Here is a 72089-nt window from a genome sequence, read left to right as displayed (position 1 = left end):
AAGCCTTTGTCTTTTGCATTCTTTAATCATGTTCCACGTGATATGCGATAGATTTGAGTGTTGTGCATTGTGTAGAGCAGAAATCAAACATTTTTTATACTCACTTTTCAGAATGTGTCTATTTATTAAGTAAAAATAAAGGAGTGGGAAGCACGAAATTTCTAACATACATTATATTTTGTCTATTATTTCAAGAGAGAAAAAGCAGAAATTCACTTTCTCTTGAGCTTACATTAAAATCCTAATCCTGCTCTTAGGATATTACTTACTTGTCTGCTACAGGCATGATTATTAAGAAACTGATGAATCTTTATAAACAAGTAAACAGCTAGGAAAACAGAATGAAGTAAAGAGATAAAGCATATATCATTCTTGTCATTCTTGATGTGGTTTTAATAATACATCCTTTCTTCAATTATATCACTGGATTTTAAATGCTTATTAGGCTATATGAATTTAATATAATCAATCATTTTATTAAAAATGCATTCTAATTTTCTAGGGTAGCAGAGAAGGAGTAAATTACTCCAGACAAGACTATAAGATATTTTTGCTATTCTTTCCATACGTTTTAACTTTCACATAGGTTGATATTATCCATGGTTAGGAGTAGGTCAAAAGATAAGCTGTTTCTAGATATGATTATATATAGTCTTTCTTCCAAAGTTAAAAATACATTTTTCTAGAAGCATACTTTGGCATTTGAATCAGCCTCACTGGCCTTATTTTTTTAACTGCGTGAACATCTTACAATGTTTCATCTTGGCAGAAAGCTTTAGGGGAAAAATAATAATGAGGAATTGAGGGAAAACAGAGAAAAATAAAGTGAAAATAAAGAAGAAATAAAGCTATATTTTGGCACTCCAAATATTGAGAACTGTAGGCAGAGGAGATAATACTGATAAAGCCATGTAAGGGATAGGTTATTCACAAATGATCTTTTGAATAGTGAGCTTGAAGGTACAGTATATTTTCTTTATCATTGTGTCATTTTGGTTGGCTGGCTATTGTGTGTGCTCTGAAACAGTCATGGATAATCTGCATTAGCACAAGTGTCATTTTGACTGCAAAGCTGCCAAGTAATGAAGAACAAATGGGAGAGATACTAAAGAAAGTTTGAAAGAAGGACATTTTTTTAACATATATTAAAATAATAAATCTTTTTCTTTTTTTCTTTTTTTCTTTTTCTTTTTTTCCTTTTTTGTTTAAGGAAACAAGATATTCTTTCATATGCTTCAGTGGCATGAATAAATCCAGATTTCATTAATTTTCCCTGCATATCCAGAATGTAGTCCTAATCTGATCAACAAATTAATTTAAGACAGAAGATTTAGAATCAAAAGGAAAGAAATTTGCCAGGAAAGCCATGGTTACTTTTTTAAAGGTTAAAAAATAGATATTGCTGAACTTATTTTTTTTTTCTCTGTTTCTCATGATTTTAAATTGTTTCATTGAATCATGGAGTTCACTTGCTTAGAATACCTTTTCTATCTACAACGGAATGTCACCTTTTCTACAATAAAGTAACAATATGCCAAGTAAAATATTTGCTATTAATCACTGACATATAAATAATGGCAATACATTTTAACTCCCCTGAAAAAAAATATCTATTTCTGAGAGAAAATTAAAGGCCTCATGAATCATTTGGGAATCAAGAGAAGGATTCTGATTACAGATCCAGAATAGTTGACCACAGCAGAACTTAGTCAAATAAATATTTTCAAAAGTCACAGTATTTTTGCACTGGGAATTGTGTGGAAATAACTTCAGTTGTGAGAGTTCTAATATATTCTGAGCTTAGTCTATTCCAAGAAATACTGTTCAGAAAAGTACACGGAGCTTCACATCTAATGGGTCATTGTTCTTAGAATGAACTGACTCAATAAGAATTAATTCTGTCCACTAAACATCACTACATAAGGGGTGGCATAACATGGCTTGAGAGCTGCCTACTATAAACTCTTGAGTCTAGGAAGCATTCCAAATATTTGAAAAAAAAAAAAAAAAAAAAAAAAAGTATTAGAAGGCATAACAGCATAACAGCTTTTACAGTTTTAAACTTGTAACACCTGAATGGAAATAGCTGACTACCTTTAGAAATACTACAATTGGTTAGTAACCCCAGTCAACAATCTCTGAGACAAATATTGAGTTTTAGAACTTCATTTTAAAACAAAAAAGCAATTTCCTCTGTACAGTCATGTTTATTTAAAAACTATATTTTCTAGTGCATGATAATAAATTTAACAAAGCTTGTCAGAATCATGAAAATCAAACACATGATGAGTGCAAACTCTTAAGATTTTTATCCTTTTGGACAAAGTAAGTGTTGGCTTCAGTGGTTCTGGAATTTATTGACAGCTAAGGATTGAGCTTCCTCTAGTATCAGAATTTGCTTTGGCAAATCGTGCACTAGATTCCTGATCAAGTTCCATGAAAAAAGCAAGCAAAGGAATTTTCTTAAAACTAACCAATATCAAAACAGTAAGTAACTGGGTGAAATGTACAGGATTGTTCACCAAAACAAGCTCTAGCCCAGCTCCCTCTCTACTCACTGGACAATAAAACCGACTTCTTAAAGAGGATACTTGAAAAGGATGAACTTTCTGTTATTTTCATCTCTCTTTTCACTGACCCTGCAGGAATTATAGGGGGAAATATCTGCTAGGATGAAGTACCCCCTTTTGAATGTTCTCCAAATCTGGCTTGCCATTGAAAATCTGTTTAACTGCTGAACACCACTTACTGGTCATATAAAATAAATACATATGACTCTCTCTTTTCCAGTATATAGTAATATACATAAGTAAATAGTCATTCACCAGTGAATAACTAATCAGCCTATGGAAAACAAAACATTTCTTGGTTGTAGTCTTCTCTACTTGAGTAATATGTTTGCTTTGACTAAATCATAATTAGCACCAACTAATTAGCTCTTTGATTAGTGTTACCTTGCAATTTAAAACCAAATGATTAATTTATCTACCCAGTAAAGAGAGAAATGCTGGCTTAGAAGGAAATAGGAAAAGGGTATTTTAATTTGGCTGTAATTTTAGATACTGAGCTTTTTTTGCTGAGAGATCTCTCCAGTAAATGTAAGAATGGCAGAAATTGGATCAGTTTATCTATCACTCACAAAGAATCCACTCCATATTGAAACAATCCTGCTGAATGAAATAACTTACCTAGGATTGTAAGAAAACACCAGAAATTGTGATATTGATATAGCTGCTTGAAAATGACCACACTCCTGCTTTGCAGACCCTTACAGTCATCCTGAGAGAAGAGTCTAATGTAACTTACTTGAGTTTGTCACTTTGTATACTTTCTTTAATCCGGGGATCCACATCATTTCTGAGTACAAGTTCTGCACAACAGTAAGATATTTCATAAGAACATTCCTGATAAGCTTACCTGCCAAAATTTTTAAATATCTACATGTTTATGATGTACTACATGTTTTCAGCATGCCTTGGACAGACTTTTAAGTTTATAGGAAGGTAATAGCCCTTCCCTGGAACAGTGTTGAAAATCCTCCTTTTGCATTTGAGTGCTTCATAAAGAGCTCTTAAGTACCTGAGCACTATTGAGATCTAGCTGCAGCAATTGTTACTTCCATCATGATGATTATGCATAACGATGAGGAAAGGTATGTAGTGAGAGTAAATTTGTTAAAACAACTGATGCAATGAGGGGAAAGAAAGTTTTCGGGAATATAATCCTCCTAGTTTTTCTATTTACTCAGTAATACAGGAGCTGAAGTTTTTAGAAGGTGGCCACCTATACAGCTATGACCAGCTCAAAAAATACTGTATGCATATTCAGAAGAAAGGTAAATCTAGTCATTGATCTGCTAGAAAACAACTGCACAAAGAATAGAAGAAGAAGAAATGTGAAATACTTTGTCAAAGATCACAAAAAAATTGCTTAGTTTGTGAGAGTATGCAATGGAACATATTGTTATTATAGCAAGTTCAAGAGTTGGCTTTCACTCACAGGAGACAAAGGTTTGAAAACAGTGTTATACAAGAATAAAACTAATTGTAATTACAATAAGCAAAAGACAAAGCAATATCACAGAAAGAGGCTTTGTGTCAGGTTATATGAAACTATCCTAATCTTATTATTACAAAATGTGATTATGCATCATAGAGAAAAAAGAATCCATCCTCTGTTATAGAAGATATTAATTCTGCTAAACTAGTCTTTATAATATAAGACAAGTGCAGTGTGGTTAAGCTTTCCTACTGCTTTCAGTGTTATTATGCTATGTTGAACCTAAAGCTGCACCAGCAGGAATTGTAATGAAAGGTGAAAGCTGAGTGGCAGTAAGGCTATTACAAAAGAAAGAAAGAAGGGCAGACTCATATTATTTGCTTCTTAACCAAGTAAGAAAATGTATTTGGGATCTTAGTTTTAAACAACTTCCAGCACTTTGCATGTTATTTGTGTGTCTCTCCTATGTAACTTCTTATGCAGAGGCAATCCATATTCATCAGACAATTCACTGCTGCACTAAAGATCATTTCCCGTATCCCATATCTGTACAGGATTCCAGTTGTGAGTTGTGCTATTTTTGTTGTTGTTGTTGTTGACTACAAAGATAATATCTAATGAGTTTGGACAACATTTTTTAGCAGCAATGGGAAGCTAGAAATAGCAATAATACAAATCAATGAACTTGCATTAACTTCCGAATATCACATAATGTCTGACAGTATATGGCTTATCAGCTTAATGCCAGCTCATTTCTGACATTACAGATCATTTATTCTAACCAAAGAAGTGGATATTACAACATTTTTATATGCCTCCATTAAATATTTATTATATTTTTTTTCTTTTGTCGAAGTCTGCTGAAAATAAATCTTCCCTGTGGCAAATTGTGTTGTGACATATAATTATAGAGAGCTCAGCAATATAACTTTCACATAGATCAATACTTTTACATTCCCAGCACAATTCTTTCTTTGTCTTTGCTGATATAAATGAAGTTTTCATGTTGAATTAGCTCAGCTAGGGTAGAATGCCTTGTGTCAAGATTTAGACAAAGTAGCTGAGTTTATTCAGTGTGGAAAAGTCCAAAGAGTGACAGGAAAAAAATAGAGGGAGGGGATGAGAATCATCTAGAAAATAATCTAGTTCCATGAACCAGAACAAAAACTGGTAGAGAATTCAGAAAATATTTTAAAGCACTACAAAACATGCATTTTTGTATGCAAAAATTTTAAGACATATACTGCCTTTTTTCAAATACTTCTAATGTAGTACACATTGTCCACCAGGCTTTTCTTTCTGCTATCACTCCACTGCATTGGCTCCACTTTCCTGAAATTAAAGGCTAGATTTCAAAATATAAATAAATACATAGTAAGGGTGTTTTTTTTATTATTATTATTTGTTTTGGTTTTTGTTGTTGGTTTTTTTTTTTAATTTAGAAACAATTTCAGGAAAAAATGTCATTTTTGAAAATTCAGTGTAGTTTTGTTCAGTTCAATAATGTGCTGAGTCTGTGCTGAACATTTTTCTGAGGTTAGAATAACTATCTAAGAGAAAAAAACATGACCTCTTTGATGTGCTTGGTGCCATTAAAATTACATTTTGTACTGACTGCTATGACAGAGCCATATCTGGGTCAGTTACAAGTTCTTCATGTTCCAAGATTTTTTGTACTAATGGCAATATGGCAATTTTGGGGTAAATAGATGCTAACATTTGGGCATAAAGATCTTTATTCCTTTGAAATTATTTCCATACTATCTTTGTGCTTCACAAATACCATATAACTCACTAAATCTAATGCCTTTCTATGGCAATAAACCTGTTACAGTTTTACATAGTGCTAGTGCATCATGTGGGACGCTTTTCTTAAATAGTTGAATATTCTATTTTTTTAATATTTCTCTTCAAGTTATTTAGTTTTACTAAGTCTGGTCATCCTTTAAAAAAACATTTAATTAATAGATGTACCATATAAGCATTAATATGAATTAAAAAGCTACTCTTCATTGGAACCCCTTATATAATATTCTTCCCTCCTTCATTTGGATTATTTTAGTACTTACATTCAACAAGTTTAATCTCAGATTAAAAGATAGAGGTATATTATGATAAAATAGATTTTTCTCTTGAAAATTAGCATAAAATTTCACAGGCACAACAAACAACAAGGCAAATCTTAATTTGAATCAAAAAAGAACTCTTAAAAAAAAGCAACAAATTATTTGCAAAATTGAATTATCATTTTCTTACCATTCATTCTAGATATCCCATGCAAGCCCACAAGGAAAAAAAAACATCATTTTCCACACTCACTCTGCATATGAGAACACTGCCGTTAAATGTTCATGAAAGAAAAATTCAAAGGACATTCAGGCATTTTTTTTTGTCTGCTCTGAGTAACCTTTCTTCACAGAGATAGTTTGGATCTTCTGAAGTCATTACTTTTTCATCGCTTTTAATCACACATAACTTCATTTGCTACAATTCACATCTATTGCAGACATTACAATTATTTCAGTCCCTACACTTAATTGAAATTTGCAGCCTTTGGATCTCGAAAGTAAAAAGTAAAGAATAGCTATCTGCATAATATGCTATTAAGAACCTCAGTAAAATGAAAAAGGAATGATCAGAGAATTGATCAAAAATTATTCAAAGAAATGCTAACCCTTACAATTATTTTTCCTCAATATACATGCCTCTTATACAATCAGACAGGCAGTCAATACCAAGATATTTTCTATATCTCAATTTTCAACTAACTTCTTATCTGTAAATAGTCATTTGATTATCTTTCATTTATGTCATGGAAATGGCCAGATTGACACTGGTGGAAATTGTTTTCTTATATGTAGGTTGTTCTGAATTTAATGCGTCCTATTTATTTACATGGAAAACACAACAGACATAAAGAGCACAATAACGCTATTTGATACAGCAAATTCTCAGCTACAAAGCGCTGCTTTCAGCATAGTCGCTACCATTAGGTATGCATTTTCACCAGCAATCAACAAGCATTAATATGAATTAAAAAGCTATTCTTCATTGGAACCCCTTATATAATATTCTTCCCTCCTTCATTTGGATTATTTTAGTACTTACATTCATGCCACTCTCATAAGAATCTGCATCAGTGGAGGTGTTCCACTGTCACCCTTGACACCTCTGAAACACATCACCTACTGCCACACTGCTCACATCCACTGTTTGGTCTCCATAGACTTTCAGCAAGCATCAACGAATGTCAATAGTGCAATTTTTTTCTACATAATAGAATACTCTTTCAGACCTTTATTTCTTATACACTTCCATGACTGACACCATTTTTTCAGACCGTCCCTCTGCTGCCATCTGTCACATGCAACAAAATATAACAGTATATTGGTAAGAAGGCTCAAAATCTACTGAAATTACACCATGATCCACCTCTGATGTGACACTTTGGTACAACATAATAAAATAGGAGCCATTACTTTCATAGCATCCAACTTGTAATTCGTGGCTGCTGCTGTAAAGTCAGAAGTGGTTCCATGTATGAGTCTGCAGCACTGAGATCGTAAAGTTCACAAAAACAACAACAAACCAGAAAAACAGTAATAATAGGAGCAAAATTATTTAATACTGTCTTCAAGACATCCACAAGCAATAAAGTTCATAAGAACCATATGAGATGAAACATTTGCACGGAGGTTAGTCACTGAAGAACATATTAACACTAATAAACTGTATGCACTGCAAACTGTAGTTTTGGATACTGTTTGCAGTCTATAGAGACTGCCCGGAAACTTTGTGAACAATCCCGAACAATGGATTTTCTAAGTATAGTTATATAGCTTTGAATTTGATGGCTGAATTTTAGCATTCTGAACTCATCTGGTTTTTGACGTCTCTTAGTTGAAGTTCAGATGTACCATTTAACGTGCAACTGAAAATATGTTAATCACTGACTAAGAGTTAGTTCATGTCTTTTCCCAGTAAACAAAATCAGCCCTGATCATAAACTTGAAACTCTTGATATAGATCCATTCATTTTGGCAAATCATTCACCATTTCTGAAGGATGAATTGAACTAGAAAAACCACTTCCATAGGAAAAAAAAATGATAGAAAGTTTCTATTGCTCCATCATTGCCAGTGGAACTGATGTTGCAGTACAGTGCCCCACCATAGCTTCTCATTCTAAAGTGTACATACATGGAGCCAAACACAATCTACATGGGAGTTTACGTTAGCCTTCATTAAAGAAGAAATAATAATACATACACCATGAGAGGATCCAAAACTTAGAACATAATTAAATCAACAAAACAAACAAAAACTTTCTTCTCAAACCACTATTCTCATTCATACTTTAATATTTTCTGCAGTTAATAGTTTTGAGAGACCATGAATTCTCCTACTTGCATACTAGATAACTGTGCTAGAGAAGAACTAACTAAACTTCATTCGAAAGTTTGTGTTCCAAGTACAAGTTAATAAAACAGAAAACTGCAAAAGCAGTGCTACTTGTTCTTCCATTAGCCTTGGAACCCACAGAGTGAAGCACGTGTGATATATGCGAGCAATGAAGATTTTCCTGCTTTGGCTAGCTGGAGTTCTCAGTCCAGGGGAACTTCATAAATGTACCCCAAAGTCAAAGCCTCAGTCTGACAATGCATTGAATGCAGCAGCTGAGCAACAGAACATAACTGTCCCCAACCTATCCAGATATAGTATCTGGCCTACACTTCCCCTTTCTTGGGGATAAAGGTGAAAATCTAAATTTGTCAATAAAGATCAGGAGACTGCTTTTTCAAACAATAACATATTGTAATTTTATTCACATCATGGGGAAATCTTGGAGTTGTAAACTGGATTAATTTTGGATGAAACTAGACTAGAACATATGCAGTCCTTCAACTCCAGCTGAAAAGAAGCATTCAGTTTGTTGAGCTAAATTAAATCTTCAGTGAATTAAGACACAGAACAGTATACATTTTGCATGTCAGTTCTTCAGCAATTATTACTTCTTTCTGCAGATGAAATCCTAATAGTCAGTACCATTTTCTGATATAACAATAGTATTAAATGCTTAAAAGTACACTCTTTGTGTAGTTCCTGAACAGCAGGGAATAAGGCAAGAACATAGTCGCCTTTCTCCATGCTGCCTTCTGACATAAAATTATTGTGTCTTGACAAAAGAGATGAATATTTAATATTACTTCTCTCCATCAAGAGCAAGTGAGTAAAACCACTGAGATCAGCTAACAAGAGTGATATAAAAATGGTAAGACATTCATATAAAGGCAAATAGCAAGTACTTTTCTGGAGAAAAGTTCTCTGTTCTGTTTCTTAAGACTGAGAAAATTATTGAATTGGGCGACCTTAGAGAAAGGATATAATTGGACACTATTTTGTATTTTATCTTCAATAACTAATATTTACCTGGTGAGGAATATGGCATGTTAATATTACTTCATAGCATGCTCAAAATGTAAGAATATAATGATGATGATGATGATAATAATAATAATAATAATAATAATAATAATAATAATAAAAAGATAGATGAGAATATGTGAAAACTCTAATTGTTCAGCAGAAAATTTTGTTCAAGTAACTTGGAATATGCAATTTATAGAGAATCTGTTTTAATGTATAATATGGTAAGTGATATTCTAGAGGGCAAATGTTATAGAATCCTGTGATTCCAAAGTTCAAGGCCAAATCGTCAGAAGTTTCAATTAGTAATCCTCAATAGAGTTTCAAATACTGGGCACCTCTCTAGGACCTTACCCATGATTAATAAGCAGATCAGGAACAAAAAAGAAAGAAGAGTATAGATATTTTAATTATTACCCATTATACATTAATTATACACCATACCTACTCCTTTATCCAAGTTCTAGGAAAATTGAATTTCATTCCTAATATACGTACTATAGTATATGTAATAGATTTGACTGGAGCATCTTTATCTGTTTGGCTGAAACACTTTGTTTTAGGAAAGATGAAACACTTTACAGAGGCATGACTGTTTTAATGTTTATAGCAAAGTGTTTCAGGCAGCTAGCAAATGTAATGAGATAGCAGACAGAAACTGCAACAGTTTGAAAGGAGAAAATTTCATACGTACCATTTTAATACCCACTGTGAATTTAGAATGTGTGAGAAAATATAAAATTATATTTTCACCTTTAGCATGTATATAATTTTTAATATGCTTTAAATATGACTACATCGAGGACATATCAATTATCTAGCAAGGAGATTATTGCTGAATTCTCAGAGAGCTAGAATTTTCTTACTTAAGTATGCAAAATGCAAATTTTTTGTTTGTAAAGGGATAAAAACATTTTCTTTTTACATTATAAGCCATGATTTTGAAATAATTACTTTCTAATAATATAATTGTGATATCTTTACACTTAAACACCTCTAAATATCTTTTAAAGCAATAAAGTGTAAACTGTTTAATAATAATTTAATCAAAAAACCAGCCATATCTAATATAGAAGCAGACAACTATTTAATCATGAAATCATCAGACTGATAGAAAGGCTTGGGTTGGAGGGGACATTAAAGAAGTACTTACAGAACAAAGAAAAGAAAGAAAGAAAAGAAAGAAAGGAAGAAAGAGAAAGGAAGGGTGAAAGGGTGGAAGGGTGGAAGGAAGGGTGGAAGGAAGGGTGGAAGGAAGGGTGGAAGGAAGGGTGGAAGGAAGGAAGGGTGGAAGGAAGGGTGGGAGGAAGGGTGGAAGGAAGGGTGGAAGGGTGGAAGGGTGGAAGGAAGGGTGGAAGGAAGGAAGGGTGGAAGGAAGGGTGGGAGGAAGGGTGGAAGGAAGGGTGGAAGGGTGGAAGGGTGGAAGGAAGGGTGGAAGGAAGGGTGGAAGGAAGGGTGAAAGGAAGGAAGGAAGGAAGGAAGGAAGGAAGGAAGGAAGGAAGGAAGGAAGGAAGGAAGGAAGGAAGGAAGGAAGGAAGGAAGGAAGGAAGGAAGGAAGGAAGGAAGGAAGGAAGGAAGGAAGGAAGGAAGGAAGGAAGGAAGGAAGGAAGGAAGGAAGGAAACGCAAGGGGAAATAACTTTTCTTTTTTTTTTTTTTTTTTTTTTTTTTTTTGTGATGCTAGCTCCTTGTCTCTTTGAGCTATGAAACCACTTACAGCCTTGGAGAAGACACAGAGGCAAAGGGTATGTAAAATGTCCTAGGTCATGCTTCTAGGTCTCAGGAGAAAAGACTTTTATAAAGGAGTGTAGATACATTATAAGGCCTCCAGACAGCCTGTGTAAACTGGTCTGTGTAACACAGATTAGCTAGCTGCAGTTGGCACATAGGACTGCGAACAGGACAAAATGTTATACCTCAGCACTGTAAGTCAGCAATAATTAAAACTGTTGATGAGGAAGGTGCAGAAAAGTAATGTCAGTTTTCATGAGTAAGATCTGACTAAACTGATAGACTACATCTAGTAAGTTCTTGTGGATTAATCTGAGAGGAAGATGAGCACCACACAGTCATTGACTCACTGCCTCCCTTCAGAGTAGGATTGGGGAGAGTTGAGGAAAAAGAAGTAGAACTCGTGAGATAAAGATGTCATTATCAACATTGTTTTTCTCCTAGAACAAAAACACAGCATCATAGCAGACATTCAGAAGAAAACAACTATGTCCCAGATGACAGTTCTCAAAGCCCTGCATATTTCTCTACAAAAAAGAAATTATAGGATGTTACAACAGTGAAGGACATAAAAAAGCAGTATTTCCATTCTGCAAATTTATAGTGTCTTTCAGAAACTATCCAATACTTCTAAGCTCCTAAAGTTAATTAAAACAACATAAATCAAAATACCGTATTAATGCATCCAATACTGATTGAAAAGAATGTTTCTGATCTGAGCTTTCTGTTTAAAAGCCCCGGTGTTCTTTTATGTTTCTCCACATCTACATTTGCATATGTAACAGAACAAGTAATCGACTTGGAGTGACAACAGGACTACTCTTCTGTCTTCCGGTCACTTTTTTTTTTTACCATTTATTTTGCACTGGCTAAAATAATCATAAGTGTAAACTAAAAGTATGGTTCAGAAACAGGAGCTGCTTCTTCATGTGTTTGCAAACTTCTGCTGAGTAGGACATATTGAATAGCAGATGATCGGCAGATGCAGAGCAGGAGTAACTGAGCAACTGGGAGCAAAATACTGGAGAGCTTCTGAGCTGCTGAGACAAATTTACCTACAGAAAGGCATATTCTCAGTGACTTAAAGTAAGGAAATAACACTAAAGTAGGTAGGATGAGACAAGTATGTAAGGCAACCTGAGTAGACAGCCATTCAATCTAACTACTTAATTCTTGAAAAATAAGAATGGAGAGATTCTGCTATGAAAATTGTAAGAAGTGATACATGTCAGAAGAATTTACTATGGATGCCTCTTACAGAGATGAAGCACACAGCTTTCTGCTGCCACTTCAGCTGACATTGCTTTGACAAACATATGAGTCCTAACATCTGTATTGCACTAATGAGCACCACATTTTTCTTGTATGTTTTTTGTTGGTGGGTTTTGTTGTTGGTGGTTTTTATCAGTTTTTGTTCATTTGTTTGTCTGCAGATTCATAGTAGCTGGACCTAAAAACACCATTTCAGCAGCCTCTAAAGGACTTGTGTCACAGAATTGCTGTTCTTTTTTTGCCACTTCCCAAGTGGAATCAATAGGCTGTCCCTTCTAGTATGGGATTCAGTGAATCAGCTAACTGGGGGGTTTTAAATACTCTAGAGGGAAAAAATACCCCACATATTCTGAAAATTGGTGCTATCTGGCCAACATGAACATTATTCCCTGGTCAGCCTTGTCTCGCTCCAATTTATAGGAGGGAGAGGAGGTTCTTTTATTATCTCTATACCCGGCGTGAGATTAAGAAGCAACGGTTCAAATGTTGGTCCAACCAGTTTACTACAAATCTTAGTCAGAGAAAATGGGGAAGGGGAGGACGGACACTATTATGAATTAGGGTAATGGGGGAAGGGAAGGAGGGCGATAGAAAAGATAGAAAAGAAGAAGCAACAAAGAGTCTTTATAGGAAGCAAGAGGGACATAGTCACCACCATGGATCCAGCGTGGTTCGTAGTTCAGTCTTTGATCTTCAGTAGCGGTGGGTCGTCAGGCAGAATTGTCCTGTTGACAACGACGACCAAGGACGACGACGACACACGACCATGACAATGATGGCCCTTTTTCAATAGTTTCAAAGTAGTTGAGTCAGCTGTCTTTGGAGTGACAGCTCAAATCCAAAGTGGTCAAGTCAGCTCTCCTTTGAGTGACAGCTTCTGGCTCTGGGATCTCAGCAGAAACTTCCTTTGTTCTTATCTTCCTGGCCTTGCCAGCAGATAAGAGGAAGCAGGGAGGCACCAACTTGTATCATCAATGGTATCATCCCCCAGTCTTCCATAGCAAACAGGAGTTATTTGGTAACAGGCTAGATCTTCTGCCAGTAAACAATCCTGAGCACTATCTTCCGAAGGCAAACAGTTCCAAAGATGTAAAATTGTCCACACAGCGATGTTGATTGCCACACAACATCCATCACTTGCCTCCTCAACAAAATACCTAAGGAAGCAAGCTTTGAGCCAAAAAAAAAAACAAAGAAGGATTCTCACAAGCCTCTAGCGCTGTTCACATAAACAGCATAGAAAGTCATTAGAGTTCAATCAATTATGTGTAAGCCTGTTTCCATTGCATTCAGTGTTCATGTGTTTAAATTTCTTTACATGGCATGATACTGCACTGCTGAATACAGACCATGTATCACAGTTTCATAACTAATACCTTAGTCTGTAGTGACCTAAAAATTTCACTCCCAGTTCTCTGGAAATAGGCTCTTTCTCCAAAAAAAGTAATTATATCTGGTCCTAACCATTTCCTCCTGTCTAATGCAGTGTAACAAAGACTGTTCAGTCTGTATGTATTTCCCCTCAGACTCTCTCTCTCCTCATGCCATTTATTGACACATCCACCCATTCTTTTTCTACACTACTTTGTTATTAATCAATATTCTGACTTATGGCATCTGTCATTAAGAATGATGATACAATATGCTATTTCTAGAGATTAAAGTACTTGCCTGCATATACTTGCACTTCGATTTTGTATTAATTGCTTATTTTGTAGCAAGCATAGCTCTTTCACTAAGCTTGTTCACCTGGCACATGCCAATTGACAATGGAAAAATCACTTAACTTCACTGGAAGGAGTATGGCCTGAAATCTTCAACTGTCAATCAAGGCCACAGTATGGAATTTCTTGCACTCCCTCATGCATCTGATTTTCTGATTAAAAAAAGTAGTAATGACAAACAATGACTTTTGAACAGTATTATACACAAATATGATAGTTTATAAATTCTTGCCCTCTCACCTTCTCTATAGTTATTTCTCATGCCTTGAGCATCTTTCTGGCTACGTCAGACTAAATCTATTCTTCCTTTCACAACCTAGTTCACATCATTCACACAGAAACTTCACATAAATCACTGACTACCTCTATAAAAAATCCTACCGTAAGAAAGTTGTTTCAAAACCCTTATTGTAGTACTCTGAATAAGATGCAATTGCTCCCAAAATGCTTTTTATTAGCAAAGCAGCCCTGGTGCCCGTTGTAAACAACTTTATATATTAATGTATTTCTGATTTTTTTTTCCCCCTGCACAGTCTGGCATTAAGATACAGAACATTCAGTCTATGATTTTATGCCATAGGTCTCAATAACATCACTAATTTGGATTCTCCACTTCTGTTCAAGTGCTTCTACAGGTATGTCTGTGGATTTTTAGCTTATCTGATTGGTGACTTTTTGTTGGTAGTGATGTTTTGTTTCTGCTTGGGTTGTTTTTTGGGTTGTTTGTTTGTTGTTGTTGTTTTTCTTTGTTTTTCTTTTTTGGGGGGGCTATTTTGTTGTTGTTTTTTTTTTATGATCTAAAGGTTATTTGTTTGATTTGGTTGTTTTCTTTTTTTTGGTTGGTTTTTTTTTTTTTTTTTTTTTTTTTTTTTTTTTTTTTTTTTCAAAGTGAAGGTTTGACCTTGTTCTGATTTTGAAAGAAAATACGATCTAAATAATGTCAGTTTGGATAAACACAAAGCAGGGCACAAAAGAAAAAGAACACACGAATCCTGCCCCAGTTCTCACTCTGCATGTGAAACAGTGACTATTGCTGCTTAATAATAAGATCTTGGAAGCAACAAAACATCAATTTAGTGTCAAGCACTAGTAGTAAATAAATAAATAAATATGTCACATTTCAAGAGAACCAAAACTGTGAATGTCACTGCATCAGTATAAGCCCATGGTTTATCCACATTCAGAAAAAGTTCATGAAAACAGCAGAGGTAATTGCAAGTGGCATGAACAAGGCAAAGAGAGATTGGTTATTAGCCTTTCCACTACAAAACTTTAGAACTCTTAATAGAACAAAAAAACATTATTTCTCTTGTTGAAGACAGAAGGGGTATTAAATTCATTGTCTTCCAAAACTTTTAATGTTACTGTTCCTCTTGGCTATGTCTAAGTGTTCAAAAGGGCAGAAATGTTGTGGATTATATGTTAGCAGGAAGCTTCAAAATTCTGGCCTGCCATTTGCTCCATTTCAAAGATGATATGGTAGCAATGAAATGAGACTCTTTTTAACAATTATATATTGCTAAGCAGCCACTTTTTCTGTGCTGCTAAGCAAAATGCATTTTACCTCTAAGAATATTGCTGAAATCATGACAACTGGTGAAAATAAAATTTACCTGATAAAGATTTGTGTGAGCAAAAACCTAGCCTGCAATACTGACTGCTTCAAATCAAATCAAGGCTGGTTAAATGCTATAGAAATCATAAATCAGATATACTGAAATTTTAGCAGTGGTAGGTTTATGATAACATGTAACCAAAATACAAAGGCTTTGTAATACTGATTGTTATTTCACTAAGATTAGAGTTTGCATCTGTAATAAAGACTGATCAGACATTTGCCAAATTTTCTACTGCTGTGAAGCATCTTCCTTTTTTCTAGAATTCTGCTTTGTTTTAAAATTTAAAACAAAAATAAATTTAATGAAAAGGTCTACTTAGCAGTGAGTTTTGAAAGGCAGTTCTCTAGTCCACTCTAATGAAATAATTCATATTATGAATGCATCAGAAGCAAAATGCAGACAACTAAACTATAGATTGTGTTCTTTCAAAATATGCCTGTATTTATTTGAGAACAGGGTCACGAGGTAAATTAAAAGCCTTAGGTCATTTCAATTCCCTGCAGAAATCACATAGGGTAGAGTTGGTGTACATAGTAGATGCTGTCATAAACTAGGATAAGATAGAAGGAAAGAAGGGGAAAATGTGAGTCAAAATGTTGTGTTTGTATTCTAATTTACCTGCTGCCTGAAAGAGACCCTGCACGTGCACAGTTCTCCGGTTAGTCAGATATCACAAAAGGAAGGGAGTAGGGCAAATTACTATAAATAGCATATGAATTGTCTAACTAGACTGCACTGAAAACAGACAATTTCCCCATACATTTTGTCTGGGATCAATAGAGTAGAGATTTTTCCAGATACCTATTAAGATTTGAACTTAAATAAACACAGTGGTAAATACAGCTAGATCTTTTACCTTTCATCTGCTCTGAACAGTATACAAAATCTTTACTTCTATGTTTTTTCCTTGCATGATAATACAAACTATTACATGTGGATGTAATCACTATTTTTCCAATAGATAGGCGAAGATTAGAAGCACTTTCAGTGAGGAAAGATTTGAATTTAAGTCTGTAATGACACTTAAAATTAACTTTGTAAGTTATAGCTGGATTGATAGTGCAGTGTCCATGATATTTTAAACTGGTGAAAGTGGATTTTATAAGTGATTTAGATTTATTATGTCTAGACTAAATTTAAACTTTATTTTTGATAGGAACAAAAAAAAAAGAAGAAGAAGAAAGACAAGCATTCAATCAAGGAAAGAATGAGTGTTTTCACTTTTCTTAAATTCCTTAGCAACAGGGCTATTGGAAGGAAAATTATGTTCTCTTAATATGTATCCAGGGTAGATTTACAGATTGGTGTGCATCAGATATGCACAGGATGAAGTAGAAATACATCTCTGTGATTAAATTATATCAAAGCACCATGATACAGCCTCAGAAACTTGTTTTATCATTGCCTTGTTTTCACATATCTCATTGGTTTCAAATGAACAACCATGCAGGAGCATAGGAAAGAAAGTCAATGTTAAAAAAATAATATGTCAAATACATTAAAATAAATGATGATTTAATATTATCATTATACTGTTTAATTGGCAAAAGCTTTACACTGGTTGGAGTTATATTCTCAAATAGTTGCTCATCCACAGTCATCTTTCAGAAGGATGCTGGCTTTGTCAGGCAGGTAGGATGTGTTTTCATAGGAGGGAGTGACTGAAACAATTACTGCAAGGTTACTTACAAAATAACAAAATACAATTTACTTGATTTACATATTTTTTGCTGTATTTGTTGCTGATGCTGTGTAACAACATTAACATATAAGTAGGAGTTTTTTCTGCTTTTTTTTTTCTACTACAAAAAGGCACACTACATGGTGGCTCAAAGTCACCTCAGTTCAACTTTCACTTGAAAAGCATAATTACAGATAGAGCTTTTTTTGGTCTATATTTTCAGCTGCCAGTTTAGCTGTATTTAATAGTGGTAGTGTGTATGTAGATGGGAAAAGGATATGTCTTTATGGAGAATCACCTAACGTCTCTGTATAGAAGGTAGTTAAATAAGAAATAAGTAATAAGAAATAAGAAATAAAAAATAAAAAATAAAAAATAAAAAATAGAAAATAAAAAAAAAAAAAAGCAGGGGGGTAGGAAGGGGAAAGGAGCGAAAAGTATAACTGCCTTTTAAATTACATAGTTAGGACTTGAAGCATGAAAATGACCAGAAACCATAAATTCAGAAGTCAAAGTAATTGAGTTTGATGCTTAAATATGTAGAGTCTAACTGTAGCTTCGCAATATCGCACATACTTTGTCTACAATTGTCATTTAAAAATTATATGAAAAATGAAATAGCTTAAAAAGCTGAGGCTCTGTCATATGTAACTCCATTTTTCCCTTCAGAACTGGCAGATTCAACAGGGACGGACACTTGTATATACCCCAATACATTTTGTCTTCTCCCAACCTTATAACATAGTCATGTCCAGCCCGTGGCCTTTGGGCCATACTGCAGCCTGGCCCAGCATAACCTAAGGCTGCTCCCTGCTCTGAGCTACAATGGTGGCAGCTCTGCCCTGCCGAGCAGACCAACCAGTCCCTGAGTGCACACACATTGCTTACAACAACCAAACACTGGTGTGCAATTGGCACTGTTTGAGATGAAACCAGGGCACTGATTGTTTGTTTTCAAAGGAAAGGTTTGCACTACAGTCCTAGGAACAGCAACAAATATGCAGCTATGCTTTTTGTTTTGATAAGGAATTCAAGAATAGAAATAGATTCAAGATTTCCAAAAAGGTCATCAATTTCACTATGTATTTGTGGTTCCACTTTCAGTCAACATAAATACATTACCTGTAAATTTTCAAGTGGAATGGATAGAATTGCAATCACACGTTCAATTCAAAGAAAAATTTGATCATATTTCTTTAGCAGACTTATAAGCTCTCTCTTACTAAAGAGAAATATCGCTTCACAGTCACTTCACATTCATGTAATCACTTTTTGGTGGTAGGTACATTTGTAAACGACTATTTTCAGGAAGCGTAAAATTAGACAAAAATCTGTAACAAGTGCTTTGAGAACTCAAAGAATCAATTGCAATCACTTCCACTGAACAAGACTGATGCATCAGTTTCACAAAACAAAGTCAAATATCCCTCTAGTTTTACTTTTTATTGGCCTTTTTTGTTTGTTTGTTTGTTACATTTTAATTAAGAAATAAAAAGTTTTGTTAGCTATTAATTTTAACTAGATTATATATTTTAAATCTGGCCCATGACAATTCCTTCTCACTCAATTGAGCCGAGGCACACCAAGAGGTTAGATACTCATGTCATAATGCTACGTGAGAAAGACATACTTTTTAAGTATTATTTTATCTTTACCCTAAGAACAGGAACTAAGACCATGAAGAGCTAGATTAATCAGTGTAGACTTAGCAGTGCTCAGTACTGAATCTTTAAACATTCCGTAAAGCTTAGTACATAGTCCTGTGCTATGCATATAAGTTCTGCATATAAACAAGTATGCTTTAGAGGCCAAAGAATGGGATTCACCACTGTTAGAAATAGAGAGCCGTCTCAATTATGCTTCAAGATTCTCCAAGATCCAGCAGCATCACAGGCTCTTCCTGTGAAAACTTTCACTCAAAATACCTTAACCTGGACTAAGGGCCTAAACAAGATCCATCTTTCTGCACTTGAAACCTGGACATAATATATAATAACATAAATAAGATCAGTGGATTCAAGGAGTCAACAAGCCTACATTTCCTATCCTACCTAATAAGCTACTTGAGGTATGTTCTTGCAAAAGCAGAGACAAGAAGTCGGAGACTTCCTAAGTGAAGACTTACTAATACACTTTGATCTGTATGCTGCAGGAATGGTTTATAGTTTTGGAGTTCCTGAGACTTGTTATGACATTCAACTTGCACGTACTAGCAGCAACCATGATGAGGCTAATAGGCTTTAGCCTCTTGTTCACTAGTCTTAATTTAGCACTGTCTGGAGTACATACTCTTCTGTGATAAGTTACAAGGAAACAGGCAGGCATAAATTTTATATTTGAAAGCACCACCTCCCCCAGACATGTAATGAATTCACTAGCTCATTCTGAAATGTGACATTCACAAGCCAGTACTGACTACCTCCCCTTAGCGTATCAGGTTGGGGTGGAGTTAACTGTCTTTCTAGCAACCGATATTCATGTGTCGTGTGCTTTGCACTTGTGGCTGACATCAGGAGGGAATGCAGACAGCATAGCTAACTCAAACTGACCAGAGGGGCATTCCATACCATGTAATGTTATGTTCAGTAGTAAAAGCTAAGACAAAGGAGGAATTGTTGGGGAAGAGGAGGAACATTCTTTATGAAGGCATTCAACTTGAAGCAACGGCTGCATATACTGAAGCCCTGCATGCCAGCAAGTATCTGGACAGTGCTTCCAGATGGGAAGCAGACATTTATTTATTTATTTTGCTGCTGTGAGTTGCCTTTGATTTTCATTCATTTAAGTGTTGTTATCTCTTCCTGTAATGATTATTCATCTTGCATTCTCCCCACTTCCTGCTGAGCAAGTGGCTTGGTGGGCACTTGGTGATCAGCCAAGGTCAACCTATTACATTTCCATTGCCCTGTGGACTCTTAAATCCAAGTGGTAATTTGTATGAGATTACTCTTTCTCACTATAGCACATATATTTCCTAAAATGGGGAAATATCAGCACAAGTCCTGTTAAAACTTTAAGTTTATGTAACAAAAATAGGCTTTGATGTTCAATTTCATAGACTAAAGGCATGCTCCCAGATATACCAGCATAGGGAACAAGCAGGAACAAGCATAAACCTTATGCTTGTTCCTGGAAACTTGATGTTTTGGAGATGTCAATTATCAATCAGTAGTTTATCTTGTCACAAATACATGAACTGTTAGCATGCAGTCTATTCTGAGAAAGATAATCCAATTAAATAATTTCTTATTTAAAGGTTTGTTAACATTAAAACTAACAAACAAACAAACAAAAAACCACTTCAGTGAAAAGCAATAAAGGAAATTAAGAAAATATCAGTATTTTCTGGGATATCTCTAATTATAACGTGCTGATAAGACATAGCTCTAAATATATCTTATAAAAACTCTGCTGAATAAAAATAATTTTTCTAGAGAATTTTTAGATCATAAGATTACAGAATTATTAAGCAGTGTGAACAATTAAAATGTAACTAAATTTCTCATGAAAATTAGTACCCACAGGTGAGCACTGTCTTAAAGCTGAATCTCAGAAGACTAAGAAAAATGAAATTGTTAAATGTCATGATGATCTTCACACCTTTGTAGGTCAAAACAATTTTCTAATAAATGTGGAATGTTGTTTTTTTGAGTGTTAAAAAAGCTCATGGTTGACAGAATTATATAATTTTAAAAATATTTGTGAATGCCAAAACTTAGTCTCCCTTTCTTGATGGAGCACTACTGGTTATGAAGAACAAGGAAGCCACTGTAATAGTTACAGCTTTTTCTGCCAGTTTTCTACTATTTTCTGCCAAAACCATGGTTTTGCTGGAGTTGGACATTAAATGTCCTAAGCACAACATTCCTCCTATGTGTTTTACAGGTATTATTTTACTAATCATCTAATTATTTCATTTGTCTCCTACATCAGATGTACAAAAAGTAGAACTGGAATCAAAACTGCTTAGTTGGCTAGCGAACAGCTTTTCTTATTCACAGCTCCCCTCCTAAGATAAATGAACTGAATCTATCTATGCAATTATAAACCCCACAGATAAGAATATTTGCATATTTTGTAGTGTACTGATGGTATGTTTATGCCGTTTTCTCAAAACTAGGTTTAAAAGGTACCTAAATTTCCCTTTCTTTACATTATATTAGCTTTTTTTCAGACTTAAAATGCATTTGACTGTCAGTCCTGATATATCATTATTCCTGCTTTTCTACCTCTTAAACCTGTAGTGATAATTGCTATTTCATGAAATTATTCCTCTTTCTTAACAAAAGTCACAACACTTTCAAGATAGCACTGGCAAACTCAGCAGTTATTTTGTTGTTATAAATAGAAAGTATGGAAACTGACGCTAAGATATCCACTTTCTCATTTTAGCTGTCCTATTGTTACAGTAATCATTATCTAAATAAACTAATCAGAAAACAATCCATGTCCTAATTACTAGTACCCTATAAAATGGCTAGTCCAGATGCTACTATGTGGTGAGTCAAATGTGTAAATCAGTTCCCTCTGAAGGTCTTTTTCTTCAGAGTAAACACCAGAGTCTTCTAATATGGATAAATACACAGACTATTTTTCTTCTCTTTTGAATTAATTTAAGAATCAGTCTGTCAGAGTTCTTAAGAGTACAAAGCAATCATTTTTAAACCACTGGTGGGAAAGTAGTTTGCCAGTGGAGAGGGAAGTGTTGCAATCATGCATAAGACAAGCAGAGCTAGACTAATACATTTTTTGAAATGTGTTCTCTGCTCTGCTCTAGTGAGTAGAGCAGTCTCAAGGAAATTCAAAGCCAATTTGGAGAATGGAATGCAACGATATTTATGAAGATTGCTTGCTGTAACACATGCTAATAGGAAATATTCCTGTGTGAATTATTGCCAGGCATATATGTTTACCTTAAAGCTTCAGCAAATGGTAAATGGCATTCTAAAAATTTGATACTAAATTTAATCTGAGTTGTATATTGATACTACTAGCAATAACAGCTCTAATATCCCTAGACAAGTCCAAACACAGCAGCAAAAGCATAACAACTTCAGAGACAGCAACCAGAAGCAGAAATTTCACTAAGTCATAATGCTTATCTGAAAAGTTTTGTACTGAAACTATGGCTGTTTACAAGACTAGAAGTCTAAAAGATATGATTTATTTCACATCTCAGGGCAAATGCAATAGCAGCTGGTTTCAACTCAATGCTCACTACAGGGTTCCAATTTTTTTGAAAAAAAAAAAAAAAAAAGTATTTGAATAAAAAAGCCAAAGCTAATGGACTACTGTAGTTGCAATCTAGGGGAAGAAAAATACCCTTAAGTCCTACAGCAATATTGCAATCTATTTCATTTTATTTTAATGGATTACTCTAGAGGTGATTTCAACTCATGCAGTCTGCTAAATATATCATGTCAGACATGATCCATAAATGTTTAAAGTGTATCTATGTCTGTTATGATCTTCTCTGTTTATTGAACCTTTACCCTTACTTTGCTCTTTTTACAGATAGGTTACAAGCTTACTTTCAGTTCAGTGCAGACTATTAAACAGGAAATAAGCAGCATATGCTTCACCACGATTATTTCTTCTTTTCTTGATTGTGTCACTCTTGGCAAGTAAAATAAAAGATGGGTTGAACTGCAAGTCAAAGGTTGCTCTTCCGGCCAACACAGCAAAAACACTAGCCAAATCTTTTCCAGACAGAATTCCAAGCCTAAGTTTACCATTGGAAGAAGTGCCCCACTAGTGGATCAGGACGAATAGGTTCTTCTGCCCAAGTTGTACAGAGTGAGGGTTAAAGAAGCAATTCACAAACTCATAGAAAGTGGTTTCAGGTTTTAATCCAAAATGGAATGTGCAAAGTCTTCCACAAACACGAATAAAAATCAAGGAGTCTGTTTCTGACCCTTTGTTCAATGACCAGAACTTCTGAATGTTTCCAGTAATGTTCTACCACTTTTTTTCTGATGAATCCTAACCTTTTCATTGTGGAAAAGAAAAATACTTTATGCTTTGTCAAAAAAGATCCAACTGGTGACATTTTTAATAAGTTGCTTTGTTATTTCTCAGAGAAGACTGACTGACCACTGAAAACAGCACTTACACCTTTTCCCTATTTTTGTGTCTGTTCTTCATATTATCCATTTTCGCTCAGTCACATATAGCAGTTTGTCTTTCAGCTAACTGTTTCCTGGTCATTATTCAGAAATTAAATGTCCCTCAGGTGAAGTTCAAAATGTCAAGAAAGTTAGCAAAAGTAGATTTTCTTCTCTAAGCTGGAAGATAATTTTTTCAGGAAGTTACTGATATTACTCGTTTTTGTTTGTCAAAATAAAATACTGAGATTATGCATGAGCATCTGAATACAAAGCTGTCACCATGAATTGATGAATCAAATAAATAAATATTGGTATACAATTTTCAGAACATAAAACAGGAGCAAGTAGGTATTTCTTTTAAATATGCAATGGCATTGCATTAACAACAGAAGCTATGTTAGCTCACACCAAAGAATGACATTTTTTATTAAACCCAGCTTTTTATCTGGAACTTACAATATCCTCACTATAAGCTCTATTTCAAAACCGAAGCTAAGAAAGGCTAATCAACAAAGAAAATAATCAGAATAGATCAAAATAGCAGCCAGCCTTCCTGAGTCATTGTCACTTGTTATCATCACCATGCCACCAACCAAGCTACCAACAGGACCCTTTGAAGCTATGGCAAAATTACCTATTAATATGAATGTCTCTGCTCTATGCAGACAAAAAAGGAAAGTAGAAAGCAGCTAACATTTTTCAAAACGTCTAAGACACAATAATGTAAATTGCAAACAGACATTTAGCAAGCTTCTGAAAACCGTTAGGATCTAAATATCTTCGGACATGCCTGGACAGTCAAATTAAATATGTGGAATTGGCTTCAATAGGTCTAATCTTGTTCTGAAAATCAGGTCACCACAAGAACTGCTTAGCTTAGAGATTCAGCCAGTGCTAAATATGGCTAAGCATTTGAACATCAAACCATTATTTGGCTGGAGAGATGTCCAACTAGTTACACCAAGTCTGAACAGCAGCAAACTTATACTGTGTCCTCACACAGGAGCTGGATTTTCAGACATAGTTTATCAGCAGATGTCCTGTAAAATCAATAACCTTAGAGAAACACAAGACAAGAAAAGAGTGGCAGATAAAAAGAATAGAAAAACAAAGGGGAAATAACAGCATTTTTTTCACTGACCTAAATGACAGAAAAATCTCCGTATGATTTCACGTCATTTGGATATGACAGGCACCCAAAATTCCAGAGTTAATAAATGAACTCATTCTCAACCAGAAAGAACTTCAACAGACATATCTGTTATGTTCTTTAACATAACAGATAAAGTTTTTAATTCAGTAAAGACTAATTCATTTCCTGAGTTAATATTTGAAGGTAAAGCTGTCTTAACATCTTCTGACCCTCTCAAAAAGTATGTTACATTAGTTTCGGCTCCTTCTATTATACTTTACTTAATTATCTGAAGACACAATTCGTTCCTGAATTTAGTTCTTACTACAGTAAAACGTATTTCATTTTTTCCTCCTATGTACAACTTTCTGACTTAACCTAAGGAAGTTTATCAGAAAGTTGATTTACACTACCTGAACTATATCCCCAATTTTTTTTGCTCCTATCTTGTATTTCTAAGTAAACTGTCTTCAGCAGGTACAGAAAGGGAAAAATGCCTGTAGCAAGAGAAAATCAAAACGAAGCATTTTGGTGCATATATTCTTCCATTGATCCACAAAGTCACTTTCATTTATTTATTGATTTTATAAGATTAATCCTTCATATAATAGCAACAGTGGCAGTGGAGTTAAACTTGGTGACTGGAAAATGGTCTCCTGCTTTGAAAATTTATTTTCTATAACTTCACTTGCAGTTTCTCAACACTTAACTTGTTGTGAGAGACCATTATCCATTCACAGTGTTTATTTGCCTCACTGACTTACTGCACATGAAATTGACATCAGCCAATCATACAGCTGGAGGCTGAATTTTATTGTTATTTACTGCTGAACATATTTTAAATATCAATAAATAGCTATTTTAGTTACAAACGTCTTGCCAGTGTTTCTTGACTGGAACATGGAATGAGCTTTCTCCCCCAGGATAATAGTTTTAAGAGAAAAAAAAAAAAAAGAAAAAAAAAAAAAATGGAGAAGGAGAAGAAAAAGGGACAAATACTATCGCATGAAAATCTATCAAAAATGTGTCAGTATTTACATTAATCTTTGTTAAAAAAAAGATGAAAACATGGAAAATAAAATTAGTACAATTTTCCTTAACATTTCCCCTAGCACTTCCTGTGACAATTATTTCTTTGGCTGAGATTGCTTCTTTTAACCCATTCACTACTTTCCATTCAATTCATAGATTTTGTAACTCTTAAAAAAGAACACATAATATTTTCAAGGTACAGAACATCAGTAAATCATTCTCTTCCATTCGGCTATTTATTAGATATTTTAGATATTTCAGGTGCCAGGAATTTTATAATGTAACATTATCTTAGTAGTATGGAATTGCGGTGAGATGTGAAAAAATTAAATTCTCATTCTGATTTTAAAAAAAAATTGTATATATATATATATATATATATATATATATATATATATATATATATATAAAATGCAACATAATCTTCAATATTTTAGATAACTCCTAATTGTCTAATCCAAAAAAATATTTCCCTTGTGATAGCTAGTGGACAATGCATTGGAATTATGAACTATATGATATATACATGAGCAATTTCTGTGTATTATCTTGAGTTTCAGGTACATTCAGTGTCTTTTCATCTCTGTGCTCTAAGAACATAAAAACAAGAATCAGCAGCTAATTTGCAGGTTAGTTGCTGGAACCGGCTGCTGAGAGAGGATGCCCTGTCCAAGGAGGTGCTCAAGGCCAGGTTGGATGGGGCCCTGGGTAACCTGGTCTAAGTATTAAATGGGGAGGCTGGTGGCCCTGCCTGTGGCAGGGGTGTTGGAGATTCATGATCCTTGAGGTCCCTTCCAACCTGGGTCTTTCTGTGTGATTCTGTGTATTATATGCAATCATATTGCAGCCCTGTCTATCTATCCCCTCTCACCACATGAATCATCAAATTCAAAAAAGAACTTAGAGGATTACAGTGATAGTATTTAAATTTGCTGCATGAAACCCTCTGTACACCCACTGCTTGAGTATTAGATGGTGGAGCTTCCCATCCTTTTGAGTGTCTTTCCTTGGACATAAGCGGAAGCATCTCACTTCAGACAATGCAGAGCAGTAGAGATCTGCTCTGTACCTAAATTCAAGTAACAGAATTATAGCAAGAGAAAGCAGACTTCCCAGTGCAGTTCATTTTAACCCCAAACTATGAAATCAGACTCCAGAAAATTCACTGGCTACACAATTGTGTTTAAAATCAGTAAAAAAGAAAATCCATTTCTCCTTTCTTGCTCGCTACATTTCTTCTCATGCAGAGACCTGGTTATCAGGCTCATGAATCCGTATTGCCATTTCTTTAAACAAACAAATATAAAATCATGTTATGAACAGTATTACAGCCTATGTGCTCTCTGTCCTGAACGGGCAATCTAGCATAAAAGTTATTAACTGTGTCCCTTTCTTGGGGTATCTTTAAGAGTGATCTCATTCTTTACTGTACAGTCTTTTACAATCCCTATCAGAGAAATTATGAGCCTAAAAAGCATTGTAAAAATACTGACATCTGTGTAATATATGCACAGAATACAGTATATAATTAACAGGAATTTTTAATGCTTATAGCAATTTTGACCCAGCAAAGCTTTGTTAGTGTCTCTGAAAACTATAACATCTTTTTTTTTTCCTTTTCTTTTTCACAAGAACATAATGCTTCCTTAATGTAACACAGAAATACTTTCAAATCTCAGCTATTAATTGTGGCTGTACAAGTGTCAGTATATTTTTGTGCTTTGTGAAAAAGAAGAGTTAAGTGTTTACATTTGCAGTCCAGGTGTCCTCTTATGCATTGAAGATGCAGTTTTTTACTTGGGCATTCTTTTCTGACTCTTCTGCTGAATTTGCAAGCACCATAAAACACCAACGTATTAAGAAGGCAGCTATTTATTTTCCTCAACATGAAGCCTGGACTTGTATTTTAAAGCAAAGTTTGCCAACACAACCTATGCATGCTGTTTCCATAATGAAGGAAGTATTGGACTAAGAATACAGAGAAGACATATAGATTTATGCCACTTGCAGATTTTTCCAGCGATCTCAAACTAATCACAATAATTTTAAATTAATAATGGTTTGTTTAACATTACCCCAATCACAGGAATCCCTGCTATGGAAGTATACTAATGCTGTGTTTAATTTTACCAGACAGAGGGCTGTTTATTTAAAAAATCAATGGTGCAAATTGTATTAAAATACTCCTTTTGGAAATATAACGCACACTTCTTTTTTTGTTGTCTTTTAATCCAGTTTTTGCACAGCTTCAGTGTTTTCCTCTCATTTGAAATCAGAGAATTCATGTAAGTAATTTTGTAAAACTGTATTGTGACCGTAAGACATCATTTCAGACAGAGTAAATAGGTTTGTATTGGAAGTTTACATTTAAGTTCTATAGAAGAAATACTTATGTGATTCATCACAAAGAAGAGATAAAGTTTTTGTTCAGAAAAATAGTCATTCCCCTCATATTGTTAGCTTCTTTTGTAACAGTTATTTAAGCTACTAAAAATATAAATATTGAGTTCAAAGTTGAATTGAAAAATGAATTGCAAGTTTAGTATTTCTTCCTTCAGCACTGGAAAGAATTCTGGAGCAACTATTTCATTCCTTCATACCTCTTTTCTCTTAGAGCTTATATATCCCAAGTAATTATTATTATTTTTTAAGATTTAATTGTTAGTTGACATAGGTAGAGCAGTGGTTTTGTAAGCACTTACTGACACTGTGGAAGGATTAAAACTGAAATGCATAAAGGATTTATGCCTCCTGAAATTAGGCCAATTATAATAATTTTTTAATACATATTCCCCAGAACGAAACCCAAGTGTGGGACTTTAAAGTCTCAGAGCAGTATGCCAAAAACCTCACAAAATGATGTTTGAAACCTCACCAACTGAGCTTCAGTTGGTGTAATCATACTGCATCCTAGGTCCTAGAACACTAGAACAAACATTATTTTAAAGGACTAAGCAAAGATGACACAAATCGGCCGGTATTGCCCATTTTTTTTACAGTGCTTTGAAGAAAACAGGAAATTAAAAAATGGGTTACAGTCTTTAGGCAGGGAGAAATTAAACCAGTTCTTCAGTCAGAAGGGTATCAGAATTTCAGAGTAGAACATATTTTACTCATGCTGTGAAGACTGCGCAACAGCACAAAGGAATGAAAGATCCATGTATTTTGTGAGATCCTGACTCTGCAGTCCTTCAGCTGAGTGTGAAAAGCCCAAGGTCTAGCTGTGTAAGGCTTGGCATTTTTCAGGTTGGGATTTGGAGTAAAGTATCAAACTTTTGGATCCATGCCTTCACATTTGCAAAGGAACCAGGGTAGTTAAATTCCAATTAAGCACATGTTTCTAAATAAAAGGCAGGAACGTGAAAAGATATCAATTTCCCCCCTAATGATATTTGGCCTTTTTTCACTTATGTCAGTGACATAACTGATGCCTGATGTCATAATACTATGGCTTCTTAATTCAAAATACACAAGATCTGAATTTAAGTGTAATGTGAAAAAGAAGTTGGATTTTTTTTTAACTATCCTTTAATTGCTTTGTAATGTATAAGGTATCAAAACAAAATGCGTCCAGTTAGTTAAGCAGAGGAGGCAATGAGAAGAACAACTCCTGTAACACAAAGATCAATTTTAAGGTCTGTGGCATTGTTTTGGACAGGCACAAGAAGTCAGTTTATTTGTTCCAGTAAGATTCTGGTATTTGACTGCATGATCTCCAAAAAAATTAAGTTTGCTAATGTAATATTCCTTCTGCAACATTTGCTAATTCTTGAGATTACATCTATTTGAAAGATTAAAGTGATGTGAGTGCAACTAAGTCTCCATATAAGTACACACTCTGTTGAATTTGCTCAGAAAATGCTGTAATTTCTATGTTGGAATATAATCAAACTATAATCATTTTTAAAGAAAATGAAACATGCTATTGAAATAACTGGAAAATATAGGTACCTAATATTTTGTTTATGCATCCAGGATTGTCCAGCTTCAAAAGGTTTTGAGAGACAGGCCTCACACACTCTTTGAAGATGAAACCGAACTCCCTTCTTGGATGAAATATTTTCAGATCAGTTTCTTCCATCACAAATAAGCTACTGTACACAGTACTGTTTTGAAGGTAGGATATTAGTTTTACTCTCTGCTTATTCAAATATTTTAAAAGAAAAGAAAAATTGAGATTCTTCCTTGGAAGACAGGAAGTGACAGTTCTATACAGGCCACAGAGGGGCATCTGATTCCCAGAGAGAGGAAGTGTTTTTGGAACATTCATGGCTCTTCTTAATGCCACTTCAGGCAGAGCCCCGCCAATCATACAACTCAGTATGCAGCCCATTTTGGGAAGCCTTCTTTCTTTACATGTATGAGGAGCCTAATGCAGAATGACAGATTTCAGTCTGAAGAAAGGTACTTAAAAATTAAGAGTTGCATTACTTAACCTTGTAAAGGTTGTATCTTCAAATAATTTACTTTCAGTGTCATTAAACATCTTTTTTTTAAACATACTTTTCTCTTCGAGAAAGTATAGCCAGCAGCACAAAAGTATTCACTCTTGAAGAGTCTGTCAGGAAGCCAGATATAAATACCTCAGGTAACTGAAGCAGGGTGAAACATCACTTTGAAATCTATTTTAGTTAAATTTGAGAAAACGTATGACCAAATAATCATTTTACTTCGCTAGCTTCTTCATCTTTAATTGGAAACCTGTTCAAAACAAATTACCAGGCACTGAAGTGATACAATGCATAAAGTTGAATACTGTCATAAAAACGAAGGCTTAAAGAAACAACACCCTGCTAATCATTAATAATACTAACTACTGTGCTTGAAATAAAAATCTGTAATGATTTCTCAGTTGCCATATATTAAGTCAATAATATCCACAGAATATAGCATTTTCAAATGATACTGGATTCCAGATGGAATCAAGATACTTGTTTTCCTTGGATACATTTGTGTGTATGTGTGTGTGCGCGCGCATGTGCGCACGGGTGTGACTAGATGAATTTTTTGCTATGGAAATAACTTTTTTTACATGGAATTTTTATTACTGCGAATAGTTAATACATGCTGGCATCTGTTTGCTTATTGCCCTGCTTGCTAAATTGCCTAATCACATAACTAATCATGTCAAAGATATCCAAAGGGTATGCAATGAAGGAATATATTCAAAAATAACAGAAATAACAGAACTCCCTGCTGCTTGACACAGTAGTCTATGTAGGCATTCAAATCTAAGCAAACAGAGTATGAAGTTTATAACAAGCATTGCCAGCATCTCCTTCTCACAACTGAACCCTTCATCTCTTTTTCAGTTGTGTATCACAAGGTTTTATGGAGATTTGGTCCCAAATTTTCATTATTTCAGTGAGGCTTTTTGAGATTATTCTGGATGTTGAAGAGACAGTTTTCAAGGCTTACAAGTTTCCCATTGCACCATTTGCCAGTATTTCCTTCAAGTTTGCTGTTTCATCTTTTTCACACCATATCATTCTGTCAGAAGCAAGGACATATATGATCAGTGACTTGCATAGGCCTGGAATCAAAAACGACAGTCAAAACAAACCAAGGTCTGGAAACAGAACTGTCAAGTGGTTAAGCATGTTGCTTTTTAAAGAGGAAGTGCAGGTATGTAGTCCATTACTTGATCATGAGTCAAGTTTACACAGCAGTGCTGCAGTTTGGAATAAGTTGCAGCTGAGATTTGCCCTCAGTCTCCTACAACACCTGCAAGTGAGATATGCGTTAATCAGAGTAACTGCGAAATACCCTTATACATCCGAGATGAGGACAAGCCTGATCTCCTTCTGATAATCCTAGCCAATGAAGCTCATGCACTACCCTTTTGCAGAAAATCACTAGTCCACAGATGCAAAAAAGACAGTTTGCAATGAACTACTGGGATAGCAGCCTATACAAAGTCTAGGAAAAAAGAGACTAATCAGGTTGATAACTAGAGATTGTGTACAGTCTTGCTACAGCCATTTCGTTCTCCCTTCCCAGTTCACTCTAATCAAAGTTAGAGGAATGAAGCAGTGCTCTCAGCTGTCTGTTTACTTGATGGCCCACAAGAACATAAGTAGGATGGAACTTTTCATGGTGAAGTTTCTTAAACTGCAGCATAATGGTTTTTTTTAAAATTGTACACACTGATTGTTTTGGCATTTGGGGTAAGTTTATAACCACTTGTAAAATGTATGCAGGTTTCCTGAGCACTCTGTAGAGGTAAGCACACCAAAACCATCCTAAGCAAGGACTCAAGGCATGAATGTACAAACAAGTGTTCTCAAATTGCTGAGATCTTGTCATTTAGCCATGTGTCAAGGACACAGCAGAGCTTACAGGCATTGATTAATTTACTCATTATGTTTGAACTATATAAAAAATAAATCAGTGTGTTTTTATGGGCTTTTTGCTCTTATTCTACCTACAATATATTTGACAGTTCTTCTCCAGGAGAATTTTGTTTTCTTCTGTATTCCTTCAGATAGTCATGTCTCATTTTTAAGGAGACTCCTCCTCTCATCATCCCACCGAGCAGCAGAGCAGAAGAATCCTACACTTTTTTTTTAGGAGATTAGAGAAAAACCATTTAGATGAAGGTAGAGCAGATGGAACCTTGGAAACTAGAGATATGTTTTCTTCACATCTTCAGAACTGATTCAGGAAAACTAGAGCAGTTATTTCTGTGATAGGAGTGAGCTTTTCATAGCGTCTGGAGTAGCTACATTTGGGATAGTCTGGTAGCTTCTCAGCATTACAGCAAACTCCAGTGTTACAGCCTGGAGTTTGAAAGCAGTCACCATGTAGACAACATAAGGTACATAATAGCCTTCAACACAAACATAATCCTGGAGCTCAAAAGTAGGTTTTTCTGGAAAACAAATAAACAAAAAACCTAACAACTATATCTTTCATTGATTTTAATGTTGAATATTTTGCCTATTTATATAGGGACTTACTCTATTCATAGGCCATCATAATGCAAATACCAGTGCAATATGTTTTTAGACCATAAAGTTTACTGTGACCATACATCACCACAAAGTTTGTTGTGATTTTCCTGCAAAGCAAAAGATCTAGGTTAGATCTAGATAGAAACTGCAATTTTGATTTCAATGAACCCGTGTTTGCATTTTTGCTACATTCTGTATGAAATTGAAGTTTTGACGTTGAACAAGAAATATTCCCTTTGAAAAAATTTTCAGAGATGAGCTGCTGGAGTGTAAGGTGCCTAATTGGATTCTTCCCCTAAATTTACTCAGAATACCTTGGTTAGACTTGGAATCACTGAACGATTGGGCCAGAAGCGTTCTTTTTATTGGATTTATTTTATTCACATTTTTTACTCGATAAACAAGAAACAAGAGTTCACTTTAGCAACATTATTGGTCCACACCACTTTTATGTAGCAAAATGGATAAAATGAAGGTTTCCATTGCTTCAGCTGGCAATAGACTGACATTCGGCAGCAAATAGCATTTCTAAAGTTCAGGTACTGCATTAAAAAAAGATTTATGAAGGGCATCACTAGAATTGAAGAGTGGAAAGTGTTACTAAGCAGTTCAATTACTGAGCTACATGAGTGGCAGTAAGAAATAATAGACACAAATTAGTACTATTGAGTGTTCCTAAATATCTATTTGGTAGACTTAAAAAGTTGTTTGTGTTTGGATACTCTCATATATTTTGAAATATTCAAATCATCTCACTTTTCTGTCTCTGATGTCCTAAAAGTCACCTTCCAAAGAGTTTTGTCAGTGCAAAATTATGGACCTTAAATATTCTTCTTATTAATCTAATTGAGTTCCATTAGTATTTTTTCACCTTTTTTCCAGCTGCAGTAAACACATATATTTTTTACTGGAACCATTCTCATAACTTACAGTCCAACAAAAAAAACCAGCAAGGCAACACCCATCAAATTTGTTATTTTTAATTAGCCCACAGAGAGTGTAAGTACAGAATGCTGTCCATACTACAGTGAATCACTTACAGCTAGCCATTAATGAATGTGATAGCTTTATGCTATTCAGAAAATATAGTCATCTCTATAGGTAAATTAAGTCCACATGTTACAAAGTTGGTGAATTCTGCAGATGCACATTCCTGCAATGTTGTCTTTTTCTCTCAATTTGAAGTGTTAAATAAAATGGAGTAATATTTTCATGATGAAAATATGCTGACTACTGACAGCTGTCTTGGGTGTGATGGGGTGCAAAACATATTTTTAGGGCAGGTTTTTCCTTTTGCTTCCTATAGCCAAATTCTTGCTTAAAATAAAGCAAAGCAAAACAAAACCAGAAGTCTGAAAGCCCCAATAAACCAAACAGCGCATCTTTCAGACCAAGTTGTATTTATCATGGTAACAAAGATATTACTCTGTGGATTTCAGCAGTATTCAGCTGTCGTAGTTACTTACATGAACTGATAAATCTGTAATGGCTGAAAGACAGCGATTGATTTATGAGTTTGTCAGAATGGAATGGAACCACTGAAAATGTCCTTATTAAAAATCTGCAATTTTTCACATGGACTTGCTTGCTTTAATAAATATGAGAATAACTTTGATTTCACTCAGAATTAATGTAGTTTGAAATTGAAATGAGTCTCACTTCCTGCCTTCAGGAGGTCTGTTGACACTTTTAGTGTAGCATCTAAGCCTTAAAAAAAAAAAAAAAAAAAAAAAAAAAAAAGCTGAAAATGGAAAACATAATAAAGTTTTACATCATTCACACAATGAATACATTTGATGAGGTCAAAATTTAAATTTAGAATAGGTCAATTTGGTATGGGACCAAGCTACATATTTTTCAACATCAATATCACTTTCATTAGTGTACCTGAAGAAATCTGAGTATGATATAGAGGCAGATTTCTTCTATATAGACTCATTTTGACAAACTTCCCTTTTCCTTCATTGTCACCTTCCATTTATTTATTTGGGAAGACATCTCTATCACTGCATGATATGAGAATATTATACTAAACACATATCCTAGATAATAATATCAAAAAGACACTGTTCCACTCCCAAGAGAGAAGAATAATCATAGCATTACAAGCTTACATCTGTACAGTACTTCAGGCTAATCCCGAAAAGCCATGAGTAACCTGAGATTCTCATACACAGTGTACAATTCCAGCAAAAAGTATTTGCTGAGGAAGATATTAAGTACTTTGATCTTTAGCCACAATATTCTGCATTTGTTAATGAAATAAATCAAGTTTTTTTTTCCTTATCCTTATACAATTCATATAATATTTATATAATTACTTCTGAGTATTGCTATCACAATTATTTTAGAACACATAAAAACTAAGCCTTACACGGTAGAAGAAATATCTTTCATATATATATATAGAATACACTATACAGAACTTAGTGTGATCTCTACCTTGCCTCCCAAACTTTTGTCTGAACTACAGAATGCAAGACCTGTAAGAAAAAGTACAGTAACAAAATTCACCACACCCATACACCCAGGAATATATAAATAAACAAACAAACAGAGGAGAAGGCTAGTTTATGAAACTCATATGCATAGTCTGGAATATGATAATTTTGAGGGAAAAAGAAAAGATGTGTTTTTATGTAGAGCAATTAGGCATGCTGAAGACACTTTTGTGTCTGCAACACATTATAAGTAGCACAAAAACAATTAAAAAATGAAGTTCCAGTCCCAGAGCGAGGGTCCATGTTCTGTACTTATTTTCTTATGACAGGTGACATTTCAGCTGTCTAACTTACTTGTCACTTCCAGATATCATATAACCCTTCATAAAGTTAGACCATAAATAAATTTTTAAAAAATAGACATAGCAACAGTGAAAGATAAAAACAGAACAATCATTTTTGCTATTGAATCAAAGCTTAAGCTATAGAGGAGAAATAAAACAAGAAAAGAAACAGTTGGGACCAAGGCAGACTGTAACAAGCCAAAGGGGTATAATGTCTCTTCATGATGGCATGGGTGAATAAGATATGCTCTTGCCTGGGGAACAAGAGAGAGAACTTCAATGAAGCAACACACAAAAGCATAGTAGTGCAAATGAGGGGTACTGCAACTACATGAGGATGAACTCATGTGGAACACATTCTTTAGGAGAAAACAATATCAAACAACTTCAGAATTATGTGGGCTCAATCAACAATAACTGAACTGCAGAATTTATTACTCGGGGGGCTGAAATGTTATTCAAAGTCTTCATGAAGATAAGCCTGAAGAAACATGAACTAACTTTACTAACTTTAAATAATAAGTTGCCATGAATTTCAACGTCTGAAGCCCAATCCAAAGCTTACTGTTAGTTGAAAGTTTCTTATTTACTTGAGTGTCTCTTATGGTCTCTTATGGCCTTTGGCTGCTGCTGTCTCAAGGCATTGCGTAAAACCTTGAGATGTTGAATGACTGTTCAAGATGAAATTATATTCAAAGTCAATGTCTGGATGGCAACAGCCAGCCTTGGACAAAAGCCCTTCCAGGAAGAAGGAGATTTTCTTGTTTATAAAAAGCAATCATTAAAGCTGAAAAGCCCTCCACTGACAGATATATCTTCTGTCTCTATACTCAAAGACAATGAGGGGAATTTTTTACTTTATTTATTTAAGATTTTTAAGTATTTTAGTTTATTTTTTTAAGCTTGAACATTATATTCAGCATTTGTAAGCATACATAGGACCTATGTTGGACAAAATACAGAATCAATAGAATCTCAAAAACTGTCAAGAGAAAGCAGCAGATCACACAATAGGACAGCAATGTACTCCATTCTATGTTGGAACTTCTTATATTTAATGTGTTTCTCCATCTTCAGAAAGCAGAGCTACAGTCCTCTTAACGAAGAGCAGTCAGACATAAGAAAAGCCTACATTTATTTACTTGGGTTTTTTTTGTTTGTTTGTTTGCTTATTCTGTTATATAGACTACTGGGGCAAAGGTTCTGGGGGTAATGTTTTTTTTTTTTTTTTTTTTCTTTTTTTCTTTTTAAATAAACTATTTTACAATTCATTTATTAAAGTTATTAAATAAATATGTTTAAATAAATGTTTATTATCACTGATTGATTTTATAATTCTTTCTAGAATAGTGTTGTAATAGATAGACTATGTATCTGCTACTGACAATAACTGCATGTTCCTTGACATTTACATTAAACCAAACCAGAAACAGAATACTCATTTTATCTGTCATGTTTGCACAGTGCAGAAACACTGGAATGGAGGAGATTTCCTAGGTGATGCGTTTAAGTCCTTTGATATCACAAGCAATGACAATCTATATTTCAGAATAATTAACATTTTGTAAAAAAAAGGTTTGCATCTAGTCCTCACTACTTTCACCGAAAGATCACTTCAGAATATTGTTCCCCTGGAGGTTTCGAAAAAGCTAGTTTATATTTATTCATAACTTATTTATCCCTCCCATTCTATTCAGAAACATCTGTTGTGTCCTTTCTTAGCTATTGTTTTGCTAGTCTACACAAACCATGCACTTTCACTTTCTAGTAGATTCTCTTCTTGGTCATTAATCGAGACTGAATTAATCTTTTTTGAATATAGTATTTAAAATTACATCTCCCAGTCTGTTTTAGTTAGATTTTAATACTCCCATGTCTTTCCTATAGGAGACCTTATCTGAGACAGCTTTGGACTGCATTTGCCATTTTCGTATCAGCAATTCAATCATTCTGCATTTGATTAATGTAGCTGTGCTTTCCTCTCTGACATTTTTAACTGATGAGCTTCCAGCTTCTGCAGTATTTTTTTATTAGTCTCAAAGAATAGAACTTTGCATTTTTTACTACTTAATTTCATCTCATTCAGAAGTTCTGTTGTCCACAGGCTGCTTCAAATCTCTCCATATTATCACAGTCCTACATAAAATTCATGCTGTGTCTGGCTTTACATCTTAATTGTTTCTGTGGACATTCCCACTTCATATTCATGAAAATAACAAGTAAAATTCATCCTATGACCAAACTCATTAGTAACAGAAATAACTCTAGCCGTTGTCTTTTTTTTATCAGATCGTTATGCATCATACAGTTCTTCTACAGATCTTCACTTTCACAGTATTTATTAAGTTTTCCATACAATCTCTTGTTAAATACTTTCTCAGACTATATTAATTTCTTTGTTTAAAGCACATACTACCAATACATTATGCAACCTCCTCTTGAAAAATAAAGTACATTGTTTTAATTTCACTGTTTATCTTTAATTAAAATTTTGATATCACAGACTGATTTTTCTAAGCATCTGTATCTTCATTTACAAGTGCCAGGAGCTAGCATGCTAATACTGTGAAACTGCACAAAAAAAAAAAAAAAAAAAAAAAAAAAGCTTTTTCAAGAGAATTCAAGAAAACTCAAGTTTCTCCTGCTAATAACAGACATACTGTTCTAGAAGATGATACAATAGTTCTACAATTAAAAAATGGTATTTTTGTAATGTCCAAGATGGGAGTACGATAGACTAGCATTATTTTTATTTTTAATGTTTGACTTCTTCTGCAATTTAGATGTTAGAGTTTTCACTTGTATGCTTGAATTCTAAAGAATGTTATATATGTGGATGTAAGATTAATGACATCCCTTTGCTTAAAATTTGCAGTAAGTCAAAATTGGATCAAAAACAGATTTATTTCGCTTTAACTAGGGGAAATAAATAAATAAATAAATAAAGCACAAAGAGAAAAGCATAGCTTAAAATTAAGATAGAAATGGCAGCCCAGAAGACTCTATTACAACATGTTCAGCTTGTTGTAACATGTAAAGGATGCATTTGCTTTTTTGGCAGAGAGTGGGAGGAATGATTTTGTTTGGGCCTTTTTCATTCCTTCATTCTTTTGTTCATGTGCTGTTACAGAATAAATGTCATTCAATCAAGTGATGAACTGTGCTGGGAATCAAAATGAGAAAGATGTCCCAAGTTATGAACAATGTTTCAACATATGTCTCTGGGCAAGACAATTGCCATTTTACAGAGAGGATTGAGGTGTCCTTTAGAATTACATCAAATGTACTCTCTTTCTCAGATGCCAAACAACTTTTGCTCCTGTTGTATGCGCAGTACAATGCAAACTTGATTTTGTTCTTAATCTCTTTTACTGTTGAATCAGGAGATATGATGAGTTAATCTTTAGGGACAAAAAAAAAAAAAAAAAAAACACTAGAAATATATGTAGCTTCAAAAACAAGATGTCTAACTGTATCTAATTACATTGCCTTCATAATCCTATGCAAACCTCACTTGCACAGCAATGTGTGGATTTGGCTGAAGATTAAATTAATCCCTGTTTACACATATCACATAATTCTATCTTCTTTCCCTGAGGGAGAGCCTGGAGAATTTCAAAAGCATGTGTAAGCATGCTAATTTTAACAGCAATGAGGAAGATATAGTTAATAAACGTTCTATGTAACAATAATACTGAGAGAAAGAGCTTCAAGTACCACTCAGACATCACCCTTCCTCTCTGCCAGACAAGTAGTTCAGCTGAGAATCTTCCCTTCAGACACCCTTCTGGGATTTAAATCAATCTACAGAGCCATCTATTTCACTCCATGTGCACACAAGGGAAAACAAGCCCAAGAATTTCATTTGCCATATCACTTCCACTCACACTAGCAAACTCTCTGCCCATCTCCTTTCCAAGCAGCTGCTGCTGCTAACAGATGGCAACATCTAGGAGTGCAACACCCAAACATTCTTCTATGATCCTTCACATGTGCCAGGCTGAATACCTGCTAAGCTTTAAGAGAAATTGTGAATGCAGATTTTATTCCTTCCTGCTTGGTTTGTATACCTGAGACTATCTTTTTTAAACTTAAGGTTTCTAGGTCTCTGAAAAAACAGTAGTCAGAGTTTTCAGAATTCTAGAGTAAAATACTAGAACGATAGTCAAATTTCTTTCCAAAATTTTAGAAGCCCAGGAAATATTGATATACCTATTAAAAGGAATACAAATCCAAAGATGTGAAGCTATGGTTATCCTTAACAAGGATAGGATCCTTCTTATCCTATGACTAACAATGCTACAGGTTAATGTCACAGTAGTCATTAATGCATAGTGGTACTTCTGTTCCCAGATTAAATTAATCTGGACTTTAATACCAAATTATAATGGCTTTTTTTTTTCCATGAGATCAAAAATTATGATAAACAATTTACCCTGTGTATAATCTATAAGAAGGATGAATTCTAGAAGCTGTAAAAAGGCTGACAACATTGCTGATACTCCGTTGTATGGTTAGCTGGTATGCAAGAGCTGGCAGGGAATAGATTAACATTTCATGGATGAACAGCTTCAGTTGCAAAAGAACCTATACAAAAGAAAGTTATCCTAGTCTCAACCATGGTGAATGAGGTATTCCTTTTCCAGGGTAGAAGGAGGATAAGCAGAATGAAGTGTGTTACTTAAAGGTTAGTTCCTCTTTCAAAGAGATAACCTCCTTTCAAAAAAGTCAGCGTTAAATTATCTTCAGGTAAATTTAATTTAGAAGGCAAAGTGAAGGAGCCTTCTTCATTAGCATATAGCTTAGGTTACAGAAGGTTTGCCTGGCTGTTTTAGGCAGACTGTGAAAAAGTAGCTGATAAATTCTTTTTAAAAAGAACAGCATAAAGCAGAGTTTTAAATGAATAACTGTATGGAAATAAAATGTTAAAATGTTCATGCTATCTAAGGAGGAGAGAATGTGCCAACCTCAGACAAAATACTTAATATCAGTGAGTGAAATGCTCAAAAAAACACACCGTATTTTTTTAAGATGGCTGCAAATGTTTCAGGATTCTCGACAGTGGGTGTCTGAAGAAAGCTAAAGAACGTGTAGGTCAGAGAAATTATTTACAGAATGTAATGAAATACACAAAGATCAGAGTTCTATGTTTATGGGGAAAACTATTACCCTTACAAGCTGAAACAGTGACCTTCGCTGAGCAATAACATCCAGAGAGACGGACACTATATTCTCTCTGTGAGCGACTCTCGGTTTCCTTACGATGCTCTTCACCACATATAAATAAAGCTGTGTGGAGTAGCTTAGCAGGGGTAATTACAAGATTGACAAGGACAGAGGAATAACTGATGAGAGCAATAAGCACTATTTCAGCATCATTTTTGTTGATACATTTAAGAGACAGAACACACCACACTTACACACAGAACCATCACAGGCACTGCAGCATCCCATACATAATCTGTCACATACTGGGCACTGTAACTAAGTTGTGTATCTGCAGTGGACTGAAATCTTCCAAGTGCTCTTTCCTTATGACATGCTAATAGTTTCCCAGGATTTGCTCCTATCAATCTTACTTCTTACACTGAACTGTAGAATCTGGCTTCATTTGTGTGATTTAGATTGTCTATTTTTAAAAAGGGAGGTGGTGAAGACTGGAAAATGAAGAGCAGACACACCTCAGATAACTTAGGAATCAGAGTTCTTCATATCCAAGACAGACAAGGAGAAGAACTCCTTGAGAGTAGTCCTGCAGGGAAGGCCCTGGGGGTCCTGGTATATGAAAAACCGAACATGAGCTATCAGTGTGCTCTTCTAGCTTGGAAGGACAAGAGTATCCTGGGCTTCATCAGAAGAGGGGTGGCCAGCAGGGACAGGGAGGCTACTGTCCCTCTCTACTCTGCCCTTGTGAGGTCCCATTTCCAGTTCCAGTTACAGGACAGATGTGGAGCTGTTGGAGAGGATCCAGAGGAGGGCTATGAAGATGATCAGAGGTTTAGAGCACCTCCCCTACAAAGACAGGCTGAGGGAATTGGGCTTGTTCAGCTTGGAGAAGACTGCAAGGAGATCCCATTGCAGCCTTTCAGTATTTAAAAGGGTATTATAAAAAGGAGGCAAATTAAATTTTTACTCACGTAGATAGTGATAGGATGAGGGGGAATTGTTTAAGGCTCAAGGAGGGAAGGTTTAGATTGGATGTCAGGGGGAAGTTCTTCATCGGGAGAGTGGTGAGGTGCTGGAATAGGCTATAACACTGCAGAGCATAAAGTGGAATGAAAAAAAAAAAAAAAAGGCAGGAAACAATTTTGCAAATAGAAAGATCAGAGAAGAAGGAGATGGAGTAGGTGCTCCAAGTATTGCATCCCATGGAGAAGATCGTAACAGAGTAGGCAATACAGGAGGACAGGTAAGGACAGGTTTATTCTCAAGGACTGCAGCTCAGACTAATTTTGGAGCAGGGAAGAAGTGTGAAGAGGAGGGAGCAGCAGAGAGGAGCTGTACTGTGCTGTGCTGACCGCAACTACTGCCCCTCTACAGTAGATGGTCATGAAGAAGTGAAGTTGAGACTGGGAAAAATGTGGTGGCAGGGTGAGGTGAAAGTGTTTTAGTTTTTTTTCTTTGTTTCTCACTATCCAGTTAGAATGTAATTTTCAATATATTCAATTAATTTTCTCTGAGTCAAGTCTATTTTGCCTAGGATGGTAACTAACAAGTTTTCAGTCTTGTTTTCTCCCTGTCATGTTGAGGACTGGGAGTGAGAGACCAGCTGGATGGGTGTCAGTAGACGGCCAGGGTCAACCCACTATAATCTCTCTTACCTTCCAAACCTCTTATCAGGTGAGTAATGGTACTTTATTAGTATAAGAAAATATAATATTTAGGTGACAAAAGCTCTTAGGTTGTACGAGTAAAAATAGAGGCTTCTTATACTTGTCTATTTAGCCTTCCAGGTATCATTCCATCTTGAATTTGGAGCTAGACTGGATTTCACTGTATGAAATTTTCTTGCTTACATTTTCTCACTAGATCTTCTAGAGAGTTAAACAAATGTCCTGTTATTTATCAGTAACATAAATACAATTTCTAGAGGATAAAAATGCAGCCCTTTACCTGTGGTTTTCCTTAAACTTTGCTAGTTAGAACACTATTTATGTCTGCCAATCTTGTGTTTCAAAGCTAATTTTGACAGAGAAGTCCAGACAAACAGCATACTTTAGTGCTGAAGACATCACTTTTTAAAATTCAGAGATATTCCATAGTGCAAAGTGTACTTTACCTGCTCTAGTTAGAAATTACTTTTTACCTGCTCCAGAAAATTATTTCAGATTGATCACAGGATAGTGTAATTGTTGCTTTCTTTTTCTTATTTTACACATGTTCCACCAGAGAAAAACATATTCCTGCTTCCTTATCTTTCAGAACATGCAGTTCAGATCCTTTTCTGACTTCCTTAATATCCAGCTCTGTAACACTCAAATACTGAGTTTTACTGATAAAAGGATGTGATGCTGATAAATATAAATCCTTACTAAGAATGAAAAGCTATGTGAAGTGTTGTCCACACGAACTAAATTTTGGGCATAAGATCGCAAATCTTTGAGAGAGTAAAATACTGTGGTAGCAAATCCAACTGCAAGAACAGTCTGTAGATGTAAACATCATTTGCTGCCATCTTAAAGTGATGCATGTTCAAGATGACAAGGGCCCTTATAAAATCGCTCTGTATAATTTACTCATGCCTTGTTAGATACATTCTAATTTATTTACAAAATCTTCCATCTGAAAACTAAACAGCGCCATAACTATTGATGGTAAGAACTAAATTGGACTATCTCCTATCCAGTTGCACAGTTTCTGTGAACTGAAGAAAACATAGGCTAAAAATAAGATTTTAAAATGTAAACAGATTCTAAGGACTGAAAATTCAATTAGAAGACAGATAGCTACTCCATTCAATTAGATAGTATCATTTACTAAAGCATGACCTGTGCAAATCCAAAACATTTAAACAAAATTAAAACAATATTTTTTTCTTCTACTTATGAAATAAAAAATATTTTTTTATGGTTGCCACTTCTACCATTTCCTGTTCTTGAATCATTTGTATACAATTTCACAGACTTGTATTATACGAAGAAAAGTGTATAGTTCACCAGTCTTCTGGATTGAGCATGTTTCCTTCAGAAAAAAAGAAAAATAACAAATGTAATTTAAAGTTACTGCGTCTAATAATCAAAAATATAGAAACATTTCCTGAATCAGAGAATAATGGAAATTGAACCAGTGTATTTTTTTGAACAAGGTACTTCCTATTCCATAGAGTACACAGACAAATAGAGGTAGAAACATGGGCATAGACACAGGAACAGAGAAAGATACAGACAGAAAGCAAATTTTTGCTTCAGATTCTATAAAGTAATTAAACTCTTTGAAAGTGAAACTGAGACAACTCCTTCAGAGTAGACAGATCAAACTTGGATTAGATCTGGTAACTGACACAATATCCATTGAAAGAGATTTACGATGATTAACTTTGTTCCTTAACAAATGTTATGAAACCATACAGCTTTCTTCAGAGAAGAGAAATAAATGGAGGAGAGAATAAGTAAGATGACTTAGCCTTTTTAACATTAAGAATTGGGAAGAGTTCTTTTTTGCAGCCAGAAAGATTAACATTTATCCAGGAGCCCTAGGAATCATTATGCCCCTCCAGGAATATGTGAAAAGACTGCAGACAGCTGTGGACCACTCTCTCTTCTGGCTGTAGTGATCATTCAGAGAGTAGTAGATCAACCAAGCACATGGACCTGTGACTGTGAAGCACTCCCCAGTCCACAGTTAGTACGCCACTGCTGCCTGCACACTACAACAGCTGATCCAAAACTGTCACGGTGATAACAAGGCCTTAGCATGAAAAGGTAATAGGCACCATGAAAAGCATTTTGACTGTGTGCTTTCTGTGAAACAAGGATGTTAGTAGTGAACATTTCCTGTTGATTTCAAACAATTGTATGCTAGATATTTTATGATCTTTTTATTATGTCGTGTGTTTTGAAACCATTATTTCAGTTTTTCTATGCCATATACACAGAATATAATTTAATGTTTATGAGATCATTTGGAACATTTCTGTCTCCAGATCTAGTAAATATGATTTTGTAAGGTTTCAGAAATCATTTCTGAATTTAAAGATATTTGAAGTTTACTTCTCACAGTTATACTTGTGCTCTTCCTAAGAGGAAGATACTGATGTGGCAAATGAAACAGCAGCCTGTGTCTGGAAAGCTGTTTAATGTCAGAAGAAATGAGAAGGTGATCATTTTTTTCACTGCTATCTCAGAGAAAAATAAATTATCTGAGATTTCTTAATGCAGTTTTGGATAAGTAACTGTCGCAGTTTCTCACGGCGACTTAAGTTGCAGTCCGCCCGGCCTGCAGTGGCCCGACAGTCTCAGGCCCAGCGCCCGACCGAGTCGGTCCCGCGCTAGGCCTGATCCATTCGCACGCTATTCAGCACATCAATATGATGAGCGGCAAGATGCAGTTTATTGCAAGCAACACACTCTTCTTATAGTTGTCCCTTATATCACAGTGCTACCAATCACCCTTGCTACGGTTATCTGTGCCCAATAGACATATGGCATGTCTTGTCTTGCCATGTCTCATCATGGTTTCTCATGAGTCAAGGAGCCCCCGCAGAGCCTGATGTCTTCCACAGCCCCCCTTTCACGTATTCCATTAACCATGCAAGGGGCCCACGCAGATCCTGTTACGCCTGGTGACCTTGACAGCCCCCACTTTACGTATTTCGTTGACTACATCTCTAACTTGCGTATTTTGTTAACTACATCTCCGCCTCCCTAAGCTCAAGCAAATCTACTACAACTCGAGAGCACCTTAACCGCGTACACCCCGAAATCCCCGCACTGCGCCTATACATGCCATTGTCCTCTTGGTTAAGACTTTTGCCCCGTTACATCGCGATTCGCCAAATAATCCTACCCTAATGTCTTAAACATGAGTTCTATATAATGCATTCTCTCAATGCTGATTTGTTCGTCTTTTGCCATATGAGTCATTTGTCTCAGCACCCACTATACTTATATATGTAATATACCTATATATCTATATATATAATATGACTATAAGCGTAAAGCGTATTAATATTAGACCTAATACAACTATAACTGAATACAAAATAGAGTTAAACAGAGTTAAACATCCATTACAACGTGTACGCGAACCTGGTTACAATCTTTCAAGAAGCCTATGGTATTCCAAGCATTGATTGCTTAAACGTTATTGCAGACAGTTCATGAATCATGGTGCGCAAATCACGATGCAGGTCTCACACCAGTGAAGAGGGGGAGATCCTATACTGTCACATCCCAAGTCCTCACCTTCTTCGTCTGCTACGACATCTCTCCCATTTGTTAACTACAGTGATCCATCTGTTAAATCCATGTCTCTTCAATTTAGAGACAATAATGTTTTGTGTGACAGTGTCAAATGCTTTGCACAAGTGTTACATATATGATGTTATCCACCCGCACTGTAATACCCTTGTAGAAGGCCATCAAATTTATCAGATATAGTTCATCTTTACTGAAGCCATGTTGGTTGCTACCACTCATCTCTTTGTTTCTGGAAGGATTTGCTCAGTTGTCTTGACTGGCTCAGAGGTGACCTATAGTTCCTCAGGTCTTCCTTTTTTACCTTTTAAAAAATTGTCACTATGTTTCCACTTTTCCATTCCCTGGAAACCACACCAGGCTTCCATGATTTCTTAAACATAACGGATAGTGACTTCATCTGCCAGTTCCCTCAGGATCTTCAGTGATGTTTCATCATGTTGCATGGACTTGCGCATTTTCGGATTACTTAGACAATAGAACCTAATCTTCTCCAATAGTGGACAGTTCTTCATTTTTCCATTCTTTTCTTTGCCTTATGCAACTTTGGCAGTGCAGCTAGAGTACTTGCTGGTGAAGGCTAAGGAAAGAAATCACCGAATATCTCAGCTTTCTCCATATCCCAGGAAATCAGATCTTTCATTTCCTTCTGTAGCGGTCTTGCATTTTCTCTAGCCTTCCTTGTATAATTAATGTGTATAGAAGCATTACTCGTTGCCCTTGATGTTCCTGGCCAAATTTAATTCTATCATGACTTCCCTAATCTGATTCCTGGCAGTTCAGACAATTTCCATATGTTCTTCCCAGGCTACTGTGCTTGTTTCCACCCTTCCACCCTAAGCTTCCCTTTTGTGTTTGAGTTTGACCGGGAGACCTTTGTTCATCCATCCTCCTGGCATTTTTGCCTGACCTCTTTGTTGGAATGTATCAGACCTGAACTTGGAGGGGATGATTCTTGAATGTTAACCAGCTTTCTTGAGCATATCTTTTCTCCACATATTTATCCCAGCCTGTGCTACTAAGCAGATCCATGAGGAGATCAAAGTCTGCTTTTTTGAAATCCAGAATTGTGAGCTTGTTGTGCTTCCTCCTCACTGCTGCAAAGATCTTGAACTTGACGTTCATGGTCACTGCAGCCAATGTTGTCTTCAAACTTCAAATTCCTCACTGGGCCCTACATGTTGATTAGAACAAGGTACAGCATAGCATCTCTTCTCATTGGCTTCTCTATTACTTAGCAAAGGAAATTATCATCAGTGCAACTTAGGAACCTCCTAGATAGCTTATACCCTTTTGCATTTTATCTCCAACAGCTATTAGGCTTGCTGAAGTATTCTATGAGGACAGGGCTTGAGAAGGTGAGTCTGCTTATCTGTCAACAGAAAGCCTCATCAGTTGCCTTTAGCAAGTCCTCACAATAATGTCACCTGCATGCGTTTTGACTCTTTAACAACTCCTATTGTTTTTCCCCATATTATATGCATTTGCACAGAGGCATTTGAGTTAAGAATGAGTTGACTCAGCAGCCTGCCTGGCTTTAACTATTGAAACCTATTTACCTCACTCTGTTTCACATATGCGTTAAAATCAATGCACAAAGAAAGAAATCATCCAAAGTAAAACAGGTCATGATTTGCTGGTTTTATAGTCATCCCAGGTACTCATTTTTTATTGATGTTCAAATCACATTTGAATGTTTAATCTCTTTCACTGACAGTAACTGCTCAGAAGAAACTTTCATAGCAACAGGATATTCCAAAACCTGTACCACACAAAAATCATATACATAACAGGGCTTTTGTTGCATCTGGAGCATCACTGCCAAAATCAAAATGAACTTCACTACAAGATAGCTATGAAAGACGAACATATGAATGGAAAGCCATTTTGCCATGCAGAAATTATCAGAGAAATGCAGTGATAACAATACCAAGGACAATTTCAACATAATAATAATAATAATAATAATAATAATAATAATAATAATAATAAAAACAACAATTTTTTTTAAAACACTTTGAAAAGTTGTGTGTGATTTAATGGGTAAGAATAATGCAGATGGGCTGACAAGGTAATTATTTCAGTAGTAACCTGTATAATTTTTCCACATGTCAGAAACAGTAGTGGTACTAGCAGTGATCCAAGAACATTCTCAAACATCAAGGAAGTGGGTTCACTTAGAAATATGAGTCCAGATTTGAACCTCTTCCTTTAAGTGTACAGTAAATCTTATTGTTTAATTTGTTTATTAAGATTGGTGTAGTGTTATGAAACTGATAACATTAGTAACATTAATGATACGAATAACATTAATGCAGATATGTGTTTGAAGGACTATGCTGTAAGCCATAAAACAGGAATATCAACTATGCAAAAGCAAGCTTCCCATGAACTGGGAAAAAAAAAAAAAAAAAAAAAAAAAGAGGGGTAGTAATTGTTGTTGCTTAGGAATTTTATATCTAACAGTCTCAGGATACTACAAGACAATATCCGGGGAAATTCTCATCATGCCAATTCAGAGTTATTTATGAAAAAGAACTAATAAGTAGATGTTACTAGCTGATAATTATGATGAAAATATGCTCTTGAATGTACACTGATCCTGATAGTATTTATATATGTATAACACACTGCCTCAGTCCAGCACACCATCTAGACCCACTAGGCCACAAAACTGTAATGTTTTCCATTATTATATAATTTACTATCAGGTTTTTATAATGGGTATAATCCTAATTATATTTAGGTAACTTTATTTCTCACTCCTCTCAGAACACTTTTGGGAAGGAAAATGGTAATTGTTTCATATAGTGTTAAAAAGAACCCTAGTGAAATAAAGACAGAAAATAAAATCTAAAAATACAATCATATTCCTTTTTTTCCACCTTACTGGAGAAGAAGTGTCAGTTTAAGACAACATGCAAGCTTTTGACAAGTTCTGTTTCATGCTCGATAACATGTGTCACGACAGGATTATAAATCCTGTGATTCCAGGAGGAAGTGAGAAAGGTGCTTTTTCCTTTTATAAAAGTCATATTAACAGAGGAGAGCCTTTATCTTCTCATACATCCATGTTTCTCATGCAATGAGGAATGAGAAATGAAAAATTTTGTGAAGGCTATATAAAAACCAAACTGATTTGTATTTACAAACATCATAAACATTTATACAGCTGTGCATTCTGTTACAGTCCCAGAATGGCTGTATAAACAAAGTTACAGAATAACCCAATTGACTTTACTGTTGTTAGCTAAATTTACCAATTTTAAAGATTAAATTAGTTCTTGTAGTAAATTCTTTCAAAAACAATTCTGATAATAGTTGATCCATGCTGCTTCTATTCAAAATTCATTAACAATGGGCTATGACCTGTTCAAATAAAATCTTAGGGGAAAAAAATGTATTTTATTTGTCTGTTAATAACTTCTTTGTTAAAGACACACAAATTCGTGACTTTATGGATATTTCTCTCCATAATCATAATTTGATTAGCTATCAGCTAGTTGCAACTTATTTTTAGAATTAATATTTCCAAATAAACACAAGATCTAAATATATATTCATAAATAAACAGTTGCTTTTCCTATTTGAGAAAATTGAATACAGAGGGGCAGTCTGATAAAATGGCATCTGACATAGAAATGCATATGAGGCAAAATGGATGAAAATAACATCTATTAACATTCATCAACGTTTGCTGAATGTTTATAAAGACCAAACAGCTAATGTTAGCACAGTGAGGTGGCAGGTGGTGAACTTAGTGGTGGCAACTGCAGTGTGAAAGACAAGTCACATTCTGGATGGCCATGCAGATTTTTACAAGTACAGCATGCAGGTTCTTGTTGATTGCTAGTGATAACGCATAGCTAATCGTGGCGATTATGTTGAGAGATTGTGTTTTGTAGATGAGAATTTGCTCTATAAAACAGTTGTTGTGCATTTTGTATCTGTTGTAGTTACCATGGAAATAAATAGGAGACATCACTTTTAGAGCAAACTGCAAATTATAATACAATGAATACAATACAGTAAAAAAAAAAAAAAAAAAAAAAAGACTTCTTCTAGAAAGTAGTTTTGCTATTCTGCTATGAATATATATATGTATTTTATTTTAATTGTGAACTAGGGATGTTAGCCCTTGCTAGGACTCATAAACCATCTATCTGAAATCTATTTTAGCTACCATTTGAGTCATTTTGTACAGTGAGCAACAAAACTCATATTTCTTGGTATTTCATGACTCCCATTTGGTTACCCATAAAATTAACACTTGGGTTTTAAAGTTTTAAGAACCAACAATTGGATTTAGATGGAGCCTCAACACAAGAAACAGCAATGTAAAGATTTTGCTGGAAATCAGAAGGAAGCAGTGTAATAAGCTGATCTCTTCTTGCTATGTTACTTTGATTTGTTGCCAGGTCATTACTGCATTTTTGTTACACACAAATTCATCAGCGAAGAATTTATTACCAGAGTGCTTATGAAGTAATGTAAACCAATGAGCGTATGACATTTTAAAAAGTTATTTAACTTCAGTAAATGCCTAAATATGTATCTCAGATGCTTAACCTAATCTGTTAAAATACTAAAGGTCTGCAAATTTTATTTCAGTGAAAAGGCCTGGTGATTTTTTAGATCATCAGAACCAAGGAAACTCTTGGTGAGCTGGGTAAACTTCTGACAGAATTCCTTGAAGAGCTAGTTAGTGAAACACTGACAGAAATGGAAGACTGTAAGTTAACTGAAATAACAAATTGGGGGAAGGGGTAAAAGCAAACGGTAAAAGTGTGTATACAATCAAAATACAGTTAGCATAAATAAAAATCTGCCAAGATTGAAATAAAAGTATAGAGGCTACACTGCTGTGCTTATAACAGTAATTTTGAAGGAAGTCATAACGAATAATCTATTTTCCTAGTTCTGTTCAGAAAAGAGACTTTTGTTGTCAAGAAAGACTTATAGTTCCCTTAAGATACAGGTAGAAAACTGCACAGACTCAGCTACAATATTAACAGAGTTCCCAATAGAGAGAGACAAGTTTAACTGAAGAAACAAAAAGAAAGGTGTTATGTAATTACTTTCCCCTTAGCTTTTCTAGGACTCATAATTTTGAAGAGAGCCATGATAAAATTTTACTTAAAATCACTTTGCATTGGTGATGAGAATTTCAAAACCGAGGGTAAAACTCCAGACCCACTGCAGCTAAGAAAACTTTTCCATTCCCTGGGATAATAGCATTTCTATTCAGGATTGTAAATATATGCCTCACTTACTCCTACATGCTATTCAAGATAAAGGCTGCCACACAGTCATTTTGATAAAGGTGTAAAATACCTGCACAAAACTAATTTGACAAAACCTGCTCATAAATTATGTTCCTCTTCAATCTCAACAAAGGTTGACTTGCTTCCTTGGCTCTGGGGCTTTGTTCCAATCAGAATCCCTTTTATAAAACATCGGTTTAACTCTAAAGCATCATCACTTGCAGAATTAAATAGAGTTAATAAAATAATGGCATTGCTATGAAAGATATACATATATTTTAAATTGCTTCCTTTCTGTTACATGATTGTCATATGTTTGTACAATAAAACAGGAAGTTTTCACTCTCTCAAACAACTATTGTTTACTGATTTTCATTCTGTCCTCTAGGGCTGGGGTTCTATTCCGAAGAAAGAAAGAATCTGATTTTTTCTTTCTAACTTTTCTATAAATATCTTTCCATTTACTTCCTGAATTTATCTGGTCTTGGATCTCACCACACATGGAATAGCTGCTTTCAGACTAAATGCTATTGCCCAGATTCCAGGTAACAGCAAGCAAATTTGTTACACAATGGCAATATATATTTTAATATTGATTTTTGTTCTATTCCTAACAGACTTTGCTGTAAAAAAATATTGATCACATAGAAGAATATGAATTTGAATTTAAAATGATAAGTGATGTCATTAAAGACAACCAAAACAGTACTGTTTACAATAATAACAAATGGCAATTCCATTCACAATAGATTCAGTACTTCCAGGATCAGAAATGCAAGCAACCACATGTATTTGTTTAGTATTTCTTATTAACAGTAAATCATCATACGAGACAAAGGAAATCATATGCATCATGATTTTCAGACACATCAACACGTTTACCAGTTTCGTGGGGAAAAAAAATTAATTTATAAGATAATTTGCATAACTATTGTGATGTAAGTATCCAGAATCATCTTTAGCTGCAGATGTGAAACAAAAGACCCAGTCCTGATTAGGACTTTAATTTGTGCCATTAATCAATGCACAGTTTAAATGACAGAAGAACACATTTTCTACTGGGTTAATCTATAAATTCGTATTGTACTCCTTTTTCCTAGTAGAACCTTTTAGCTCTATGTTTGTACCTTCACTTTTACTTCTTCCACCTCTCATTACAAATCTTATTTTACAATAGCCTACTACTAGGTCAGTAAGAAAGGGAGCAAATTCATGCTAGTCATTTCAATAGGTTGTTCTGAATATGTTATGCTTCCATTTTATTATGATAGTGTGTAACCCGCATTTTTGTCAGGCATATTATTCAGAAATTGCACTTTCCAAATAATCTTTTTCTTTATTTCTGTTCTCTCAATGGTAATTTTTAGTAAGATTTGCATGAAATCTATCTTGTCATTTCTGACTGTGCAGCAATGAAATTAATTTTTGAAAATATGAAATATAGTAATTACACTTGGACCTTTCAATAGCTTTACTTTTCAATAGAACACAAAATGTTAAGGTCTTAACAAACAAAAGATAAGCAGATAGTATTTTTCAGCAGCTATTCTGCATATACAAAGTAGAGCTTATAAGATAAAATGATTTCATTAGAATTTTTTTTTCTCAGAAATAAAATTGCCAAAATGAAAATTATGAAAGTAATGTTTCCATATCAGTTTGCATGTTTTTTATATCAGCAATCTATCTATATGTACCAGTCTGCAATAGACGAAGCAGTTTACAACAAATATGTCTGCTGACATATTTTCTGCTGTCCTTTCAAACCTGTTGACAGAACTCATAGAACTACAATGATACCTGTACATTTTAGCACCTAGATCTTTTCATTCACAGACCTTGTTATCAATTAATTATAATTTTATAATTAATTATAATTTTTCTCAAACGAAAATATTTTTTATTTTCCACTAAAAAGAAAAAAAAAAAAAAAAAAAAGGAAACTGTTACCAATACTGAGATTAATTACACAGTATTATAAAGAGTTAGAGAAATTATGTTTAATTTGTGATTTTATGTAATGGCTTGAAATATGGTACAGGTTGGTAGTAGGGCATGAAAGTGCATTTTTTTTGGTTACATAAATAACAGAAATATCTGGCAAAGCATCACTATTTGAAAGTCCTATTTGACCAAGTTGTCAATACCTATAATACCTAAAAGTGGAATTTGCATATGCTGTCTTTACACACTTTTCTAAAAATTTCAGATAGGTAAGTGCTCCTGTTTTGGACCTTTACAATCCTCTCATATTCTGAAGGGATTCTTTCCTAAAATTATAATGATTATTTCCTTTCATCAGTGACTCAGCTTTCAGAGATATTGCTATGGACTTATCTACAACAGCCAACAAGTTCAATAAATCCTAGATATAAAAACAGATATTCTCTTACTCATTTCAGCTTTTAGTGATCACTCAACAGTGGGGAAAAGAAAAAAGAAAAAAAAAAAAAAACCCTAGGAAAACGAATACAGGATAAATAAATAAGTAAGTAAGTAAGTAAGTAAGTAAATACGAAAAGAGAAATCTTGAACACTTAGACACTACAATCTTAAGAAGAAAACACTTAGAAGAACGCAGAAGACTGGGAACGATCTGAAGCCAAAAAGTCTGCATTGTAGTTTTTAAGGAGCTGATTTCTGTATAAGATACAGTTTGGATCTAAGCCAAACTAACCCAAGTTTGGCTACTAGAAGATACATAAAATTAAATTTTGGCATTGCATCCAAAATAAACTATTCAAAGAAATCATGTGTTGCGAGCTATCACTTCTGAAGGACTTGAGTCCTAGAGAATATAAATACTACAAGAAAAGATCAAGAGAATCAGAAAGCACACAGTGCTGAGAATCAGAGTTCACATAATGGCAGTACATGAATCCATGCATGAATCAGCAGCCAAGACAATACTCAATATTTAGAGAAAGCAGAAAGAACTACAGTGAAATGTATCATTTTGCAGTAGAGTATGCACAGCCTTGACAAATCAAGATAACAAGAGCATTATTCATTCAGAGGAACTATTTAAAAAAATTGTGGGCAGTGCTGAAGCAGAATGAAGTCTTGTAAGTTTGGCACAGGTGAACACAATTCTGTTTGTTACTGAGAATTAGTACTAAAAAAAAAAAAAAAAAAAACAGTGGGCAGGAGGAAGGAAATAGGTGAAACTCAGGGCTCAAAGGCTTATCTTTCTGAGGGGAGTTTTGTGTCAAATGCTTGAGGAAGAGCATGTATTCAATTTATAACAGCACTGAGGAAAAAATACCAATTACTGGATTCAAAGCATGTCATGTCCACAATTTTTGTAAGAGATTTTTCTCACTGCTAGAACTGATTTCTCAATTGTGGACAAGTTCAAAGAGTAATTGCTCTGAGAAAAAAAAAAAAAAAAGGAAGCTGACAGTAAATTACAGAATAAAGCTAAAGGACCCAGTTTTCTGTCCCTGTGAAAGTTCTTCTGACTTTAAGGAAGGGGATAAAAGAGAAATCAGATAGGTTCACTTCTCCAGGAATTACTGATTACAGAGCAAGAAGAAACAGAAAAGAAGAAAAAAGAGAAGGGAAGAAAAGAAAAAGCCATAGGGCTTTTATAATAGTTGCACATTCTAGGTAAAACAAAAGAAAAAAAAGAAAAAAAAATGAGAGTAAAGGTTTGTCTTCTAAGCATCCTAAAAATATTACATAAATGTGTGGAAAATGTTTACAGAACATAGGAGAAGAAAATTCTGGAAGATATGTTTCATGCCAAGTATTTCTCTAGGCTTCACTGATGTGTAGGGTTCTAAACAATGAAGCAGAAAAATGAAGTTTCCGCTTCCATTTGTTCCATTTTCATAATATGGAAGAGGTGTTATTTTACACAGAAAGTTGTTGATACAAGATAGAACAAACAGGACGTACAGGGAGATCCAACACAACCCAGCCCTTATGCAGCCCAGGAAGGACTAAAAGACTTCCTTGGAAAGATAAACTTCATGGCCCAAGCATCAAAGAATTCCCCGAGCATACGAGAATGTGCTACAGCTCGGAGAATATGCTGTGCAATATCTCAGTCACAAAGCTAACTACAAACTTTAAAGATTCTCCTTTTGAGGTAAGGCTATAACAAGACAATAAGAGACAATAAGGAGAAAATTAGATTTTATGCAACTGATGAGGACACAAATGTGGATGGAAAAGCTAGTGATCAGATGCACACAGGTCATAAACCTTTTGTAACAAAACAGGAACAGTGCAATAGGAAATACAGCTCTGCAGTTTTGCAAAGTGCTTTCAAGTTTTAGTTGCAAGAGACGAACATTAAACTGGAATAACCTCTTACTGCTCTGGCCAGTAAGGTCAAACTCGATATAGTAATATTCCAATGAGCCCTTGCATCAGTTTTCACTGATGTAGAAAGTGAAAGCTCTCATGGCAAATTCCTGCTACTGTAACATGAGTTAGGAAAACTGTATCAAACTATGCAATGTGCTCCAAAAGCTTCTATTTATTTATATGGAAAAATACAACGGATTCTAGGAGCTTAATAACACTGTTTGACAGAGCAAATTCTCAGCTACAAAATACTGTTTTTCAACAGTCACCACCATTAGCTGTGCATTTTCAACATGGGCCTGCATACCACTCTCATAAAAATGTTTACGGCCATCCTGAAAATGGTTTCACATTGCTGTCACTACTGCTGAAATGCACCACCCACCACCTCGCTGAGCTTATATTCACCATCTCGTCTCCATAAACATTCAGTAAACACTGATGAATGTCGATGGGTACCATTTTCTCCGCATGAAGGAATTCAGTGACACACCTTTTCTTCATATACATTTCCATATCAGATGCCACTTTTGTCAGACTGCTCCTCCGCTACCATCTGTCAAACAGCAAGAAAATGTAATAGCATATTGGCAGGGATGCTCAGTCTCTACTGCCATAGCACCACCTCCTACATCCAACATTGTGGCTCAACATAATAAAATAGGAGGCATTATTTTCAGAGCAGCCCTCGTACTGAATTTCTTTTCAGAAAAAGAAACTCTGATCAATGTTTTGCATCAACAGGTTATAGGCAAGCATTAGGAAGTAGCTGAAGATACCTAGCAACAACCTTTTCAGAGAACTGTAAGCAAAAACCTAATGTCTGAGTAGATATTCAAGATAAATGACAATACGTAATGATGTGCAAAGGCAAATAAAAAAAAATGTCAGCATGAAATAAGATCTCAGCAACTAGTATTTTTTCAAAATGATTGTATATCTGACAGCAAAGCTTCATCACAGACAACAGTGATGTTACAAGAGATTGCCTTACCAGTCATGGAGTTAATACAGAAAAAGAAAAAGGCTACTTTCAGTGTCTGGCTCCATTTCCCATATGTGGTATGCTTCAGCATGAGATATATGAGCAGTGTGTTTTCCAGCCCATAATGCAGAGATGGATTCCATTAATGCCAAACAACACACAGATTTATTCAGTGGGTAGAGCGCTTTGCTCCTGCACTGACACCAGTGACCCCACTGCATATTACATTTTTTCATGCTGTTATCTTCACAAACATAAACTGTAGAAAGACACGTAGCACATTTCTCAGTCTTCAGCAGGTTAGGGACTGTACTGTATGGTGATACTGAGCCCTAGGGCAACCACAAAATCCAGGCAAGGCATCATACAAAAATAAATGCAAAAAAAAATAAAATAAAGAGAGAGGGAGACATAGCGGTATGTTTGAGGCAGAGGTTAAGATAGCAGTAAAAAGGAAATTAAGGTCAAAAGAAGAAGGAAGGGGAATATAAATAGAAAAGAACTAATGGAAAACAGTCAGGAAACCCTGGGGGGAAAAAAAAAAAAAAAAAAGGTGGGAGAAAAAATGAATAAAAACGTGGTCAGGATCAAAGATGACAGAGGCAGAAATAGTCCGATGGGGGAGGAGAGGGAAAAGCATAAAGACAGAAAGAACAGACTCACTCAGGTCATGGGTAGGGATGTTCTTCCTCTCCTGAGGCCTGAACTGAGCCAATGGCTTGCAAAGATCAGCACACTCCTGTAACATAAAGAACATCTCTATTTTGCAATTGGTAGGTTCATTCTGCAGTGTCAGAAGTTCCCTATTTATAAAGTAATTTGTAATTGCACTACACCCTAATGCATTCACACAAGGGTGCTTTTTTTTGAGGTTATGGGGTTTCTTATTCAGGAATTATCTAGATCCTGAGTGGTTGAACTTGAAATCTTAACATTTTTGGTATGTAATCCCTTTTGAATGTTGTGTATACACAACAAAAGAAACAGAAATAAATGTAATTATTTGACTCTGTCAAAATACAATCATTCCTGGGGTGAACTTGAATTTAACCTTCATATCACATTTGCCAGATGCTTTCCATAGTTATTCATCATTTTCACACATCAAGTGCACTTTCATTCCTCTGTTTTAACACTCTAAAATGCAGTACAGAGCAACTGGCCAGATTCTTCACTCTGTTTATCAAGAGGTCAGAGAAAATGTGAACATTTGAAAACTTGTTAATATTCTTATAGGGTAGAAATATCTCAGCACTTCTTCAGTGCACAGTCTGCTTTTGTAATAAAACACTTTTCATCTCACTTTTTTTTTTCCTTTTTTTTTAATTGCGACCAGGGAATTAAAAGGGTTAATTGCATTTCTTTTAAAAGTTCATCTGATTCATGCTCAGCATTCATTCTTGTGTTTCCGAAGGCAAGAAATGGTGCTTTTTACCTTTTCACTATCCACACTCAGGAAGAATTATCAACCTCTGTAAGTAATACATTGAAATTAATTTCTGTGCTCATGGCCAGAGGCAAGATTGCATGATGTCTGCTAATGAAAATAATTGTGAGGAGATAGAGAACAAGATAAAGAGACAGTGAAAAATAATATCAAACTTTTAAAAACCCTTCAAATTACAAACCTCTACAGAAAAAGCCAGTTGATTCTAAATTAGAGCTCTATGGATTATTCAAAACTAGTAATTTATTAATCAAATTTTAGTTTTTCTGTTTGTGAACTGGGTTTGAATTTCACAAGTATATTTGGTATTCAAAACTATTCATGTATTTCTTTCTAAAATTTATTTTTCTTCTACATCACAATGATATGTGTTTTAGTACAAAGATCCAGATACAAATTATTTGATAAATGCAGCTTGTTGTTGGGCCAGACCAATGATTTCATTCACTCCAGATTTCTACTCCTTTAAGCTTCACAGTTTTTCTAGTCTCAACTGGGCTATACCTCTCAGGCAACAGAAGTTCAGTATGAAAACTGTATTTTTTATTTCTTCATTCAAATGTATAATTGAGATTAGTACTATCAACAAGACAGTCTTCTGCTTGACTCATCACAATGGGAAAATGCTAAAAAGCACAGACATGCCTATATCAAAATGTTTATTTTTTCTAGTAGTGTAAAGTAGTTTTAAGATTCCTTTTTTCTGGCTTATCTCATTGTTGGAGTTAAACTATATGTGTAACTTAGATTTTATTATGCATGTATGGGTTTGTTTCCTTCATATTCTCTCCAAATATTAGATTTTCAATATGTTGAATATTCTGCTTTTCGCTCTAACCAAGCTGCTTGCAAAGGCTAACGAGCTTCTAACAAAATCACTCTGAATTTCATTGGCCTGGGGCAAGATTGGCAAAAGTTTGGCTTGTGTGTAGCATTTTCATTTCTTCCCAATCTTGTTTCTCCAAGGGTGGAAGACAATGGGCTGTAGCTTTGCTCTCTGTTGTCTCCTTTTCTGACTTTTTCTAGTGTCCCTCTTCATCTTTCATGGTTAATGTTAGGGTCCAGGGAGTGGAGAAGAGCTGCTGAATAGTAGTGGGCTAAAAAGATCCTTCTTTCCTCTACCGCTGCTCCAACTGCCCTTTCTCACTGTTATTTCCAAACTGAATGTTTGCAGCTGAGACTGTTACCCCATTCTGTTTCCATGCTAAATGTGAAGAACCAGGAATAGGGAGGAAGGGCAAGGAAGGGCAGCACAATAGCAGGGTCAATGCAAACACAAAAAAAAATTCTGTCCTGCAAATACAAAAAAAAAAAAAAAAAAAAAAAAAAAAAAAAAAAAAAAAAAGTGGTCCTGCAAACACGAAAAAATTGTTTCCCTGAGGGCCAAATAATGTTCCCAGTCCTACTGCCATCCTAGGTTGGTAGAAGAATCAAGTCTGACTTCTGGTTCCACACAGGATGACCCAAAATTCAAGCCATATGTTTGAGAGCATTGTCCAAATATTTCTTGTTCTCTGGCAGATTGGTGCTGTGACTACTGCCTTGGAGAGCCTCTTCCAGTGCCTCACTCCTTTTGCCCTTCAGACCCTTCACCCTCTTCACAGCCCTCCTTTGGATATTCTCTAATAGCCTTATGTCTTCCTTTTACTGTGGTGAACAAAACTGTACACAGTCCTCGGGGTGAAGCTGCACAGCATGGAGCAGAAAGGACAACTCCCCTTGTCCAGTAGCAGTGCTGGACCTGGCACACCCCTGGGTGCAGTTGGGTGTTGGGGCTGCCAAGGCACATTGCTGACTCAGACTCAACTTGCCATCAGAACCCTGAGATCCCTTTCCATGGGTCTGCAATCCAGCCTACCATGCCCCATACTGCACATATTTGCAGGGCTACACTGTCCCAAGCACAGAATTCAGCACTTGGCTTTATTAAACTTCATAAAATTAGTCAGTAATTACCCAGACCTGTAATTTATGAAGATTTCTCTGCAAGGCCTTTCCAATCTCAAAAGACCAACATCCTATCCTAATTTTTAGAAGCTTTCAACGGACAGGGAACTCTCCAGATTCCTTAAACTGTTGATAAATAATGGAGAGAGGTTTCTCAGTGCCATCAGCAGATCTTTGAGTAACCTGGGAAAAATGTCACCAGTATCCATAGATCTACGTGCATGCAGCTGGAGCAGAATATCCTGCACAAATTCAGAGTTTGCTGGGAGTTTATCATTCTCACAGTTCTGAGGTCTCAGGTTCTATCACTGAGGTCAAAGACAGAGGTGAAGAAAAAATTATCTTTGCTTTAATTATGTCTTCACTTATGAGATGACCATCCTTATCAAGTAATGGGTCAGTGCTATCTCTTGTCTTCTGTTTGCTATTATCATACTTAAAAAGCTTTTTATTTCCCCCAAAGTGCTGTCCAACTTCGACTCTGTTTATGCCACACAGATTTTCTCCTTATAATGGCATGTCACCTGACCTTGTTGGAAGCGAGGTGGTCATCATACACTTCCTTTTTCTGCCTAAGCTCTATAAGACTCCTCAGCTCAACCAAGTTGACCTTCTCCTCCACACTTGCTTGATTTCTGACATTTTGAAATTGTCTTCTTCATGCTATTAAAAGGTGGTACTTAAAAAGTAATCAACACTGTTAAGGCACTATACACTTCGAAAGAAGTTTCCCAGGAGACCTGTCCAAGTAGTTTCTTGAGCAGCCTGAAGTCTGCTTTCCTCATACTGAGGGTCAAAGTATTGGTGGCTGTATGGAGTTTGTATGGCAAGATTTTGGAAATGGGGGAGGAGGGGGAAGGAGGGGGAAAGGAGTTACAGGAGTGCAGTCTCTGCTTACAGAACCACAGAGCCCAGCACTTCCCCATGTCACAGCAGAGCTGCTTCAGCTGCTCCAGCAGGGACTCACCACTGCCAGGACTGAGAAGTGAGAGACACTTGGTATGGTTTAGGAGAGTGGATTTAAAGGAGAAGGAAAAAGCTGCTGCAGAACACCAGCTGGAAGAGAGCGAGAAATGGTAGAGAAGTGGCCCTGCATGCAACCAGTGCAGGGAAGAGATGATGTTTTTGCATAGCAGCAGAATGTTGTGAAGCCAAAGGGATGTGCACTAGTGCTTGTGATACAACATAACTTTCCACTTGTGGTTAGGCCCAAAGAAAAGAGTATGTGCATTTTTGAGAGATAACAGAAAGAATAGAAGTAAGAAATAATAAGGGCTGTGCTAGAAAAGGTTTGAAAGGACAATTAAATGGTAAGAAGGAAAAGGGAGAACTGAGATGAAAGAAGAAAAGATCAGATGTCCTTGCAAAATAAAATCTGAGAAGAAAAATTGGTTAAACAAACTTATCTTGTAGATATACCGCAGGAGGTGCTAGCTTGGCAACTACTTGTAAATCTCACTTGCTTGACAGAACAAAGAGAGATAGGCTTTATCAACTACTTGTAAATCTCTCTTGCTTGACAGGACAGAGGGGGAATAGACTTTGTCAAGCAGGATGCAAAGATAACTCTAGTTGGTCAAAGCAACAAACTGCGTCCAGATTACAAAGTATGTATGAACAAAGGAAACAAAGGGTACCTCCTGGGGTGAGGAAGAGCAAGCAACAGGTTAACTGAGAGAAACATAAACCATGAATAACTTATCTAATGGGGAAATGGGAAGGGCTCACTTGCAGTCGGGTAACAGGCAACGTAAACTGTGGTATTTTTCCAACGTGGTGTGCCTACCTAGTAGGTCACCCACTCCTGCAAAAGCATGAAATAAAATGTGATTTCTAGCGAGTTCTGCCTTAGCTTGGACTATTGGACATGAGGGTTTCTCACCCGGTTCGGCTCTGAAGGAGGGCGGGAGGCTCTCCAGGAGAGGCCGACGGAGGAGCGGGCCGTCCCCTTGCAGCCCGTCGGCACCGCGCGGAGCGCGTCTCCCTGCGTGGCCACGGAGGAGGGGCGGCCACGGCTACCCGAGGGAGCGGCCCGCGTTGAGCAGGAGGGCCGGGGGAGCCGCCGCCCGCAGGGCGGGCCCCGCGGTACGGAGCAACGTCGGAGCGGTGCCGGGAGCGCTGCAGCCTGTGGGAAGCCCTCGGGGACCGTCCAGGATGGACGGCAGCCATGGGAGGGACCGGTGGAGGAGCGGCAGAGACAAAATGCACCTTTCCTAGTGTGCTCTCTTGGTATACTTGTAGCAAGAAGTTATCATCAGTGTGCTTAAGGAGTTTGCTGGACATGTTAGTGTTTGGGATCCTGGTGGACAGCAGGATGACCATGAGCCAGCACTGTGCCCTTGTGGCCAAGAGGGCCGGTAGCATCCTGAGGGGTGGTAGAATGGGCGTGGTTAATAGTTGGAGAGAGGTTCTGCTCATCTTCTACTCTGCCCTGGTGAGACCACATCTGGAGAATGTGTCCAGTTCTGGGCCCCTCCATTCAAGGACAGAGAATTGTTTGAGAGAGTCCAGCACAGAACCACAGTGATGTTTAAGGGTGTGGAGCATCTCCCTTAAGAGGAAAGGCTGAAGGAACTGGGTCTCTTTGGCTTGAAGGAGACTGAGGGGTGACCTCATTAATGTTTGTAAAGATGTAAAGGGTGAGTGTCAGGAGGATGGAGCCAGCCTCTTCTCAGTGACGTCCAGTGATAAGACAAGAGGCAATGAGTGCAAGCTGGAACATAGGAGGTTCCACAAGTATGAGCAAAAACTTTTTCACAGTGAGGGTAACAGAATACTGAGAAAGGCTGCCCAGAGAGTTTGTGGGGTCTCCTTCTCTGGAGACATTCAAAACCCACCTGGATGCGTTCCTCTGTGATCTAGCCTAGATGTGCCTGCTCCAGCTGGGGCATTGGACTAGATGATCTTTCGAGGTCTCTTTCAATACCTAACATTCTGCAATTCTGTGATTCTATGATCTATGTGATAATGCCAGTTGGTATTTGGGCAGTTAAATCACTTTAAGGCAAGGGCACTGAAGTTCATTAAATGATATGTCTTTGCTTGATCATTAATCATTACCCAGGTCATCTCAACCATGTCATCACCGGCATCAGGCTCCCTGCAGCCCAGCACCTCTTTAATATACAGCACTGTCCCCTGCCTCACCTGCCATGCCTAGCCCTTTGGAAATCTTAGAAGTGTCCATCATGGCGCACCAATCAGAAGACTCTTCCCACCAAGTTACATTTATGCCTATGTTGTTGTAGTTCTGGGACTTGAGCTAAAGCTTCTAGTTCCTCTTGCTTGTTTTTTGCACTTTAATCATTCTTCCCATCATTTTACCCTCTATTTAAATCACTGTCATTTGAAAATACAGTAAAGAGACCTCCTCCTTTTTATCCGCTTTCTCTTTCCTCTTCAACAGCTCTCTTTCCTTCCTTTAGTTAACTTGCAAGCAATTTGTCCTCTATCTTCTCCCAGGACTACCAATCAATTTCCTGCCACCTGAACAATTGTCCTCCTAAACCCATCTTCTCTGTCTGTGGTACAAAAATAAACTATTTCTAAGCTACTGTAATCACTAGTTTATCAGTGATTCAACCCCTGTACACTCTGTAACTTTATCAGCTTCACACCACATACCTCCTTTATTATGTAAATAATTTACTTACTTTTTTTTCCTTTTAATAACAGTTACTACTACTTTTTTTGGCAAAAAATCTCCAGTCTTACATAAAGCTCACTTTATTAGAGGTAGAAAAAATGCTCTTCAGTACCACACTGTACTTTAAATTCATTTGGCACCTATCAAGTGAATGGATTACATGCCCTGGGACTAAATAAATACAGGAGACATTCAATATATTCTCACATGCCTTGGCATTTGAGCATTACATCAGCTGGCCTCAGGTATATGCACACAGAGACTTGTGCATTCTGCAGCCACAGGAATCATTTACCGAGCTTCAGGCCAATAAAAAAAGAATTATCTGATGCCATGGACACTGACAAGAAGTCACTTGCTGTTATCAATTTTTGGCTAAGGAATTATCTGTTTAGCAGCTCTGTTTATCCTCTTATAATCCTCTGTCAAGAACTGAAAAGAAGCTTGAGTAACAGTAATAGAAAAAGGTCTTTTTAATGATACCTTCTCAGAAGAAATGTGTGTGGCAGAATTAATAATCTGAGCATTGTTGTGTGGTTTAGCAAAAACAGCTTAGTATAAAAGACAGAGAAGATTTACAGAGGTTGCCGTTAAAAGCTACTTCTTTATTTTATCCTGCAACTAAATTCCAACTAGAGCAGCATATGCCATAGTGTTTTGGATCTACATATTGAATTTACAAAGAACCCAGGCAGCAGTTCTCAAGCAATCAAACCAATGGGAAGCACATAGATGAGATATCACCAGCTTTTCTCTTTGCTTTCACTTTTAAAAGACACACAGAGTGGCGTTCCTGGTATAATTTTTATGCAACCATTTATATAATCCCTACAGAATTGTTCATCAGAAGAAGAGTTCTCTAAACAGCTGTGAATAGGATAAAACACAACCTCTCTACTACGCTATCTTTTTAAATTGTGTGAGAACTTTTGAAATGAATGGAATTTGACAAATACTACATAATGTTAGCAGTGATATTTTAAAAAGTAGAATAAAACACAGTTCATATCAAATGAAATAACAGTATATACTTACTTTCCATTTTTGTAGCATATACTTAGAATGGTAATTGCATGTGGGGTAAGTTTCAGGAGGATTTAAAATATAAATAAATATGAGTTAAATACATAGATGTGTCTAAATAGAAGATGAGCTTAATATTTTAATACTTTTCTCACCCACATTATTTTTAGGTTGGATCTGTATGAAAGTACCTGCCTTCAGCTTTATCTATTTCTGAAATGGAAGAATAGTACTCAGTCTTTTAAACTCTAATAAATGAATGGCAAGGACCATTACTTTGCAGGACATTCAGAACACTGGAAAATGATATTGAAATGTAAGGTGACCTGGGATTTCCCAATTCAGAGGAAAATTATTCCTTCATTAAAATAAAAAAAAAAATGTTAAAGATGGATAGTGTCTTGGAAGAAGTGTACACATCTGAAGATAAACTTAAATGCAAACAACATTATTTCTGATCTTAAATGAAAGTCTTTCTAAACATTAAAAGAATTTCTAGTTTTACTGCACAAAATTCACATTGTACTGTTGCTTCATTAATATGCGCTTATCCTTTTGAAGAAACACTGGAAATATTTTTTAGGTAGAGGTATTCATTTCCTTACCTACATAACCGGGGGGTTGGACTCGATGATCTCTGGAGGTCCCTTCCAACCCCTACAATTCTGTGATTCTGTGATTCTGTGATAACTATAGCCAGATATGTATTGCGAAAATACAGACAGAAAGTTAAACTTGTTTAACTAGACTCAATGTCCATATCACGGGCAATTTCCAACATTATTTCTTATTCATAAAGTGACCATCACTAGGTTTATTATTCCAGTCTTTGGGAACGTTCTCTGTAATAACGTAGTTCCATTAGGAAAGAGGGAAATGTTTAAACAAACTGATCTTCAGGTAATAGAGAACTTCTGTGAATGCAGACTTGGAACACTGCCTTCATATGGTCACAACATAATTTGGTGCTATTATTGAAAGAGAAAGCAGATGTTCTGAACAAAAGTTTCCTTACGTAGCACTTCAAGATCCATGAAGAGACAGATCATGACCTTAAGTATTGGTGTAGCAGATGTGCTGCAGAATCACAAGGGGCTGAGGTTTTCAGGGATATCTTATGTTTATGTGGTCCAAATGCCCTCCCTGCTCAAGCAGTGGCACCTAATGCAAGCTGACCAGGACCAGGTCCAAGGAGTTAGGAAATATCTCTTACAAGGAGACTCCACAACCTCTCCGGGCAACTGTGTCAGTGCACAGTCATTGTCACAGTAAAGAAATGCTTCCTGATGTGTGTTCCAGTGCGTACACATTGTCTATTGTCCTGTCACTTGAGCATCACCGGAAAGAGCCTGGCTCTATCCTCTTTGCACCCTTCAGGTGTTTATATGCATTGACAGGATCCACCTGATCCTCCTACTCTTCAGGCTGAACAATACCATCTCTCAGTCTCTCTTCATAACAGATGTTGCCGTCCCTTCATCATCTTTGTGTCCTTTCACTGGACTCACTCCAGCAGCTCCATCTACTCCCAGTGAAGCCATACCAGTGCTATATAAAGGGGCAGAATCACTTCTCTTTGCCTGTCAGCAATACTTGATGTATCCCAACCATGAAAAACATTATCCTTCCTTGTAGCAAGGGTACATAGCTTGCTATCTACCAGGACCCCAGAGCCCTTTCTGCCAAACTGCTTTACAGTTGCTCCAAGCACATCCTGATGCTTTTAGTTCTTCCTTGCTAGGTGCAGGTGTCTGCACTACTCCTTTTTGAATTTTGTGAGGCTCCTGTCATTTCTCTTGCCAGTTCTGGTCCCTCTGGATGGCAGCTTGAGCCTTTGACATGTAAGCCACATGATATGTGTTACCACCTGAAGATACACTGTACTCTATAATCCAGATTATTAATGCAGATATTAAATGTGATGATATCCAATATTGACCTCTGGGATATGCAGCTAGTCTGTTTCCTCCAACTAGACTTTTTGATGTTGTTATCCACCCCCTGGGTCTCACTGTTCAGCCAGTACACAGTTCACTGTCTGCTCATTCAGCCATATTTCAGCAGTTTGTCTGTGAGAATCTTACAAGAGTGAGTGTTAACAGTCTTACTGAAGTCAAGATAATTGGTATCCACTGTTGTCTGCTTGCCTATCAATCTATTCATTACATGGTAGAAGGTTCTCAGGCTGGACAAGCATGATGTACATTTAAAGAGATTACAAAAATGTAAAAACTCAAAACAGATGGAGACGAACTGTAATAGCACACTAAAATTGTAGCATCTCTTTACATCTTCAAGAATATTTGAAAAACATAATGTATCAATCCATCCTGAAGATATTTTTTCTACCAAACCAAGCTCTTAGTGACTTTCACATTCATCTGCATTTGAGCCAATTGAAAGAGATCTGAAAGGAAAAGCAATTTGATTTTAATTATGTTTATAGCAATTGAGACAGACAAAATTATACACACTACAGTTTTTTGGTTGGTGCTTTATGCAGAGACTAGTGTCTCTTAAACATATACATATTTGTTTCTGCAAGTCTTTCTTACAAACATTCCTATTTTTCTGTCTTCTCTTCTGTGCTAGAAACCCTGATGAATGAGTCTCTGAAGTCAGAGAATTTGAAAGGTGACTGTCAAAGTATGCCACTGTTATTTTTTTTCTCTCTCTTTCAGTAAGTGTCTGTATGTATTTATTTTCATCGACAGAATGATAACCAGAGGTGTAATTTCATCGAGCTTAATGGTCACAATTCTAGTATTACACGCAAATATAGCAGGACCTAATTCTATTATGAAATCAGAATCAAACACATAGTTTTCCTGCTTGTAATAAATTAATTTTTATGTAAAGTGTATCATGAATTTAACTACCTGGAATCCTGAACAGGAAGTAAGCATGATTAACAAGAAGGAAGCACCTCACTCCAGATTTTTAATTTTTTCTTACAAATCTTTATTCTCTCTCATGCATGATATAGTACACTTACAGCAGTCATCCTCTGCATTCCAATTTGCTCTTTTTCAGCACATCAAACTTGCTGTTATCATAAACGTTACTACTTTCTCCCTGTACTTACCAAGATAGTTTTACAGCAAGCTGCTGTTGTCTCTTAACTGAAAATTTGTAACTTTTTGTCCTCAGTTTTAAAGTTTGTCACAACACTGCATCTTCCCACCTACAGTTCGGTTCTTACGTCCTCCTACACTCTTAATCAGATGACTGTACTTGTTACAGTTTTCCTGATTTATTGTACTTCATTTTTCTCCCTTTTAAATCTATAAGAACAAAGAACTGGATAAGAAAAGAGCTCAACTAACCTAATCTCTGATTTCTGGTGTATATATATATATATATATAAAAATTTGTATATTTGTATATATAAATATATATTTTTTTGATGATAGATGTTACCTCAGGAAGAGAGAAATTGGTACATACATGATGGCAGCTCTAAAAGTAATGCCTCCTATTTTGTTATGTTGGTCCATGATGTCAATGGTTGATGTTAGTAGCATGGTACTAGAGGCTGAGCCTTCCCTCCAATATTCCATTACATTTTGTTGCTGTGTGATAGATAGCAGCAGAGGGCTAGTCTGACAGAATGGCATCTGGCATGGAAATACAACTGAAGCAAAGTTGTGTCATTGAATTCTTCCATGTGGAAAAAATTGCACCCATTGACATTCACTGATGCTTGCAGAACATTTGTGGACACCAAACCATGGATGTTAATGGTATGAGGCACTGAGTGCATTTCAGCAGTGACAGCAGCAATATGAAGGATGAGCCATATTCAATATATCTATGTACAGCTATCACATCATGAAATGAAGAGCATCTTGATCTGCTCACCCATGTAAAACAGTAGATTACAACAGAAAACTGAGTAGAGAGATTAAAATTGGCTTCAGTGCATTGAAAATAACGATGGCAACATTAAAATATTGCAAATTTTATGCCAAGTAGGTCCCATGATTGCTCACACAGGCAAAAAAAAGAACACCATATGGAAGTTTGTCAGGACCCATTCTAGCAAAACAAAGTTGAAGGTAACAGTTTCTTGCATCATATCATTGCCTCATTTGCTACTGCCCCTCACAATATATTTTTCTCTAAATTGGAGAGGTATGGGCTTGAAGGATGGACTGTTTGATGGATGAAGAATTGATTGGCTGGAGACAGCCAGAGGGTTGTGATCAATGGTTCTGCATCAGGGTGGAGGCCAGTCACAAGCGGCGTCCCTCAGGGGTCGGTCTTGGGACCAGTGTTCTTCAACATCTTCATCAGTGACACAGATGATGCATCGAGAACACCTTCAGCAGTTTTGTAGATGACACTAAGCTGAGCGGTGCAGTTGATACCCTGGAGGGATGGGAAGCCGTCCAGAGGGACTTGGACAGGCTGGAGAAGTGGGCCCATGAGAAACTAATAAGATACAAGAAGGCCAAATGCAGGGTGCTGCAGCTGGGACAAGGCAATCGCATGCATTTATACAAAATGGAGAAGAACCCCTCAAAAGCAGCCCATGGAGAAGGACTTAGGGGTCCTAGTGGATGAGAAGCTGGACATGAGCCAGCAGTGTGTGCTTGCAGCTTGAAAGGCCAACTGTGTTCTGGGCTGCATTAAAAAAGGGGTGGCCAGCAGGGACAGGGAGTGATTGTCCCCCTCTTCTCAGCTGTTGTGAGGCCCCATCTGGAGTACTGCGTCCAGACCTGTGACCCCCCTACGTGAAAAGAACATGGAGATCTTGGAACAGGTCCAGATGAGGGCCACTAAGATGATCAGAAGAGAACACCTCTCCTATGAGGAAAGGTTCTGGGAACTGGGCTTGTTTAGTTTGGAGAAGAGAAGGCTTCGGGCAGACCTCATTGTGACCTTCCAATTTTTGAAAAGAGTATACAAACAGGAGGGATAACGATTGTTCACATGAGTGGATAGTGATAGGCCAAGGGTGGCTGGTTTTAAACTGAGCAGGGTGTGGCTTAGGTTAAATATTAAGAGGAATTTTTTCATACAGAGGGTGGTGACACACTGAAACAGGAGATTGTGGTGCCCCCATCTCTGGAGGCATTCAAGGCCAGGCTGGATGTGGCTCTGGGCAGCATGGTCTCATGGTTGGTGACCCTGCCCACAGCAGGAGGTTGAATCTAGATGATCATAACAGTCCTTTTCAACCCAGACCATTCTATGATTCTATGATTGCCAGTTACAAGATATGGTGTCACCATTATGAGAAGGAGGGAAAGCAGCAGCCCATTAAGTGGGATCATGTGAATTTGTCTTTAAAGAAAAATTTCAAGATGTTAAGTTTGGGATAGGGGATGTCGTTGGTCCTTCTGGATTTCCTGGAACCTGGACCAACCATCAACTCTTGCCACTACATCACAATGCTGACAGATGAAGACTTAAACCTCCAGAGTTAAGTTAAAGAAGACAACTTTTCTCTTGCAAAATGAAAGACAACTGTTCGCTTGACACCAGGCCTCATACCAGTTTGAAGACCATAGAGCCACCAATCTTGGCTGAGCTACCTTGTCACACCCACCATAAAGTTTGCATGTGGCACATTCTGAATTCCAAGACAGGATGCATGTGCAACCTTCTCCTAGCAACAGACTCATCATAGTAACTGGGAAACAACGGTCACTTCTACTGATGCAGATCTGTATGACTGTGGCATGCAGGCTCTTGTTGATTGCTGGCAAGAACACAGAGCTAATGTTAGTGATTACATTGAAAGACAGAGTTTTGTAGCTGCGAGTTTGCTCTACCAAGTAGTGTTACTGTGCTCTTTGTATCTGTTGGAGATGGAAATAAATAGCATTTCTTTCAGAGCAAGCTGTATATATATAATCCTCCTCTCAAGTGTCCTAACCATTTCCATCTATTCTAACTTTGGGATTTCCTGCTTTTATTAATAATAATAATAATTAAAAAAAAAAAAAAAAAAAAAAAAAAAAAAAAACTGAACAATTCTTTAGTCTTCTATTCCATATTACTCATGATTTCCTATATGTCAATGTAAAAGTAATCTTTTTTTCACCCCACAGTCTGAAATACCAGTTCCTGTTGTGAAAACTAATCCTTAATTTTGATCTTCCTTTTTAACATTCTCTGAAGCTTTTAAAGTCCTGCCATAGCTACTGTAAGATCAGAACCAGAACTGTGCAGACACTTACTGTTCACAATCTTTTGTTAACATCAACAGTGAGTAAACATGTTAGGGGTGCAGTGCAGAGACAGATTTGAATGATGTGCAAAAAAATTGAGGGGAGACAGCAACTTAGAGCTAAAGCTTCTCAAATTTGTAAAATATACCATTAATGGTAACCCATGGTGCCTTGCTTTTTCAGCTTCTTCTAAGTTCCTACATCTCAGGTCCAGTATTCAACAAAATAAGAATAAACTGCACATAAAGGGCTGACAACAATTTCCTCATACCAACTGTGTGCTTAGAAACTTGAGAATCCTCCATCTTTTTTTTTTTTCATTCAAACTACTCAAATTCTCCTGAAATCACACTTCTTTGTGCATGTTCTTCTGCATGAAAAACATGCCATTCAGCTTCTCCTCAAACATTTCCTGTTCATTCTGACAGTATTTGATGATTACTGGTATTATGTGTGTGTACGGTATTAGATATATACTATGCTTGGAACACTTTGGGGAATATTAACTATCCAGGAATATTCAGTTGTTATAACTATTTCTTTGAAAGTAAGGGGTTTGATACTGAGCATTACAACTCCTAGAAAACCTGCAGAGAGTACATTAACAGTTAAGGTCAGCAGTCAGTGTAACATTTGAAAATGATTTACTCTCTGGGAATATCAAAATTTACTGTTATGCTAATTAAAGCTTAATTTACACTTTTAAAAGCATTTAGAAGTCTCATTTTTAAACATCTTTTAAAGGCTAGCACCCTTTGATTGTCCTGCTCTGATATGCTAGCTCTGAGGGGAATGGTATTTTTCTTTGGGGTTGCAAATGATTATGAAGACAACAGAAATATTAAAAACCTTTTTGCTTGCTATGATAAAATTGATCAAGATTTGGAGAAGTACTGACATAGAAATTCTCTATGTTTGCATTTTGGATTAAAGCTCAAGAATATTCTTTCACTTCAGGAAGCATGTTCAGAGTTGTAGATTTTTTTATTGTATTGAAAAAACATAAAACCAGAATTGAGCCAACTGTATCCCACAGAACTTACTGAAATGCTTCTTTTTAGAAAGTATCTTTCTAGTCAGGCAGCCTAAAATTAAAATTGTTGGTAAAAGTAATTTAAAGTGTTGAAGCGTTAACTGTTTTGTCTTTTGCATAGTATTTCAGTGCAGTTCTACCATTTATTTTCCATTAGTTAGATGTTTATGAAGTAATATAAGTATAAACTCAGCCCAATTAACTATGTTTTCTCTTGTGCTTAAGTATATTTAGGAAAATTTGCAATTGATGCAGATATTAAACAGCAGCTTTAAATGGCTTAGTTATGAAGGGCAGTACTTAAAGAGTGTACATTATTGATGTAGTATCAGTACAACGCACTGATAAAGATACTGGCTGCAGTCTATTCCTATGTT

This window comes from Lagopus muta, chromosome Z (assembly GCF_023343835.1).
Source record: "Lagopus muta isolate bLagMut1 chromosome Z, bLagMut1 primary, whole genome shotgun sequence".
NCBI classification, from domain to species: Eukaryota; Metazoa; Chordata; class Aves; order Galliformes; family Phasianidae; genus Lagopus; species Lagopus muta.
The sequence above is the reverse complement of the archived record's forward strand: the minus strand, read 5'-3'. Positions refer to the sequence as shown.